This window comes from Triticum aestivum, chromosome 5B, assembly GCF_018294505.1.
Source record: "Triticum aestivum cultivar Chinese Spring chromosome 5B, IWGSC CS RefSeq v2.1, whole genome shotgun sequence".
Classification (NCBI taxonomy): Eukaryota; Viridiplantae; Streptophyta; class Magnoliopsida; order Poales; family Poaceae; genus Triticum; species Triticum aestivum.
Genome location: NC_057807.1, coordinates 122,865,496 through 122,937,584, shown reverse-complemented (window position 1 = coordinate 122,937,584; position 72,089 = coordinate 122,865,496). Strand labels below are relative to the sequence as shown.

At 47.9% G+C, this 72,089-nt stretch overlaps 2 protein-coding genes across 2 annotated transcripts; one reads left to right on the top strand and one right to left on the bottom strand.

Moving 5' to 3' along the window:
* Window positions 1–35,903: 35,903 nt before the first annotated feature.
* On the top strand, window positions 35,904–39,280 carry LOC123110749 (uncharacterized). Its single transcript, XM_044531344.1, has 9 exons — window positions 35,904–36,845; window positions 36,936–37,035; window positions 37,317–37,444; window positions 37,540–37,679; window positions 37,769–37,837; window positions 37,931–38,069; window positions 38,257–38,319; window positions 38,446–38,489; window positions 38,947–39,280. The coding sequence occupies exons 1-9, from the start codon at window positions 36,746–36,748 to the stop codon at window positions 39,031–39,033; spliced, it is 870 nt and encodes a 289-aa protein (XP_044387279.1). The 5' UTR covers window positions 35,904–36,745; the 3' UTR covers window positions 39,034–39,280.
* A 21,038-nt stretch (window positions 39,281–60,318) lies between these two features.
* LOC123110748 (uncharacterized) lies at window positions 60,319–61,519 on the bottom strand. The gene has a single exon (XM_044531343.1). The coding sequence runs from the start codon at window positions 61,161–61,163 to the stop codon at window positions 60,519–60,521; it is 645 nt and encodes a 214-aa protein (XP_044387278.1). The 5' UTR covers window positions 61,164–61,519; the 3' UTR covers window positions 60,319–60,518.
* Between the last annotated feature and the right edge of the window lie 10,570 nt (window positions 61,520–72,089).

Here is a 72,089-nt window from a genome sequence, read left to right as displayed (position 1 = left end):
AGGAGGACCAGGCAGACTGGCATGGGTTGGCGGCAGCGATGGCAGCGGCCGCGAGATAGGGTTCTAGGGGGGAGGGGGCGGGTGGGGGGGTACTATGGTGGGGGGTTATGGTGTTTGAGGATACGCTGCGGCTAGTGAAATTTTTAGTAATCGTTGGCGGAGATGGTGGTGGACGAGGGAGGGCGACGGTTCAAATTCCTCGGCTACTGCAATTTTACTATAAGGTCAGTGCTGGAGGAGTGTGGGCGACGGTTGAAGTACGCCTGCTACTAAAATTTGGGTAAAGGAATTGATGCGGGGAGGGAGTGGCCAAGATCGCGCAGTCGTGGTGATTTCATAGCGCACTTGCATCGCGCATGGTTAAGACAGTACCTGCACCATTTTTCTCGCGCTTACACAGTCATGGTGATTTCACAGCGCACTTGCATCACACACAGTTAAACCAGTACCTCCACCATTTGCTCGCGCTTGTGCAGTCCTGGTGATTTCATAGCGCACTTGCATCGCGCACGGTTAAGCTAGTACCAGCACCATTTTTCTCGCGCTTGCGCAGTCGTGGTGATTTCACAGTGCACTTGCATCACACACGGTTAAGCCAGTACCTACACCATTTAGCTCACGCTGGTCACCCTATGGGACCTACTCCCTCCTATCACGCACATTTGATCTTTTAGAAACCGTGTGCGATGGCTAGTGTGTCGCCGCCTACCCTTCAATGAGCACTGACACTGGTAGAGGGAAACCAATGGGAGAAGAGGCGGGAAACTGATGAGAGGAGTGGCGGGAAACGGTAGCCTATTTAGAAAACGTACAAGAGAAGGAAGTGTGAGCTAGATGAAGCATGCGCACAGTGCTTACCCATGTACTGCATGTGCTGTCGAAAGGGCTGAGGGTTGTCGTTTGATCTAGGAGCATCCAACGGTGCAGACGTACGATTCATGGGGTTTTGGTTCTGGCCAGTCAGAACGCACGACTCAGATCGCGAGCGACATCGGTCACGGTTTGGTAGGCACACGGCTTTCGTTTGGCCTTTTTATACACTAATTGAGTTTCCTAGGCATTTAATGTTCATAAATCAAATCTGAACTTCAAATACATGCTCCAGTTCACCAAAATGGTTAGAAAAATTATACATGAAAGTTGGCATGGTGTCACGTCATGAAAGTTGGCATGGTGTCACGTCATGGCACATATATGTCATGGTAAAAACATTGTCCAATTTGGGCCAAGCTTTATTACAAACCTCAACTGAAATCTGAAAAGGTTGAAAGTTGGCATGGTATCATCATTTCACCCACATAGCATGTTCTAAAAAGTTGAGAGGGTTACCGCAAAAACTGGATGCACTTCATGTGCAGAATGGACAACCTCTTTTGAAGTATCAGGGTTTCGAACGAAAGCTCATCTGTTACAAAGGGATTTCACTTTTTTGAACTTATTTGAACTCCAGACTTTTTGTGTGTTCAAAATGCACCATTTAAAGCCACATCATCAATTTTCAACCCTTCCTGACTTCATTTGGTATTTTTCATGCAATTACTGATTTTTTGAGCTAAATGACCCTGAAATTGAAAAGCACTTCAAATGAAGTCTCAAATGGTTGAAAGTTGGCATGCTATATATCATCATTTCACCCGCATTACGAACCTCTTACAAATTAGAGTTTCTCTCAACAAGAAGCCTTGTCGTTCCAATAGGGAAACCGTACCGGTGTCCTGGCTCGTCCTCAAACATTTGGAATCTCGGGTTTTAAATCCCCATAAAATCCAAAACTCACCAGAAAGTCATCAAAGGTGGCATGGTGTCACGTCATGGCACATATATGTCGTGGTAAAAACATTGCCAATTTGGGCCAAGCTTTATTACAAACCTCCTACAAATTGGAGCTTTCTCTCAACAAGAAGTGTTGTGGTTCCGATAGGGAAACATGTTCCCCTTGTTGTCGAAACGTAATCACGGCCTCTTTTCGCCTTGTATTTTCTTCTACGGGCAACATGGAACTACATGATATCCATGCTGAAATTTAAACTTATTCAAGGTTCGCTTGGCCTTTTTATATATACACTAATTGAGTTTCCTAGGCATTTAATGTCCATAATTCAAATCTGAACTACAAATACATGCTCAAGTTCACCAAAATGGCTAGAAAAATTGTACATGCAGGTGTCCTTGGGTGCATGTTTAGGTCCCATGCAAGGAATGGGAACGAATTACAACCTGACCGACGTCTTGGCTCGTCCTCAAACATTTGGAATCTCGATTTTAAATCCCCATAAATCCAAAACTCACCAGAAAGTCATTAAAGTTGGCATGGTGTCACGTCATGGGACATATATGTCATGGTAAAAACATTGCCAATTTGGGCGAAGCTTTATTACAAACCTCTTACAAATCGGAGCCTGTCGCAAGAACCCTCGTGGTTTCGATAGGGAAATGTGTCCCCTTGTGGGCCAAACGATAATCGCTCCCTCTTCTAGCGTCATATTTTTTTCTACACGCAACACGTACGAAACAACGGGAGATTCGCGCTGAACTTTGAAATTATTCATGGTTCGCTAGACCCTTTTTATTCATTAATTGAGTTATCTAGGAATTTAATGTCCATAATTCAAATTCGAACACAAATACATGCTCCAGTGCAACAAAATGGCTAGAAAAAACGTACATGTGTCCTTGGGGTGTATGTTTAGGGTCCGTATGGCCATTGTATATATTACTAATTAAGTTTTCTACGCATTAAATGTAGTCCATAATTCAAATTTGAACTACAAGCACAAAATGGGTGGGAAATTGTACATGTGTTATTGGGTGCATCTTTAGGTCTCATTTAAGGAATGGGAATGAATTACAAACTTGTCGTCATCCTGAAACATTGAGAATCTCAGTTTTTAAATCCTAGTAAATCTAAAACTCACCCAAAAAACATGAAACTTGGCCTGGTTTCATGGCATGGCACATATATGTCGTGGTAAAAAAATCATCTAGTTTGAGAAGAGGCGCACACATTAGTAGCCAAAGAAGTCCTTTTTGAAACAATAAGCTGACACGGTAATCTCACAAACGGTTGTATCATATGAACCGTGTCAATATTTAACCATACTCAGTGGCGTGCGTGCAGATGTTTGATTAGACGGGACGAGCGCGAGAAGTCCAGTGTGCAGGCTCGATGGGACACGTGCGAGCAGTCCGTCGCACAGGCTCGACGGGACGCGTGCATCCTGTCCACCTCACAGGCACGATGTGACATGTGCGAGCAGCAAGGCCACCCATGCTCACCGAGAAGCGAGCTCTTTGACCTCCATGCACCACCGCAGCCCACCTCGCTCAAAACTTCGCCATTAATGGATTAATTAAAGCGCCTGGATGGAGGGTTTTTTTAGGGGTGGACGGAGGGTGTTTGGTTGTGATCTGATGGCAGCATTTGCTTTGTTCGTGTTTTCAACTTGTATTCCAACCTAATTTAAATTGCCACATAGGGCAACGGATAATAGGTTGACAAATAAAATGGCAACGGATAGTACGACGGCAAATTTATAATGGCGCAGATAATAATTGTCTTACATATTCCGTATAATTTTAAATGCCACATGCGGCAAAGTTCGGAAGACATGGGGGCAAGAGAAGAAGGAAATTGTAGCCAACGATCTACTCCCTCCGTTCTAATTTACTCGTCGTGGTTTGAGTTCAAAATTGAACTAAAACCACGACGAGTAAATCGGAACAGAGGGAGTAGATCGCTACCGTATCTACTATTTGATGGATCGCTGGGCGATGACATCCTCCAGCTCCATCCTCAATTCCTCACCGCTTTGCTTGAAAGCAGCGACAGATTCCTCCACCTCCTGCTCGTGCTCGATCCGAATCTTCCTCAAGTCACCCATTAGTTCCTCGACGACCGCTGTTAGCGTCATCCCTAAGGCACTGCTCTTCTCATGGAGCATCTTCCAGCCCGCCGCCTCTTCCTTCTCAGTGAGCACCTTGAGGAGCTTCGCATTGTCACCCATGAGTTGCTCGATGAGGCTGGTCGCCTTGTCAACTGAGGCATCGCTAATCTCGAGCAGCTTCATCAAACCGTCGACCAACTCCTTCTGCTTAATGAGGCCAGTGAGAATGTCGTCTTCGCCGGCCAAGGAATTCAGCAACGCCAACTTGTCGCGATCTCCGACGCGGCGAGTGCGCTTGTGAGAGCCCTCGTGTGCCCGTGAGAGCTCGTTCGAGGGCTCCATGGTGCGCAGGGACATCTCTACTGCGGCTGCGGCTGCCGCTTCGCTGCGGGACCTCTCTGCTGTGGCTGCCGCTCCGCGGTAGGACCTCTCTAGTGCTTCAGCGGCCTTGGTCTTTGCTGCCTGGTTATATGCCCACCCGAAACTCCTCCTACCGATCATGGCGGAACGACTTGACAGGAAAGACCAGTTTTGTAGGTGATGAGGAGAGGAAATGTGAAGTAATTTTCGAGTGGGTAGCTTTTATAGCCCGGTGCTAAGTGTGAACACATATAAGTTTGATCTATGTGAATAGATTTGCAATTACTTATTGCGTTGTAATCTACAACGTGAGGAGAAACAAAGTCAAAATTTATTGATGGTTCTCGGCCCACAAAGCCCCGTTTTTGTTGATCTGTCTCATCGCAAACAGTTCTTTTGGATCAACTGTATACCATGCATCGGAAGCCCGAAACGTGGGCCCTTGTTCTCGGATGTACGTGTACGTGTCTGCCCACTATCACACACGAACTTACTATAGTAACCATCTGTGTTATAATTTCTCATCCCAAATAGTTCATCCGAGTGGGTTGTTTGTTGTGTATCACACACATCTGGTTTACACGAATCGTTTGTGTTCTTTGGGCTGATCGCAAATGTCGCATATCACACACATCTTGTTAAGATGAACCGTTTCCATTCTCTTGCCTAATCAAAAATAGTTGGTCCGAGTGAACCATATGCCATATATCACACACACCTTGATCTGGCTGACCGTTTTTGTTGCATTCCCTAATAACACACAGTTCATCGGAGGGAACTGTATGCCGTATATGGCACACACATTGATATGGTTGCCTCTTTCTGGTGTTCTTCCTCATCACAAACAGTTCGGCTGAATCAACCATATGCCCTGCATCGCACACGCAACTAACATCTGAACCGTGTTTGATGCATCGGTCATCGCAAACGCTTTGGACATTTTTTACGGTTCTCTGACACCACCGTTTGCGATTATTGCATTGCACACAGTTTCTCGAAGGGTCTCTGATCGTAGTGTCGTGTTAGCAGCATCCTGCCATAGTGAATCTTCAGGGTCATCATAACTCTCTTTTAGCTGATCTTGAGAAGCTTTCTTATGGATTTCTTCAGAGAAAGCAAGATCTTGAGAAGTTAAAAGTGAGTTATGAAGATTTTTAGAAGGAAAATGATTCATTGCTTGTTCAACAGATTAGTTCCGCTCAGGAAGAATTTATTCCACCATGTTTGAAATGCATTGAGCATGAATATGCTAATTCTTCACCTGAATGTTCAAATGCTTCTATTGCTACAAATTCTTCAACTGTCTCTTTGGTCACAAATTCCTCATCTGAGGATACCACAAGTATCACTAACGATAATGCAGCGTTGAAGGAATTGTATGTGACAGGCATATACAAAAGCCTCAAAGGGCGTCAGATTCTTTGTGATGTGCTCAAAAAGCAGATCTTGAACAGGAACCCTAGGAAGGAGGAAACTCAATGCCGATGGGACCTGCTGGAAACCTGAGCAGTATCCCAAAACTTCATGGGTTGCTGCAAAAGTACCTCCCGTAGATCCATGCACATTATCTGGCTTTACTTGTGAATCTTCATATTCCTCTGATGAGTCATTTGACTCCAACTATAAATTATTCAAAAATCAGAATGGTGAAGTATTTACTCGATATGTTGGAACTAACTGCAGGAACGGTCTCCCTATGAAGAAAATCTGGGTTCCCAAAAGGTGCCTTGAAAGTCTTCAGGTGAATGTCATCATGACACCACCTATGAAGAATAGGAACCCCAGATCAAATTCTTCATATGGATCAAAATCTTCATATGGATCCAAGTCCTCATATGGACCAAATTCTTCATCTGGATCAAATTCCTCACATGGGTCCAAATCCTCATATGGACATCATTGTGCTAACACTTCTGTTTCACAGGGAAATCTAAAGGCTATGAATGTGTGCATTATTCTTCAAACCATTATGTTCATAAGTCCTCAAAGAATTTCTCTACTTATTCATATGCTTACCTAACCCCTCTTCTGTGAAACAAAGTGCACTGGCTTCAATGCCATCTTTATGTTATGGAGCTCGCAGAATGATGAACTCTTTGCCACCCCTCCAGATGTGGGTGGTGAAGAAAAAGAACTAATCTCTTATACAGGGTCAGGTCTCCAGATAAACTTAATCGTCTGAAGAATTTGCTGGAGACCTAAATATGCTTTAATGGATGCAAGCTAATCATGAAGAAATGATTTATTCATTTCTCACGTCCTCATATTTCTATATCTGTTATACTGTTGATGAAATTAAATATGATGAAATTTATATCATATTCTTCACTGATGAAGTATATGGGTTCGTAAGTTGCACTAATTCATCTGCAGGATGAACAACCCAAAGCTACTGAGTGGGTCCTCGACGGTGGATGTCCAAATCACATGACCGATGACAGGAACTTATTGATGGACACTGCTTTATCTCCATCTCATCTGAAGCATATCACCTACGCTGACAAAGGCAAAAGCAAGGTATTTGGTCTAGGTAGGGTTGCAATCTCAAAGGATAGACACATGGACAAAGTCATTCTTGTCGAGTCCTTAGGATTCAACCTCATGTCTGTCTCAATGTTCTGTGATCTTCATATGGTTGTCGTCTTTGGCAAATATCGCTGCATTGTGCGAATGGAATCTGACAATTCCAAAGTCTTCGAAGGCTTTAGGAGAGGAGACTTGTATATTGTTGATTTCTCTGCAGGACCACAACCTGCCACATGTCTACTTGCAAAAGCTTCAGAAGGCTAGTTATGGCATCGATGACTTGGTCGTGCTGGGATGAGGAACTTGCATACACTCGTGAAGAAGAAGCATGTCATTGGCATTGAGGGTGTCAAATTCCTCAAAGATCATCTTTGTGGGGCTTGTGAGGCTGGAAAGATCACCAGAGCCAAGAATCCCTCAAAGACTATCATGACCACTTCTCGTACTTTTGAATTACTTCACATGGATCTCTTTGGCCCTACTCATTATGCCACATTCACTAATTCTGCATCATTATATGGCTTTGTCATTGTTGATGATTATTATCATTACACATGGGTGCATATCATCACTTACAAAAATGGAGTGCAAGAACTCTTCAAACGATTTTCCTCAAGAGCATCTACGAACTTCGGTGTGAAGATCAAGCATATTAGGAGTGATAATGGGACCGAGTTCAAGAATACTGGTCTTGATGACTATCTTGATGAACTTGGTATTACTCACGAGTTATCTGCTCCTTATACTCCTCAGCAGAATGGCATCATGGAGTGCAAGAACAGGACTCTTGTTGATATGGCTGGCACTATGCTTGATGAATACAAGACTCCACCTCGTTTCTGTCCTGATGCTATTGATACTGCATGCCACATCATCAACAGGGTATATCTTCACAAATTCTTCAAAAAGACCTCATATGAACTTCTCACTGACAAGAAACCCAATGTAAGTTATTTCAAAGTCTTCGGTGCTGAATGCTGGATTAGGGATCCTCATCACAATTCTAAATTTGCACCAAAAGCACATGAGGGTTTTATGCTTCGTTACGGAAAGGACTCGCACACCTACAAAGTCTTCAACACCTATCATCACAAGGTTGTTGAAACTATAGATTTACGGTTCGATGAAACTAATGCCTCGCAAAGAGAGCACCTACCTCCTGTGCTAGTTGAAATGTCACCTGAGGAATCCATCAAGTTCAAAGCTACTGAGGATGTCATCCCTACCGAAGAATCTACTGAAGAAGTCATTCCATAACATGAAGAAAATCATGTTGGTGCTACTGATGGCCCTGAAGAAAATGTTGTGCCAAAACAAAATCATCAACCTACTCATCCTCGCATTGCAAATGAAGTGCAGATTGAGAGAATCATCGACGACAACAACGCACCAGGTCCTCTCATGTGCTCAAAAGCTTCACATTTGTCTAACCTTTGTGGAAATTTTGCGATTGTCTCTATCACAGAGCCCACCAAAGTTGATGCAGCATTCATGGACCCTGAGTGGATTCAAGCTATGCAAGATGAATTGCATCAATTCGAGCTCAATAATGTGTGGGAGCTTGTCAAGCGACCAGACCCATGCAAGCACAATATCATTGGCACGAAATGGATCTACCGCAACAATCAAGATGAAAATGGCCTTGTGGTAAGGAATAAGGCTTGACTTGTAGCTCAAGGCTACACACATGTTGAAGGAATTGATTTCGATGAAACTTCTTCACCTGTTGCTAGACTTGAGGCTATTCGCATATTGCTTGCTTATGCTAACCATCATAATATCATCTTACATCAAATGGATGTGAAAAGTGCATTCCTCAATGGTAAGCTTGAGGAAGAAGTATATGTTGCTCAACCACCAGGTTTTGAGGATCCAAAACTTCTAGACCACGTCTACAGACTCAACAAGGCCCTATATGGCCTCAAGAAAGCTCCTTGGGCGTGGTATGATACATTGAAGGAATTACTCATAAAGAAAGGCTTCAAACCTGGTTCACTTGACCCAACTCTTTTCACCAAAGCATATGATGATGAATTATTCGTGTGCCAAATATATGTTGATGATATTATCTTTGGCTATACTAACCAACGTTACAGTGACGCATTTGCCTATATGATGAGTGAGGAATATCAAATGTTTATGATGGGAGAGCTGAAATTCTTCTTAGGTCTTCAAATTCGTCAACAACACACTGGCATATTCATATCCTAGGAGAAATACCTCAAGGATGTGATGAGGAAATTCGGCATGCAAGATTGCAAAGGCGTCAAAATCCCTATGCCCATAAATGGCCATCTATGCACCGATGAAAATGGTAAAGACTTCGATCAAAGGTATACCCCTCCATGATTGGCTCTTTATTGTATCTATGTGCATCTAGGCCGGATATTATGCTTAGTGTTTGCATGTGTGGCCGATTTAAAGTTACACTGAAGGAATCACACCATAAGGTTGTGAAGCATATTCTTCGATATCTAGCTCACACTCCAACACTTGGATTATGGTATCCCAAGGGCTCGGCTTTTGATCTCATTGGATATTCTGACTCTGACTATGCTGGTGATCGGGTGGATCACAAGTCAACATCAGGCACAGGTCATTTCCTCGGACAATCCTTGGTATGTTGGTCCTCGAAGAAGCAGAACTACGTATCACTCTCCACCGCTGAAGCTGAGTACATTGTTGTGGGATCTTGCTGTGCTCAATTGCTATGGATGAAGCAAACCCTCAAGGACTATGGCATCAATGTGAAGAATGTGCCACTCTACTGCGACAACGAGAGTGCTATCAAGATTGCTCACAACCCAGTTCAGCACTCGAAGACAAAGCACATCCAGATTCGTCATCATTTTCTTCGTGACCATGTGTTGAAGGGTGACATCTCTATCGACCATGTGAATATTGAAGATCAGCTGGCAGATATCTTTACAAATCCCTTGGATGAGAAGAGATTTAGAAAGTTGCGGTGTGAGCTAAGTATCTTAGAATCTTCGAATGTTCTTTGAAAAGGACACACATCCTAACACTTATGCAAAATTGATGACTTAGATGTGCAACACACGAAGTAACGTTTTTATCCAATCAATGAAGACTAACCCTCTAAGTGTGAAGAAATTAACAAAGAATTTGATTCTCAGAACCCTACAAAATAATTGTACGCAGTGTCTGAAATCATCATTCTTATACGGTGAGTTACGTCACCAACAAAAGTTGAAAATCTTCAATTTGAGTTTTTGCAATTTCTTAAATTTTCAAATTCTTCAACTTTGAAATTTCCTCAGTCTTTTTGACTATGTTCTTCATTGCTTCATATATATATATATGTGAGTTTTTCATGTCCTCTACATCATTCACTTATAGCTATTTCTTCAAGTTGCTCTTTCATCTAAGTGAATGTGATCGGACCCTTTCCCCCTCTATGCTAAACTCAACCAGTCTGTTCACAAATTCTTCATGTGCGTTCTATTTGAAACCCGTTCAAAATCTTCATTGTGTCCTTGACAGCTGAAGAATTTGCGAACGAAACATTAAAATTTCCAATTCTATTTTTTCGGCTATTGCCGCTCAAATCCTTCCACATCCCATGACAGGATTTATCTATTCACCCACGATCTCACACGATCTCCACCTCTCAGTACGTGGGTGACACATGTCGCTAGGATAGCAAGGGTTAGGGGCACGTTCATCCAATTTCCTCGGACGAGCGGTTTTTCACTTCGGCTATAAATACCCCTCCCCTTTCCCTAAGCTCATTTACTCCGCTTGATCTCTCTCCCTCGCTCGAGCTCTCTGACCTAGCGCCGCCGCTACATCCTATCATCGCCGGTGAGGAAGAGCTTCACTGCCTCGACCTCGTCGTCATCATACTCGTGTCGGCCATGGAAATCTTCACCTCCGCCGCCGCCGTAGCTGTCTTCCTCCATCGAGTTAGGGCGTGGAAGATCTGAACAGACGAACTTCCACTGTTCACCTCTCAGTTTGTCGTGTTCCTCATCAAGGGTAAATAAAATTCACTTTTACTGCCCTTGTTGATTCTGATGATTTCCACAAAATCTTCAAAAGGTGTTTATTCTTCAACTTTCATATCCATAAACACCAAATGTTGCTTCTATTCTTGAGTTGTTGCCCTAAGATGTGTTTTTCTTCAAGATTCCTCAATTGCGTGGATTTCCAATCTATACAACTCTGGAACCTAAGATAAGAACTCTTAGTGAAATTCTTCAAGACTCCACTGGTCAAATTCCTCAACTTGATTCCTTATAAAAACAAAAGTCTTAGAATGCATATGACCTCTCCCAATTCTTCGCACCTATACTTTGTTCACAGGTACACATGTCTGCTGCTGAATCACTAGGTTCTCATCAACTTAACTCATTCGCAGCCTTCCTCGAAGAAAAACTGCATACCTCTTCAGAGACATCTATTGTTCAGAATCCTCAGGTGAAGAATATGGCTGACAGAAAGCGTCCTCAGAAGGGAGGAAAAAGGCCTAAAACTAACACTGCCTTCGAAATTCCTGAAGAAATTTATGAAGAATAATGTACTCCTGATGAGGCCACACATAGCAAGGAGAACAAAAATCAGCGCAAGGTGCGCATTCAGAGGATCGAACGCAGGTGGGCAAGAGAATGGAGAGAATATCGCTATGTTACTCCAAAATACATGAAGAAATTTGTTGTCAATCCTCCATGCCCAAGACCTCCATTGGCTCTAGGCCAAGAAGCTGATCCCACAAGCATCAGAAGAGGTGAGGAATTTCCCAAGGAATGGGCCAAGTGCCAAAGAAAATTGGCCAAGGTAGCAAAGGAAGCAGTGAAGAAATTCAATGAATATTCTGCTGCTGCTGCTGAAGCCTCTGCTAGCATGCCCAAGAAGGCTATGCAAAGGAAGTCTGCTGTGAAGCCACCTTCTTCTGCGATGCCCTCATGACCTAGCTCATCAAAGCCCTCATGGCCTACTGCTCAAGCAACACCATCAAGTGCAGCACCTGCTCCGGCAAAATCCTCAGCTGCACCTGCAAAGTCCTCAGCACATGTGCATCTTGCCACGTGCCAAAGGACGACTGGCTTCTCAATTGCTTCAGGAGCCTCTACTAGCTCCTCAGCTCAGCCACAATCCTCAACAGCTCCAATTTTGCTGAAGAAAAAGGCTGCTGCTGGACACGGTATGAGGCCAAGTCCTCACAAGAAGCAGGTTGCTTTTGAAATTCCATCAACTGACGATGAAGCTGATGATGATGAACTTGCTGAAATCATCAGACACCGCCAACACTGGGCCGCTAGTGACAAAGGCAGTGTTGTGCCACTTCTGTTGGATCCGAAGAAGATCCTGGATTTCATAGATCTATGGCACAAAGATCCAAACACTCCTCTGTCTGATCTGAATCTCTCACCTGGAGAAAGTCACATGCTGACTGTCTTTATCGCTGAAGAAAAATGGAAATTTGATAAGGCCAGGTCGGTGAAGAAAGCTTAGTACAAGAAGGAGCGATTTCTAAAGAAGAATGTTGTCAACATGTCTCCTGAAGAACTTGTGACTCTTCAGACTGAGATCAAAGCTCTCAATGATGAACTTGACTCATACCGTGCTGATTGGCTAGGCGCCAAAGTCAGATTCGTCAGACTGGCAAAAGACTTCAAGGCCAATGTTGCTGCTGAAGCACAACAAGAAATTCCTCAGGGTGAAGCATCTGCTCAGCCCACTGAAGATCATGCGAGCACAGCTGATGAAAATCAGCATGTTGATGATACTAAGAGTGCTAGGGCTGATGATGAAATTCCAGCTCCTGATGAAATTGCCAGGGCAACCATCAATGTTGCGCCTGAAGATCAACCCAGGCCAGCTGAAGAATCTGCTGCTGAGCCTGAAGAAACTGAACTTGCTAGGGTTGCATTAGTTGTGCCTGAAGAAACTGTGCCTCTTTCATCTGCTCCTCCTGCAAAGTCATCACAGATGAAAAGCATCAACCTTCCTTATGCATCAGAAGTGAAGAAGACAATGGCTGTAGAAAGGACAGCTGTGAAGAAAAGGAAAGCATCTGGTACCTCAGAGTCTTCAACTCAGAAGAAAGTGAAGACTTTGACAATCTCATTCGAAAATCTGATTGATGTTGTTCCTCTGTCAAGCATGCCATTAAAGGAGATTGTTCCCTTTGGTGAAGAATATGTCATCCAAGATGATATTGATGAAGAGAATCCCTCTGCTGCTACGTCAAAGCAGCTGGAGAAGAAATTGAAGTGGATGCAATCCCTTCTCCACTACAGGTATCATCGCCCGTGCCTTAGTTCACTGCTGAATAGGCAGGCATTGAAGAAATTGATGCTGAAGATGAGGATGTGGACATCGGGTCTACGACTCCTGTGTTGAACGATGTTTATTGGGAAAGTCATCATCCCAACTCTCCTCTGACCACTCCTCTGCAGCAAATTCCTCAGTCCCTGTGCAAACTGAAGAAATTCATACGAGTTCTGATGATCGCCAAGCTTCACTTCTCTCTATTCCAGAAGAAGTACCAGCCACTAGCGCTAAAGAAATGGAGGCCAAGGCTGCTGATAAAACTGCTACTAAAATTCCTCAGCCTGTGGCTCTAGAGGTTGTGCATCAAGAGGTTGTGAAGACTTCCACTGCAAATCTTCAGCCCAAGCCACAGAATCCTCTCACCAAGAAGCAGAAGTTCAAGGCTGATGACTTCTTTGCTGAGCATCATTTCTTCTCTGACTACAATCCCTATGACTCTGCTCGACTTCGTCACAAGCGTTTTTGGACTGCCACTCACATGAATTTCTATTCCTCATTGTTGTTTGATAAGGACAAAGTGTTTGACCATAAGCAACTTCCTCATGTGGATATGGAGTCCCTTCCATGTTTCACCCAAGTTCTCTGTATTCTTCATGATGTTGGGCTGCTCAACTTCTGCACTAACATCTGTGATTGGAATGAAGAACTCATTCTTCAGTTCTATGATACTTTGCACCTCACAGGCAATGTTGATGATGTGAATTCATGGGTGTTGGACTGGATGACTGAAAACACTCACTACAAGCTCCGGCCTCTCAATTGCTTCATGTTGTCCCAGTCAGTCCTCCCACTGAAGGTGCTCTAAAGCTTTATGAGGAATCTGAATTGTCAAATCATCTGATGCAAGTACTGATGAAGCCTTTGAAGGCTGGCCAAGCTCCAAGGACCACTTTCCTTGTCAAGGATCTGCTTTTCAATATCATGCATGGTATTCCCATCAACTACCACGATTTCTTCATGAGGACTTTGGCAAATGCTGCTCTGTCACCTTTTGAGTTGAAGCCTTACGCTCCCTGGATCATGAAATTTATCAGATCAAGGTCTTCAATTAATTATAAGGCTAATTTTTAGAATAATCTCAGCTTTTTGCCAGCAATTGAAGTCCTCAAACGGACTATTTCCTCAGCTGATGAGAAGGGCAAGGTTGCAGTCATTGACGAAGGCACTCGTCCTCTGGATGGACAATTTCGCAAGGCTGCATCCTACTCAACCAATGATGACTGTGCCACACATGACACTGCTGCAAATGCTTCGAACCAAAATCGTCAAGCCACTTCTCCGCGTGTGATGACTGATTGTGAGCTGCACCACCTCCTTGCGAAAAATCTGCACACCGCGGTCACCGATGGTACATTGCAGCACCATGCCGCCAAGTTGTAAGTGCATCTAGTGCCCCTTAGTGATTTGGTGTATTGAAGACTTATAAGTTAAGGGACTAATATGTTTGTGAGTGTACACAGGCTCTATAAGTCGATGAGGAGTTTGATATTTATGATGAAAGTCGACCCCTAAAAATTTATGTCTTCAGATGAAGACTTTGGTTCTCCTGAAGATTTTGAAAGTGAAGAAATTGGTGTGACCTTGAAGACTTGGATATTCATGCGAGGATTATGAAGTGTGAAGACTTTTTTCGTAGTTTCATTTTCTCTTTCTTGAGTAATAGGAAACACCGTACTGTTAAAGGGGGTAGAGGTAATACTAAGGAAACTGATCTCCAAGTGATGCTCATCTCAAAATCCTACACCTACCCAATCCTTTCGAGTGAAGCCATTGGAAATCTTATATCAGTTCAGTCAATTTCTTCGATGACAGAGACGAAGATCTTCTGGTCTCTGAGGAATTTGTTCTGACTTAGGAGTTAGGAATTCGCCAGTGCGAATTGCCTACATAGTGAGGAACATGATAGCCCCGAGGACTTTAAACCTCAAATATCCGACCGTTCTTGTGCTATGCGCCAGATGTCCCAAAATATCTATCCACCTAACGGTCATACCATTGAAGGGTATTTATGTCTTATCATGTCGGGCTGCTCCCTAGGCTATAAATAGCCGCCCCTATAACCACTAGCTGGTAAGCTGCTACGAGAGAAACTGACACTTGTCATTGAGAGAATCCCATCCTCCGATGACTTTGAGCGAAAATCATCAAGTGAGGAAGAACCCAAAACCCAAATACCTACAACTCAAAGTGATTGAGCATCACTGAAGAGATTGTTCCTGTGTGGAACCGACGCTTGTTACCTTTGAGGATTGCGTATCCTCCAGATGGTTAGACGTCATGGTCTGACCATCTAAGAGGAATTGTGGATTGTCGAGTGACCAAGTCTGTGAAGGTTTGTAAGTCACCTGAAGACTTACCATGAGTGATTGGGCGAGGTCTGTGTGATTTCAGCTCAAGGAGAATACGGTGAGGACTATGTGTTCGAGACTGTGTGTCCTCGGGTTTAAATACCCAGTCGCTCCAACTAGATATACAACTGTCACAACAATTGGAACTGGTCTACCAAATCATTTTCTTCACCAAGCCAACTGATTCTATTTCCTCAACCCTTTCATTTCATCATTCATGTGTTGATGAACCTGATCATTACTATTTGAAGACTTTGACTGAATACTTTCTCTATTTCCTCAATCCTAATTCTTCAGTCACATAGTCTTCAGCCTGCTTGCCCTGTTTCACGCTTTCTGTACTCTGTGCTTGTTTTCATTTCATCATGATGATTACACTTTTGCTCTGTTATGCTTATACCTGAGTACTTATTCCGCTGCTAGTGTGTCGTTGCTTAGGAATTTCTTCACCTAGAAATTCCTCAGTGATGAATTTATAAAAATCGCCTATTCACCCCCTGAGGGAGTTCTGGATTAGGGGGTCCTCGGACAGCTGGACTATATACTTTAGCCGGACTGTTGGACTATGAAGATACAAGATTGAAGACTGATACGTCTCCAACGTATCTATAATTTTTTATTGTTCCATGCTATTATATTACCCGTTTTGGATGTTTATGGGCTTTACTTTACACTTTTATATCATTTTTGGGACTAACGTACTAACCGGAGGCCCAGCTCGTATTGCTGTTTATTGCCTACTTCAGTGTTTCGAAGAAAAGGAATATCAAACGGAGTCCAAACGGAATGAAACCTTCGGGGGCGATCTTTCTGGAACAAACGTGATCCAGAGGACTTGGAGTGCAAGTCAAGAAGCAATCGAGGAGGCCACGAGGGTGGAGGCCCCCCCCCCTACTGGGCGCGCCCCCCTATCTTGTGGGCCCCTCGGGCGTCCACCGACCTACTTCTTCCTCCTATATATACCCACGTACCCCGAGAACATCAGAGGAGACAACGAAAAACTATTTCCACCACTGTAACCTTTTGTATCCGCGAGATCCCATCTTGGAGCCTTCGCCGGCACTTCGCCAGATGGGGAATCGATCATGGAGGGCCTCTACATCATCTCCAAGGCCTCTCCGATGGGTTGTGAGTAGTTTACCACAGACCTTCGGGTCCATAGTTATTAGCTAGATGGCTTCTTATCTCTCTTTGGATCTCAATACCATGTTCTCCTCGATCTTCTTGGAGATCTATTCGATGTAACTCTTTTTGCAGTGTGTTTGTCGAGATCCAATGAATTGTGGGTTTATGATCAATTTTATCTATGAGAAATATTTGAATCTCCTCTGAATTCTTTTATGTGTGATTAAGTTATCTTTGCAAGTCTCTTCGAATTATCAGTTTGGTTTGGCCTACTAGATTGATCTTTCTTGCAATGGGAGAAGTGCTTAGCTTTGGGTTCAATCTTGCGGTGTCCTTTCCCAGTGACAGCAGGGGCAGCAAGGCACGTATTGTATTGTTTCCATCAAGGATAAAAAGATGGGGTTTATATCATATTGCATGAGTTTATCCCTCTACATCATGTCATCTTTCTTAATGCGTTACTCTGTTCTTTATGAACTTAATACTCTAGATGCATGCTGGATAGCGGTCGATGTGTGGAGTAATAGTAGTAGATGCAGGCAGGAGTCGGTCTACTTGTCCATATATATGATCATGCCTAGATAATCTCATAATTATTCACTTTTCTATCAATTGCTCGACAGTAATTTGTTCACCCACTGTAATACTTATGCTATCTTGAGAGAAGCCACTAGTGAAACCTATGGCCCCCGGGTCTATCTTTTATCATATAAGCTTTCAATCTACTTTTATTTGCATCTTTACTTTTCCAATCTATATCATAAAAATACCAAAAATACTTATCTTATCATATTATCTCTATCAGATCTCACTTTCGCAAGTTGCCGTGAAGGGATTGACAACCCTTTATTGTGTTGGTTGCGAGTTCTTGTTTGTTTGTGTAGGTGCGTGGGACTTTTGAGGAGCCTCCTACTGGATTGATACCTTGGTTCTCAAAAACTGAGGGAAATACTTATGCTACTATTGCTGCATCACGTTTCCTCTTCAAGGAAAACCAATGCAAGCTCAAGACGTAGCAAGAAGGATTTCTGGCGCCGTTGCCCGGGAGGTCTTCGCTCAAGTCAAGACATACCAAGTACCCATCACAAACTCATCTCCCATGCATTTACATTATTTGCCATTTGCCTCTCGTTTTCCTCTCCCCACTTCACCCTTGCCGTTTTATTTGCCCTCTTTTTCCCAATCTCCTCTCTCTTTCGCTTGCCTTTTGTTTGCTCGTTGCTATGGCTAGCTCGGTCTTTATCCCTTCATCTCCCGACTTTGAAGTTCTTCACTTCAAGCAAAGACAAGGAGAAAATTTAAAATATGCTTGGTTTAGGATGTTATAATCTTATCGTAGTTGCACTATAGAAGGAGATTTCAAGATTTTAATTCGCAACTTTTATATTGGGTTAACCTTACCCCATAGGCAACTCCTTGATTTTGCCGCAAAAGGGGGTTTTATTGAAGTTGATCCTAGTTCCACTTATGAAATTATAGAGGCGATAGTAGTAGTACTTCCCCCTACAAAAAGGATTACCCTTCTCTCATGAAGGAGCCCAAATTCTAGAGAAATTATGTGAATTGCAAAAATTTGTTGAACCACTTAAGAATATTGGTGGGAATATCAACCGCATGAATAATTTGATTACACTTTGCAATAAGCGGTTGGATGCCTTAGATCAAAAGATCTCCGAGCATGAAGAGAAACGCAAGGAACCTCCCGGACCTGAGCATAACTCCATTAAAAAGATAAGTGCAAAAGAAGGAACTACTTAGATCTATCCTCGCTTTTTTGCCTAGCTAGGGGCGTTAAACGATAGCGCTAGTTGGGAGGCAACCAAATTTTATTTGTGTTTTTTGTTTTGTTTCTGTTTAGTAATGAGTTTTGCATCTACCTTATGTTTAGATGTGTTTTTATGTTTTAATTAGTGTTTGTGCCAAGTAGAACCTATAGGATAACCTATGGTGTTAAATAATTTGATTCTGCTGAAAAACAGAAACTTTGCACGCACAAAAATAATTTTAGTAATTCACAGAAACGTGCTTTTGCGTTGATTCTTTTTGCTGTAGATCAATAGACAAATTTCCCAGGACTTACAATTTTGGTAGGATTTTTAGAGTTCCATAAGTATTCGAGAGTTACAGATTGCTACAGACTATTCTGTTTTTGACAGATTCTGCCTTTCGTGTGTTGATTGCTTATTTTGATGCATCTATGGCTAGTATTAAGTGGTATGAACCATAGAGAACTTGAAATACAGTAGGTTTAACACCAAAATAAATAAATAATGAGTTCATGACAGTACCTTATGTGGTGGTTTTTCTTTCTTTCACTAACGGAGCTTATGAGATTTCCTGTTGAGTTTTGTGTTGTGAAGTTTTCAAGTTTTGGGTAAAGATTTGATGGACTATGGAATAAGGAGTGGCAAGAGCCTAAGCTTGGGGATGCCCATGGCACCCCAAGATATTCAAGAATAGCCAAAAGCCTAAGCTTGGGGATGCCCCCGGAAGGCATCCCCTCTTTCGTCTTCGTTTATGGTAACTTTACTTGGAGCTATATTTTTATTCGCCACATGATATGTGTTTTGCTTGGAGCGTCTTGTATGATATTAGTATTTTCTTTTTAGTTTTCCACAATCATCCTTGATGTACACACATTTTGGGAGAATCCCACTTGATTAGAATTTATTAGAATACTCTATGAGCTTCACCTATACCTTTTGAGCTAGATAGTATTTGCTCTAGTACTTCACCTATATGTTTTAGAGCACGGCGGTGGCTTAATTTTGAAGAAATTGTTGATCTCTCATGCTTCACTTATATTATTTTGAGAGTCTTTTAGAACAGAATGGTATTTGCTATGATTATAAATTTGGTCCTAGAATGATGAGCATCCAAGTTGGGTATAATAAAAACTATCATAGAAAGTGCATTAAACACTAGGATCAATTTGATGCTTGATAATCGTTTTGAGATATAAAGGTGGTAATATTAGAGTTATGCTAGTGGGTAATTATGAAATTGAGAAATACTTGTGTTGAAGTTGGCAAGTCCCGTACCATGCACGTATGATAAAAGTTGTGTGACAAATTTGTTGCATGAGGTGCTCTTTTAATTGTCTTCCTTATGAGTGGAGGTCGGGATCGCGCGACGGTTAACTCCTACCAACCCTTCCCCTAGGAGCATGCGTAGTAGTACTTTGCTTCGAGGGCAAGTAGACTTTTGCAATAAGTATATGAGTTCTTTATGACTAATGTGAGTCCATGGATATACGCACACTCACCCTTCCACTTTGCTAGCCTCTATTGTGCCGCGCAACTTTCGCTGGTATTATGCACCCATTATTTACCTTCCTCAAAACAGCCACCATACCTACCTATTATGGCATTTCCATAGCCATTCCGAGATATATTGCCATGCAACTTTCCACCTTTCCGTTATTATGACACGCTCCATCATTGTCATATTGCTTTTTGCATGATCATGTAGTTGACATTGTATTTGTGGCAAGGCCACCCTCATAATTTTCATACATGTCACTCTTGATCCATTGCATATCCCGGTACACCACCTGAGGCATTCATATAGAGTCATATTTTGTTCTAAGTATTGAGTTGTAATTCTCGAGTTGCAAATTAATAAAAGTGTGATGATCTTCATTATTAGAGCATTGTCCCAAGTGAGGAAAGGATGATGAAGACTATGATTCCCCCATAAGTCAGGATGAGACTTTGGACTTTAAAAAAAGGAAAAAGAAAGAGGCCAAAGATCCCACCAAAAAAATAAAGGCCAAATAAAAAATAAAATAAATAAAAAATAAATAAATGAGAGAAAAAGAGAGAAGGGACAATGTTACTATCTCTTTTCCACGCTTGTGCTTTAAAGTAGCACTGTGATCTTCATTATAGAGAGTCTCTTGTGTTGTCACTTTCATATACTAGTGGGAATTTTTCATTATAGAACTTGGCTTGTATATTCCAATGATGGGCTTCCTAAAAATGCCCTAGGTCTTCGTGAGCAAGCAAGTTGGATGCACACCCACTTAGTTTCTTTTGTTGAGCTTTCATACATTTATAGCTCTAGTGCATCCGTTGCATGGCAATCCCTACTCACTCACATTGATATCTATTGATGGGCATCTCCATAGCCCGTTGATACGCCTAGTTGATGTGAGACTATCTTCTCCCTTTCTGTCCTCACAACCACCACCATATACCACCATAGTGCTATGTCCATGGCTTGCGCTCATGTATTGCGTAAGAGTTGAAAAAGCTGAAGCACGTTAAAAAATATGAACCAATTGCTTGGCTGAAACTGGGGTTGTGCATGATGGGAGTATTTTGTGTAATGAAAATGAGGCATGGCCTAACTATATGATTTTGTAGGGATAAGCTTTCTTTAGCTATGCTATTTTGATAAGACATGATTATTTGTTAGTATGCTTCGAGTATTATTATTTTGAATCATTTGGATCAGAACAATCATGCAACAATAAAGAAAATTACTTTGAGAATTATGCTAGGTAGCATTCCACATCAAAAATTCTATTTTTATCATTTACCTACTCGAGGACGAGCAGGAATTAAGCTTGGGGATGCTTGATACGTCTCCAACGTATCTATAATTTTTTATTGTTCCATGCTATTATATTACCCATTTTGGATGTTTATGGGCTTTACTTTACAATTTTATATCATTTTTGGGACTAACCTACTAACCGGAGGCCCAGCCCGTATTGCTGTTTTTTTGCCTATTTCAGTGTTTCGAAAAAAAGGAATATCAAATGGAGTCCAAATGGAATGAAACCTTTGGGGGCAATCTTTTTGGAACAAACGTGATCCAGGGGACTTGGAGTGCAAGTCAAGAAGCAATCGAGGAGGCCACGAGGGTGGAGGGCGCCCCCCCCCCCTACTGGGCGCGCCCCCCTATCTCACGGGCCCCTCGGGCATCCAACGACCTACTTCTTCCTCCTATATATACCCACGTACCCCGAGAACATCATAGGCGACCATGAAAAACTATTTCCACCACCGTAACCTTCTGTACCGTGAGATCCCATCTTGGAGCCTTCGTTGGCTCATCGCCGGAGGGGGAATCGATCACGGAGGGCCTCTACATCATCTCCCAGGCCTCTCCGATGAGTTGTGAGTAGTTTACCACAGACCTTCGGGTCCATAGTTATTAGCTAGATGGCTTCTTCTCTCTCTTTGGATCTCAATACCATGTTCTCCTCGATCTTCTTGGAGATCTATTCGATGTAACTATTTTTGCGGTGTCTTTGTCGAGATCCGATGAATTGTGGGTTTATGATCAAGTTTATCTATGAGAAATATTTGAATCCCCTCTGAATTCTTTTATGTGTGATTAAGTTATCTTTGCAAGTCTCTTCGAATTATCAGTTTGGTTTGGCCTACTAGATTGATCTTTCTTGCCATGGGAGAAGTGCTTAGCTTTGGGTTCAATCTTGCGGTGTCCTTTCCCAGTGACAGTAGGGGTAGCAAGGCACGTATTGTATTGTTGCCATCGAGGATAAAAAGATGGGGTTTATATCATATTGCATGAGTTTATTCTTCTACATCATGTCATCTTTCTTAATGCGTTACTCTGTTCTTTATGAACTTAATACTCTAGATGCATGCTGGATAGCGGTCGATGTGTGGAGTAATAGTAGTAGATGCAGGCAAGAGTCGGTCTACTTGTCATGGACGTGATGCCTATATACATGATCATGCCTAGATAATCTCATAATTATTCGCTTTTCTATCAATTGCTCGACAGTAATTTGTTCACCCACCGTAATACTTATGCTATCTTGAGAGAAGCCACTAGTGAAACCTATGGCTCCCGGGTCTATATTTTATCATATAAGCTTTAAATCTACTTTTATTTGCATCTTTACTTTTCCTATCTATATCAGAAAAATACCAAATATTTATCTTATCATATTATCTCTATCAAATCTCACTTTCGCAAGTGGCCATGAAGGGATTGACAACCCCTTTATTGCGTTGGCTGCGAGTTCTTGTTTGTTTGTGTAGGTGCGTGGGACTTTTGAGGAGCCTCCTACTGGATTGATACCTTGGTTCTCAAAAACCGAGGGAAATACTTACGCTACTAATGTTGCATCACCCTTTCCTCTTCAAGGAAAACCAACGCAAGCTCAAGACATAGCAAAGACTTCGTCCCGTGTCCGGGTGGGACTCTCCTTTGCGTGGAAGGCAAGCTTGGAAATCCGAATATATAGATCTCCTCCTCTATAACCGGCTCTGTGTAACCCTAGCCCCTCCGGTGTCTATATAAACCAGAGGGTTTAGTCCATAGGACCAACAACAATCATAATCATAGGCTAGCTTCTAGGGTTTAGCCTCTACGGTCTCGTGGTAGATCAACTCTTGTAATACTCATATCATCAAGATCAATCAAGCACAAAGTAGGGTATTACCTCCATCGAGAGGGCCCGAACCTGGGTAAACATTGTGTCCCCCGCCTCCTGTTACCATTAGCCTTAGACGCACAGTTCGGGACCCCCTACCCGAGATCCGCCAGTTTTGACACCGACATTGGTGCTTCCATTGAGAGTTCCACTGTGCCGTCATGATAAGGCTTGATGCTCCTTCAATCATCTGCAACGATGCGATCCAGGGTGAGGTTTTCCTCCCTGGACAGATCTTCGTATTCGGCGGCTTTGTATTGCAGGCCAACTCGCTTGGCCATCTGGAGCAGATCGACAGCTACGCCCCTGGCCATCAGGTCAGGTTTGGAAACTTGAACTACACTGCTGACATCCGCGGGGACTTGATCTTCGACGGATTCAAGCCCATGTCAGGTGCGCCGAACCGTCACAACGAGCATGACTTAGATCTGCCATCGGACGGTGTTCGGGAGATCACATCTGCGGCTGCCCCGGCCCTTAATCCAGAGCAGATCGTGCCATCCGAGGACGGGTGGATGGACCCCGCCATGGAGTCCGCACACTCATCGGCGATAGAGCCGAACACGGACTTCGCCTCCGATGAGGCCTGTGTCATCAGACCCTCGAACTCGTCTCTGGCCATAGGCTCCGAATCACATGCATCTGTGCCTATCGAATCTGATTGGGCGCCGATCATGGAGTTTACCTCCACTGATATCTTTCAGCACTCGCCCTTGGGCGACGTGCTAAATTCATTGAAGTCTCTCTCCCTATCAGGAGACTCTTGGCCGAACTATGTCCAGCTTGAGTGGGAAGCGGACGAGAAGAAATTCGTTCCCCACCCACCACCCAATTAAAAGCCACTGTCGACGACTTAACCGACATGCTTGATTTCGACTCCGTAGACATCGACGATATGGACGACGATGCAGGAGAAGAACAGGAACCACCGCCCACAGGGCGCTGGACACCCACCTCATCATATGATATATATATATATATATATGGTGGACACGCCCAAGGAAAGCAATGGCGATGAGGCAACAGAGGATAATCCCCTCGAGAAGCAATCTAAGCGCCGACGGTGCCGCTCTAAGCCCCGCCACAGCAAAAATGGCGAAACCGGCACATGAGACAATAGCACTCCGGATGGTGCCGAAGACAAAAACAATCCCGCCCAGCCAAGCTTCAAGCAAGCCGGACAGGATGATGGGCAAGCTAGCCTCGATAAATAGGCAATAGATGGAAATTCGGAGGACGACAATTACATGCCTCTCTCCGAAGACGAGGTAAGCCTCGACGACGAAGAATTCATCGTGCCTGAGGACCCCGTAAAGCAAGAGCGCTTCAAGCGCCGACTTATAGCCACTGCAAAAAGCCTGAAGAAAAAGCAGCAACAACTTCAAGCTAATCAAGATCTGCTAACTGATAGATGGACTGAGGTCCTGGCAGCCGAGGAATACGGACTCGAGCGCCCAACCAAAAGTTACCCAAAGCGCAGGTTGCTACCTCAACTCGAGGAGGAGGCATTAAAGCCTACACTACCAACACAGGATGCGGCTGACCGGCCACCTCGTGGCCAAGACAAAGCGGTGTATCAGCCCGAAGTCCAACCCGCACCCCGTCGCCAAAAAAGCAAAAACACGAAGGCCCGGGGCTACATGCAAGACCTGCGAGACAAATTGGAAAACAAAGCAGGACAGTCAACATCGATCTACGGATCACGGGGGCGTGCCCCAACACGTGACGATGACTGTCACGCCGGATATACTAAAAACAAATCCGGCCAGGCCGAATACAACATACCAGACTCATTTGAACTGCGTCGTGATGTAGCCCGGCATAGAGGCGCCGCACACCCCTTATGCTTCACGGACGAAGTAATGGATCATGAATTCTCAGAAGGGTTTAAGCCCATAAATATTGAGCCTTACGACGGGACTACAGACCTCGCGGTATGGATAGAAGATTTCTTTCTCCACATTCACATGGCCTGCGGGGATGATCTACACGCCATCAAGTACCTCCCACTAAAACTTAAGGGACTGGCTCGACATTGGCTGAATAGCTTGCCGACAAACTCCATTGGAAGTTGGGAGAACTTGGCAGACACATTCTTGGATAACTTCCAGGGACGTATGTGCGACCACCGGATGCTGACGATTTAAGTCACATAACCCAACAGCCCGGAGAGTCAGCCAGGAAATTCTAGACTCGGTTCCTAACTAAAAAGAACCAAATTGTCGAATGTCCGGATGCCGAAGCCCTAGCGGCCTTTAAGCATAATATTCGTGATGAATGGCTTGCCCGACATCTCGGCCAAGAAAAACCGAAGTCCATGGCAGCCCTCACGACACTCATGACCCACTTTTGTGCGGGCGAGGATAGCTGGTTGGCTCGTAGCAACAACACAGCAAGCAATCCTGGCACATCAGAGGCCAGAGATAGCAACGGCAAGCCCCGACGGAACAAACACAAGCGTCGCAAAAATGGTGATAATGCCGAAGACACGACAGTCAATGCCGGATTCAGCGGCTCTAAGTCCGGTCAGCGGAAAAAACCATTCCAAAAGAACAATTCGGGCTCGTCTAGTCTGGACCGCATACTCGATCGTCCATGCCAAATTCATGGCATCCCAGGAACACCAGCCAATCATACCAATAGAGAATGCTGGGCTTCAAACAAGCTGGCAGGTCAGGTGCCGAAAACAAGGAGAAAGGGTCTCAAAGCGATGATGATGACGAGGAGCCCCGATCACCAAACAAAGGAGGGAAAAAGAAATTTCCCCCACAAATCAAAACGGTGAATATGATAAACGCCATCCACATTCCCAAACTGGAACGGACGTGCACACTTAAGGACGCCGACCTAACAGAGCCAGTCGCCCCACAATATAAACTATGGCCGATCACTTTTGATCGTACGGATCATCCGACCAATGCCAATCAGGGCAATTCAGCCGCACTCGTCCTTGACCCAATAATTGACGGATTCCACCTCACACGAGTCCTCAGTCTAAACCTGTTGTATCAGGACATAGTGCGCAAGATGGGTATCGATCATTCGATGATCAAGCCCACTAAAACCACCTTTAAAGGTGTTATACCAGGTCTGGAGGCCCGTTGCACAGGTTCCATCACTCTGGAGGTAGTCTTCGGATCACTGAACAATTACCGTACCGAAGAGTTAGTCTTCGACATCGTCCCTTTCCGCAATAATTATCATGCAGTGCTTGTACGAACCATGTTTGCTTGATTCAACGTGGTGCCACACTATGCCTACCGTAAGCTCAAGATGACCGGTCCGCGTGGCGTCATAACGGTTAATGGCAAGGCCGAACTCCACCTCTACGCCGAAGAGTGTACAGCAGCCCTGACAGTAGAAGCAACGAAAGGCATCTTTCAATCAAACCTCGAGTCGACGACCAAGCTCCCGAACATCGTCAAGGGAGTCCAAACTACTCTACGGTAGGATAGCCCGGCTCGTCCGGAGCTCAATTAAAACACTCCAGCAGTAAACGGAGGCACAGCTAGGACAGGCCACACAATGTGGCTTAACCGCTCTGTGGCACATAAATATCTTTTTGCACTGTCTTTGCAGGTCCACTTTTGCATAGGCCAGGACTGGCGGCATGGAAACAGCTCGAATGTGTAAAGGAATCCTTAGAGATGCCCCTTGATGACCATCCGGTTACACTCCGGACTCGCACACAGCCTCCTCCCGCTTGATCTCAGCAGGTTCCGAAGTCGTATTTCTTTTTCTACCACATTATTTGTATTCGTACGCATTGGCATGTTATTCAAGTACAACATGTGGCTTTATATTACGCATATATGCTGTTGTTTCTTACAGACACTTTTTGTCAAAATGGCATCCATACATCGTGATATGCCTTAATATGCCAGGGGCTTCATTGTACCTATGATAACAGCAATAAAGTACGAACACCTTCGCGGACGTTCGGCACCCCGAACTTATAGCATTATATGCATCAGCTCCGAATCATGTCTTGGGTCAATAGTTGGGTTTGCCCGGCTCCCATGTTTTGCTGCCTTACGTTCCGCTATATCGGCTAAGGCGGCACAGGGAGAACTACTACGATTGTGTCCCGGTTCTTTCGGACGAGCGCCTCAGTAGAGAAAGCCGAAAACTGACTGTCATGATACGGCGAGAGTTGGTCAGCTGTTCGAGAGGTTATAAAATCTTTAAGGATTTCTTCCGCATAATGCCATAACTAATGCAGCATGCGAGGGATCGGCTTTTCTTCCGATTAGGTGCTTATAGAGCCCCTTGTGCGGTCTTCCGAACACCAGGGGCTGCGCCTACCTTCCTTTTGTCAAACTCCTATGACTAAGTGAGAGTGATAAAGCCCTATAGTCCGATTGCCTGGTTCGTTGTGCTGAACACCTCCTTCAAGGACCCAAAACTGGGATAAAGAGTGCTCAGGTTTATCCCGAACACCCCCGTACTTCCTACGTGGGGGCAGAAGCCGACGACTGGCCAACTCTCAGGATTAATATATAAAACGGCCGCGCAGGAGGAAAAACTTTCAAATAATAGGCAATAAATAATAAAAATGACCTTGTTCAACATTACAAAGGACAACATGACTGTATTCATGGAAATATAATGTCCTTGGTGCATTGCTCCGCCGCAAGGCGAGATCCTTTTAGGACACTATCATAATATAATTCGGGCTTGCGGTGCTCCTTCCCCTCCGGCGGTCCCTCGGTCATCAGCTTTTCAGCATCCATCTTCCCCCAATGCACCTTTGCGCGGGCGAAGGCCATTCGCGCACCCTTAATACAGACCGACCGCTTGATGACATCAAGTCGAGGGCAGGCACTCACAAGCCGCTTCACGAGCCCAAAGTAGCTGCTTGGAATCGGCTCGGCGGGCCATAGCCGGATAATCAAATCCTTCATGGCTAGTTCGGCTGCCTTATGCAGTTCGATCAACTGCTTTAGCTGATCGGCAAATGGCACCGGATACACCGGCGCCAGATACTTTGACCAGAAGAGCTTCTCCGCAGTGCTCCTTTCTTCAGCTCGATAGAATTGTGCGGCATCAGATATGTTGTGTGGCAGCTCCGCAAATACCCCTGGAGAAATCAGAATTCAAATTATCAACTTGATTTTCTCCTTCCAAATACCCGCTTTGTATAGAAAAGGCCTTACCAGTCGCAATCTTCCTCGCCTCCTGGATTTCCTTTAGGGCACCTTGGGCTTCCCCTCGGGCATCACTTGCGGCTTGGCGAGCTTGGGAGAGTTCGGATTCTTTCCCTGATAAACTCTGCTCCAAGGTCTCGCATTTCTTCATGGCCTCTTGAAGCTCTCGCTCAGCCTCAATAACCCTGGCCTCATGCTTTTTGCGAAGAGCCTGCTCTACGGCTGCCTTCTTCTCGGCTTCGGCCATAGCCTTCTTAAGAGCCTCAATTTCAGTCGTCGCCCCTAGAGCACATCATAAAAATAGTTTCATCATAGTAACTTATTAATTTGTGCTGAATGCGAACAAGGTTTCTACATACCTTGGTTATCCTCCAACTGCTTCTTCACTCGGCCAAGTTCTCCTTCAGCCCGCTCCAGACTTTGCCTCAGTCTGGAGACTTCCGCAGTTTGAGAGGCGGCAGTCACTACAGACACCTGCTTTTGAACCAAAGAAAGATGCCATAAAGTGAGTCTCCTGCGAACATATATTTGATCCTCTGTTCGGCTCTTTCTTTCACCGAATAGTGTATCAGGAGCTACTATCTATACCATGTCACTCTTAAAAACCCCACAAAACATACCTCAAAGCCCGTTATAAGGCCGATGCAGGCTTCATTCAATCCACTCTCAGCAGACTGAACCTTCTCAATCACCGCACCCATAAGCGCACGGCGACGATGGAGGCGCTTTTCAGCACCGTCGATAAAATATCCGGCACCTCTGGTTGGACAAAGGTTGCCGGTGGAACAGGCACACCCCCTCCAGCCGAGGGAGGCCGCCTGCCCGATTCTGGAGCCGTATTGGTCTTTGGAATTGCGTCCAGCTGGGGGCCGAATTTAAGATAGCCCCCGCCGTCGACATCCATGGGAGCCTTCTCTCCCATATGTCCGGCCCCTGAAGTTTGACCTCCTGGCGCCGCCTTTATGATCTCCCCCCCTCCTTTGCCTGGGTCCTTCTGGGACGAAACCTCGGTGTCATTCACATGTTTGGGGGAAGGAGCCTTCGAGGGTGTCCTGCTCTCCATAGCATCCGAGCCCAGTAAATCCTCCGACGAGGATTGTTCGGTGCGGGACCTCGCCGGACTGCAAGCAAGTATGGCTCAGATTAAGATATTATGCCATGATGAGTCTGGACGCATAAGCGTGTTCGGATTTTATATACTCACGAGTTCACCAGGGGCTGGGCCCTGGGATCCCACTCCGGGCTGCTGTCGGCGGCAGCGGCGGACTCCTCCGGAAGAGGAGTTTTTCCCCTCTTAGGTGACTCGGCCTCCAAGGATGTGGAGGCCGTCCTTTTCTTTCTTCCCCCCGCTGGGGATTCGTCTTCCTCCTCCTCCTCCTCCTCGTCCTCTTCAGAGGAAGAACGGGCATTAGAGTCTTCGGATATTGTGTCCGAGGCGCCACGGCGACGGAGGCCACCCCTGGTCTTTTTGGCCTCCTTCTCGGCCTTCTTCTTCGGCACCTTGTAAGGCGCCGGGACAAGCATCTTCGTCAAAATTGGACCGGCCGGTTCTTATGGCAGTGGGGCCGGACAGTAGATTCGCCCCGCCTTCTTCGTCCAGCCCTAGGAGAGTTGTGGAAAACACATTAAGCATTTTCCTCAGGATATGTGAATAAAACATATGAATTGCCAACATACAGTGACTTACCAAACTTGCAGGGCGGGACAGTTGGTACCCGCGGTCCTCGGCGGAGTCCGGCCACGATTTGCCGGACTTAAAAAGCACCTTCCAGATGTCCTTGTGCGAGGATCCAGAAAGCTCCAGTTGGTCTGGTGCTTGGCCGGATCGAATTCCCATAAATTGCAAGCCCTGTGTTGACAAGGAAGAATCCGTCGAACTAACATCACCTGGACTACATTGACGAGTTTGATATTTTTGTCTTCCATATCCTTGACGTGCGTCTGAAGCACCGACGGTTCGTCGGACGAAGACCAGTTCATGCCCTTCTTGGGCCAGGACGTAAGCCGCAGGGGGGCTCCGGATCGAAATTCGGGAGCAGCGGTCCATCCCGTGCCGCGCGGCTCAGTGATGTAAAACCACTGCTGCTGCCACTCCTTGACGGAATCATTGAAAGTACCTGTTGGCCATGTGATGTCGGGCATCTTCCTCACCATGGCGCCTCCGCACTCGGCGTGCTCGCCGCTCACTACCTTGGGCTACACATTAAAGATCTTCAGCCATAAGCCGAAGTGTGGCGAGATGCGGAGAAAGGTCTCGCACACGACGATGAATGTCGAGATGTTGAGGAAGGAATTGGGGGATAGATCATGAAAATCAATCCCGTAATAATACATGATGCCGCGAACGAATGGGTGAAGGGGAAACCCTAGCCCGCGCACAAAATGAAGGAGGAATACAACCCTCTCGTGGGGTTCCGGAGTAGGGACGATCTGTCCCGCCGTCGGAAGACGGTGCCTGATTTTCTTGGCCAGATACCCGACCTCCCGAAGCTTTTTGATATCCTTCTCCCGGATGGTAGAGGCCATCCACTTGCCTCCTGCTCCGGATCCGGACATTTTCGGAAGACCTTTTTGGGCGGAGAAGACGAACGCTTGGGCGCTAGAGCTCAAGCGAGGGGGAATGGATGAGCATAGGAAGAAGAAGGCGTGGGTGAAAAGGGAGTCCTTATCCCCTTATAAAGGCAGCAGGGATCCTGCGTCTCCCCACTTGTCCGGTAAACTCGCTTATTCCCCAAGCGCCGCATTGATGGCGCGGTTGGGTTACTCACACCCATATTGATGAGAATCCCGTGATAAGGGGACACGATCTCTGCTTCGACAAGACGTGCCAATAAAACCGCCTTGCGATATGTGCAGTGGAAGGTTGAGAAAAATGGTTCGCATAATGACCGGGCCGCGGCGTGATGTCACGCTATGAAAAGTTGTCAGCAGATTAGATTTGTGGAATATTGTACTCTCTATGGTGGTATGTGGAATTTATTTTGCAGAGCCGGACACAATCCTTGTGTTCAAAATCTTCTATGGGGTATTGTGACGCCCCCGATTCAATCGTACACTAATCATGCACGCAAACGTGTACGATCAAGATCAGGGACTCACGGGAAGATATCACAACACAACTCTAAAACATAAATAAGTCATACAAGCATCATAATACAAGCCAGGGGCCACGAGGGCTCGAATACAAGTGCTCGATCATAGACAAGTCAGCGGAAGCAACAATATCTGAGAACAGACATAAGTTAAACAAGTTGCCATAAGATGGCTAGCACAAACTGGGCTACAGATCGAAAGAGGCGCAGGCCTCCTGCCTGGGATCCTCCTAACTACTCCTGGACGTCGCCAGCGGGCAGCATGTAGTAGCAGGCACCTCCGGTGTAGTATGGGTCATCGTCGACGGTGGCGTCTGGCTCCAGGGCTCCAGCATCTGGTTGCGACAACCAGGTAGAAGGGAAAGGGGAAAAGGGGGAGAAAAGCAACCGTGAGTACTCATCCAAAGTACTCGCAAGCAAGGAGCTACACTACATATGCATGGGTATATGTGTAAGGAGTCCATATCAGTGGACTGAACTGCAGAATGCCAGAATAAGAGGGGGATAACTAATCCTGTCGAAGACTACGCTTCTCGTAGCCACCGTCTTGCATCAAGTAGAAGAGAGTCGATTGAAGTCCTCCAAGTAGCATCTCCAAGTAGCATCTCCAAATAGCATCTCCAAATAGCATAATCCTACCCGGCGATCCCCTCCTCATATCCCTGAGGTAGAGCGACCACCGGTTGTATCTGGCACTTGGAAGGGTGTGTTTTATTAAGTATCCGGTTCTAGTTGTCATAAGGTCAAGGTACAACTCCAAGTCGTCCTGTTACCGAAGATCACGGCTATTCGAATAGATTAACTTCCCTGCAGGGGTGCACCACATAGCCCAACACGCTCGATCCCATTTGGCCAGACACACTTTCCTGGGTCATGCCCGGCCGCGGAAGATCAACACGTCGCAGCCCCACCTAGGCTCAACGGAGAGGCCAGCACGCCGGTCTAAACCTAAGCGCGCAGGGGTCTGGGCCCATCGCCCTGAGCACACCTGCACGTTGCGTACGCGGCCGGTGAGCAGACCTAGCAACCTCCATTACAAAGGAAGTTGCGTTAACGCAGTCCAACCCGGCGCGCGCCGCTCAGTCGCTGACGTCACGAAGTGCTTCGGCTGATACCACGACGTCGGGATACCCATAACTACTCCCACGTAGATGGTTAGTGCGTATAGGCTAGTAGCCAGACTCAGATCAAATACCAAGATCTCGTTAAGCGTGTTAAGTATCTGCGAACGCCGAACAGGACCAGGCCCACCTGTCTCCTAGGTGGTCTCAACCTGCCCTGTCGCTCCGCCACAAAGTAACAGTCGGGGGCCGTCGGGAACCCAGGCCCACCTCTACCGGGATGGAGCCACCTGCCCCTTCAGCCCCCAACTCCGAACAGTATCACAGATAATGTAACTGTGTAAAGTATATCATATATGCCCGTGATCACCTCCCGAAGTGATCACAGCCCAGTAGTATAGCATGGCAGACGGACAAGAGTGTAGGGCCACTGATGGAACACTAGCATCCTATACTAAGCATTTAGGATTGCGGGTAAGGTATCAATGACTGTAGCAACAATGACAGGCTATGCATCAGAATAGGATGAACGGAAAGCAGTAACATGCTACACTACTCTAATGCAAGCAGTATAGAGAAGAGTAGGCGATATCTGGTGATCAAAGGGGGGGCTTGCCTGGTTGCTCTGGCAAGAGAGAGGGGTCGTCAACTCCGTAGTCGAACTGGGCAGCAGCAGCGTCGGTCTCGTAGTCTACCGGAGATAAGAGGGGGAAGAAACAATGAATACAATGCAAACATAAACACGACGATGCATGACGCGACAATGAGCGGTGCTAGGTGTGCCCCTAACGTGGTATGAGGTGGTACCGGTTAAGGGGGGAAACATCCGGGAAAGTATTCCCCGTGTTTCGCGTTTTCGGGCACAGGAGCCGGAGGGGGAAAGTTGCGGGTTCGATAGGTTAGGGGTGTGTGGCGGACGAACGGACTGCGCATCCGGATTCGTCTTGTCGTTCTGAGCAACTTTCATGTTGAAAATATTTTAATCCGAGTTACGGATTAAAAGATATGATTTTCTAAAGATTTTATTAATTTCTGGAATTTAACTAATTAATTAATTAATTCAAAAAAATGGATTTATGACGTCAGCATGATGTCATGCTGACGTCAACAGTCATCAGGGTTGACTTGGTCAACCTGACATGTGGGTCCCGTTCGTCATACTCTGTTAGTTAATTAACAGTAGTTAATTAGGTTAATTAGCCATTAGGTTAATTAATCAGGATTAATTAAATTAATTATTTACTTAATTAATTAATTAATATTTTAATTAATATTTATTAATTTTTTTTAACGTTTTGGGGTGGGACCCTGTGGTCAGTGGCACTGAGTGCCCAGTCAGCATTGTTGACCACGGTCAACGTGGTCAACCGAGTCCAGGGGGGCCACGGGCAGCGACCCAGAGGCGGGCCACGTCGGTGCCAGGTCAGCGCCGGTGCCGGAGCAACGCCAGCGAGGCCATCCGCGGCGGCCGAACGCCGGAGATGGCCGGAATCGCGCTATGGCGCGCCATTCGAGCCCTGTTCGGGCGCGTTCGAAGGGTGGGGCTGGGCCGCATCCAACCGTGATGGTGGCGCGGGCCGTAATGGCCGGAATCTTCGCCGGCGGCGAGTGGAGGCGGTGGTGGCGTTCGGGAGGTTGCGGGAACGGGGCTACGGGGCGCAGGGGGCGTGGCCAGGGACGGGGCGAGAGGGAGGCGCGGGGTGCGGCATTGCGCAACCCGGCGTGGCGGCGACGGCGGCCCTCGGGCGCGGGCGTGCTCGACGGGGTCGTGGCTCGGTGGTGGCGATAAGGGGCGCGGCCGGCACGGGGCTACCCGAGCGGTGCCGAGGCGAGGAGGAGCTCCGTGTGGGAGGTCTGGCGAGGGAGGGGAGGCCGAAGCACGGGGCGAGGGAGAGAGAGGAGGGGCGCAGAGGCCGTGGCCTCACCGGAGTCGTAGGGTCTGGGCAGCGGTGGTCGAGGGGGGTGACGGGGACGGCGCGACGCAGGTGGACGACGGTGTGACGGTCTGGCGAGGAGGCGTGGTCGAGGCGGTGAGGCGACGTCGGGCGGTGGCATCGTCGGGGCGCCGCGGCGAGGCGCCCAGATCGAGGGGGGGAGGAGGCGAGGAGGACGGCGATGGGGCGTCGCCGGGATGGGCGCCGGCGGCGGGGCGTGAGGCGGCGCGGTCGCCGGTGTTAGCTGCCCCCGACCTGGATCGGGGGGGAGGGGGAGGGAGCGAGACGTGGGGGATCGAGGGGAGTGGGGGGTAGCGGTTAGGGTTTCTGTCGGGTGGGGGGATAAGGTGGGAGCGGGGTGCGTCGGCCGGCTGGGCCAGTCGGCTGGGCCTTTGCCCAGTTGGGCTGGCCAGCTGGGCCACAGATGGCCCAGTGGGGGGTGCCTCTTTTTTTATTTTTAGTTAGATTTGTCTTTTCCTTTTATTTATTTCATTTTTCTATTTTATTTCATTTTAATATATTTAGACATTTTCAAAAAGGGTGTTTGTTGCACTATAATCACCTAGGCATTTAACTGCACACTCCGAACATTTTAGTTTAATATTTTGAAAACTTTGTCGCTTGACATTAATTTGAATTTGAATTTGAAAAGGTTTCGAATCATTGCGAGGTTGGCAACAATAAGAGTGGTGATGTGGCATCATTAACGTGGAATTACTGTAGCCTAAATATCCGGGCGTCACAGGTATTCGGAGAAGGAACCCGCCTTGCAATATCGAAGACAATCTGCGCGCCGGACTCATCGTCATTGAAGCCTGGTTCAGGGGCTACTGAGGGAGTCCTGGATTAGGGGGTCATCGGACAGCTGGACTATATACTTTAACCGGACTGTTGGACTATGAAGATACAAGATTGAAGACTTCGTTCGTGTCCGGGTGGGACTCTCCTTTGCATGGAAGGCAAACTTCGCAATCCAGATATATAGATCTCCTTCTTTGTAACCGACTCTGTGTAACCCTAACCCCTCCGGTGTCTATATAAACCGGAGGGTTTAGTCTGTAGGACCAACAACAATCATAATCATAGGCTAGCTTCTAGGGTTTAGCCTCTACGATCTCGTGGTAGATCAACTCTTATAATACTCATATCATCAAGATTAATCAAGCAGGAAGTAGGGTATTACCTCCATCGAGAGGGCCCGAACCTGGGTAAACATTGTGCCCCCCGCCTCCTGTTACCATTAGCCTTAGACGCACAGTTCGGGACCCCCTACCCGAGATCCGCCGGTTTTGACACCGACACCCCCCTCTAGTCGATATAACGCACTTTCACAAGTACCACTAGCCGATACAACTTGAAGTCTCTGGAATACCTGTCGTGCGTAGCACCTGCGAACAGGCATGACACAGCGTAGCACCTGTCGGCCAGGCATGACTTGACATCTCCATCGAAGCTCCGTACAAGACGAAGCTGCTTCACTTCTTGTCTCTGTCTTCCAGTGCTGCTCTACAAACAATGCTCCCAAGAGAGAAACGACACCGCAATGTCGTCATCATCCAGTCTGGAAGACTAGATCCTAGGGCTTCCCTCGAAGCAGTACAATTGGGTCAATAGTAGTTACATGGCGATGCAGTAACAATGCGGAACGCTGGCATCGCCCGCCGTCAGCTCGGTTTTCGCCGGCAACTATGTCTCCCTGACTCGTAGTCAGGACTACATGATGGATCTCAAAATCCGACCACCCAGCTTCAGGACGACCACCCCCGACGGATGAGAACCATCACTGCCAAGCCCAGGGCCGCCGTCTCGGGGCGCCCGCATGATGCAGATCAAGACCAGGAGCGCCACCACGATCCAAAGCCGAATTAGAGGTTAAGCAGCTGCAACATGGCCGCCGCCACGCCGCTGCGGCTACAGACCCGCCGCCACACTCCAGCCGTCGTTGTCCGCCATCACCACCGAGGAGATCAAGATCAGAACCGCTGCAGTGATCTTGAGCAGCTGGCGCGCGAGAAGAAGGCCGTCGCCGGCGGCGGCGGAGAGGAGAGTGGTGACGGGGGACCGAAAGAGGGAGGCGGGGAAGCCCCGGTGCGGCGCGGCGGCGCTGCACGGGAGCGGGGGTAGGGTCGGGTGAGATGGCGACTGAGGAAGGATCCGGCGGCGGCGCTAGATCGAGTCACGAGTCCTCCTGGTGACTGGTTGCTAGTCCTCCCGATCCGTGTTTTATGCCGCTTTCATCGTGTAGGGCATTCAAAGTCTGGAAAGAAAGTCAAGGTTCTCAGGTTTCTTTAGTTTGTAAGGTTCAGAACTTGGGTTCTGATTTTTTGATGATGATTGGTATGTTTAGAGCCATACGCTAGCCAGCAATTTTACTGGCCACAAGAAATATCAGAAACTAAAGAGGCAGAATGGAAAAGGACAGTGCCATACGCTCCAACCACCAACTTCTGGTGAGGCGCCCTTGCTTGCAGATACCATACCACAGCTCCACCCCAGAATCCATAAAGCCTCCGCAGCAACAATGGGAGCTAAGCTTCCGAGCTCAGCAATTTCAGGATGCTGATGCCGTTTCTAGCTCAGGCCTCTCAAACTACACTCCCTGTTGCGAGTTGTTCTGGGCTGCATCGCCGCCACCCGGCGCGGAATTTCGGCCGATGTCAGATCTTGATCTAGCTCTTGCTTAATCTTTATGCGTTTTCCAAGAATATGCATATACCCAACTTTGAACTGAATCTTCCTGGCGCAGATTGTAGATGGTGGGGGGCAAGAAGCAAGGCAATTCATTCCCCTCGCAGCGTATTTGGACCCACTAATGGCGCTCCATCTAGTGATATTGTGAAGAAAAGGTGCGGAACTCTTGTTCGAGCTAATAATTCACTTTGAGACCACAAAATTGAATGTTAATCCTCAGATTTACATGGCGTTATATTTCCCTTGAAACTTCAGAATTCTGAATACCAATTTTTTTGTTTCCATGGATATAATACATTCTGATATTGCCTATAGATTCTTTAGAGTATAATTGTATACTCCCTCCGTCCGGAATTACTTGTCGCGGAATCCATTTCCGCGACAAGTAATTCCGGACGGAGGGAGTAGCACACACCTGACTTGGTAGCGTTGGCAGAAAGATAGTGGAGCACATTATTCTGCTCAGAGCCAAGCCAAACATCTCAGATGCTGAAGAAAAGGACATGCTTGATTACTTATATACATCTCAGTATCAGATGAGAGGGATACTCACTGTGTCATTAGGTCAGGGACTTGTATCTATCTTTTGACGGAAAATTCATTCGAGTTCTGAACTGTACTTTGAATTATTTTTGCAAACATATGTCTCTTGGATGCAGGCCGCATAGAAGGCCCTAACAGCGAGAGCTTCACGCATGCTGTCTTCATGCGTTTCCAACAGAAAGAAGACATTGCAAAGTTCCAGAGTAGCTCCTACTATTCCAAAGTTCTCGACGAGCACGTCAAACCCGTTTCCTATGTACGCCTCACCACGTAATCCTCCTTTCCAGTTCTTCAACCGTACTGATCTCATTGCGTTGTGAGAGTCACTGCTTGGATAACTTACAGGGCTTGGTTTCTGTAGATTTTGAATCTGAGGTGGAAGATGACATTATCCCTCTCTTTCGGAGGGGCGAGGTAACGTAATTGATGTTGTGCTGGCACGGACCGTTATCTCCCTCTTTTGCTTACTAGCATTGCATCTGAACATAATTTTGCTTTGCCCAACAGGATTTCAACTACGGTGTCGAGTTTATGTTGTTGATATCTTTCTTGGAGACTGCATCCAGAGAGTCTGTGGAGGATGCATTAGCCCATCTTCAAAAGCTGATCATCCACTACAGTTCTTTCATTGTTCAGGCAACGTCAGGTATGACAGAAAAGGGTTCCTTTTTCTTGTGCCGTCAGATTTCCAATATGACAATGAATTTGCAGTGCACTTGGCTGCACCTTCTATCTTGATCTGCTTGAAAAATTCTAATTTGCACAAACTTTCCCCTGCGTAATTTTTCCTTGATCTGAAAGAGCCAATCCTGATATTATATTTCAAAAAGCAGGTTGCTGTCTGGATCATATGGATGGTCTGTACAGTCACGCTGCAGTTATCCGTTTTCCATCAAGTAAGTTCTCCCTACATTTTGTTTTTGTTCCCTGTCAGAGTCCCTGAATTACATAGATGTATAACAAAGCTAGATGACGGGGATCGTCGCCGGGGCTGATTACTACAATTTTCTTGTTTCCTGCAGTCGACGACTTCAAATTATTCAAGGAGAGCACGGAATACAAGGATGTAAGACTTCTGCATTTTCACCGATAGGAATTTGAGAGTCGGTAAATTCTGTTATTAATGGGTTTGGAAGATGAAACAACAATAAGAGATTAACATAATTAAATAAGTGCTCTGAAAACTTGTTTCGCTTTTGTGTAACTTCAGCTCAACAACTTAGAACATTCAGAACCTAGAACCTTTTGGGGACCTAAAAAAGAAGAACTAAGTAACTGTTGCAGTCTAAAAAATGATCGGAAAATATCATTTGGTGCATTGCCAAACTAGAAGCTCAAGCTAGGCTCACAGAATGATGATATTAGTTGCCTAAAATCAGGAGACACAGAGTTCAACAACTCTGAAAGTCCCTACCCATGACAGCAAGAATAATGCAGAGCAAGCACCATGCTCGATTTTGTCACAAATGCCTGATGAAGTTCCATTTTTAATAGTTTCTTTGTGCCTGTCTTGTGAGATGCAGATGTGGACATCCAAATTTCATCCGGTTACCGAGAGATGTCTCGAGCTGCATTTTGTCGTCGACCCAGTCGGCAACCAGCTGATGTAGATTCTGAGCCCTTGTGCTCTGAAACTGAACCTGAAATGGAACCTTGTCACATCCGAAAGAGAGTTCTTGTGTTAGTGTGCTGTGTATATCATTTCATTTTTCTTCGGCTTGGGTGATCTTCTGCCCATGTCCAGATTGGGCTCCACGAGGCAGTGACTGACGAGCGATGTTGTAAGGTCTATCTTCTTGTTCAGCACGGATGAATGAGTACAATGTTATAAGAAAAATGGATGTGTATAGTCGGATATCCAGTTGGGCTCTAGGGAGCATTGGCTCCTGCACGCCAAAAAACATTTTTGCAAATGCCAAAAAATACTAAAATAAAATAAAAATGTACTATATTTACACGTCCAAATGTTATCTGCAAATGTTTAGGTGTAATGCCTAAGCATTTTTATCTGTGCAGAAAAAAAGTAAGTTGAACGTCAATTTTTTGGCATTTCTTGACCACGTAACTTTGTTTTTAATATTGACGAAACACTATTGTTCTGGTTCGCATCAAAATTGTGAGTTGTCACACAAAAACATTCAATTTGTTTTTAAAAAATTGCTACTCCCTCCAATACATATTAGTTGAGCGACAATTAATAAGGATTGTCGCTGATTTTTTTATAAAATTATAGTACTAAATCAACAACAATTTATAAGGATCGTATGGAGTATTATGTTTTACTCCCTCCGTTCCTTTATATAAGGTGTATTTGTATTTTCAAAAGTCAAACGAGTGCATGTTTGACCAAATTTTTAGAAAAATATATCAATATCCACAATATGAAATTTATATCATTCGATTGATCATGAAAGGTAGTTTCATATTTTATCTATTAGGTATTTTAGCTGTTTGTATTTTGTTATATAATCTTGGTCAAACTTTCAAATGGTTGATTTACACAGAAACCAATACACCTTATATTCTAGAACGGAGGGAGTAACTTACTATTCATCGTAGGAGCACATGCTCCCTGGAACCCAAAGGCCATGCCAGTGTATAGTGGAATGTGAAATTATCAATGAAATCATGCTGTTAGTACTACTAATTAGGTTGAGATTATTAAGTTTGTACAAGTCAAAATTATTAATTTCTGCAAAACTATAATGATTTTTGGGAAGAAATATCATTTAATCGCAGTATTGTTTTCTAAAAATATTGCTCCAAATACTAAGTAGTGGCATAAAATTGTTTCTTAATTTTATACCTCGTAACTATTCCTCGTACATAGGGTTATGTGTTAGGATAATCCGAGACACATAATCGATCATCCGAAGAACGAACAATCACACGAGATAGGAACCGAGATTTGTTAGCGAGGTTCACCGAATATCAATTACATCCTTGGGGCATGACTACGGATGCTCCTCTTCGTGACACCGTCACAATACCCTACACCGGCCACCGGCCCACGTCGTCAACTTCTCACCCCGGGTCTATTCTTTATCATATTTGCCTTCGAGATCTATTTTTATTTGCTTTTATTTTCAGATCTATTATTCCAAAAACCCAAAAATACCTTGTTGCACTTTTTCGTTATTTATTTTATTTTGTTTTATCGAGAGATCTATTTATCCAATCTACTACAAATTTATCTATCTTTTTACCCGGGAAGGATTGACAACCCCTCTTACGCGTCGGGTTGCAAGTATTTGTTCTTTGTGTGCAGGTATTGTTTACATAGTGTTGCTTGGTTCTCCTACTGGTTCGATAACCTTGGTTTCATCACTGAGGAAAATACCTATTGTAGTTGTGCTGCATCATCCCTTCCTCTTTGGGGAAATACCGACGTAGTTCAAGCGACATCACACGCGACGGGATCCAGTCCCTTGCCGCACCGCAACCACCGTACCAGAGCCACATGAAGTGGCCATCCCCGCCTTCTCCGCCTTGGCCATGGAGTCCCACACCATCGCCGCGCACTCGGGTGGAGGAGAGGAGCGGAGGAGTCGGAGTGGGCGAAAAGGGGATCTGAGGGCCAGACCGCTACCCCCAAACCTTTTATATCTCCAGACAAAATCCTCAGCCAAATCTCCCACCTCGAATCCCCGGATCGGCAACCCATGTGGCAGGGCTTTGCGCAGGATAGGCGCAACACGTGGCGGGGATCGTGCGCACAAATCGAGGAGCCAAGCCCCCACTTTCCACTAACACACAACATTATCGCTTCAGCGCGCGAACGTGCAAATTCAAATCCCGAGATTTCCGGGACAAATCAATCTGATTGATTACCAGGGATTCCTTCCCTAAGGGACGCATGTCAGTCAGAATGACCACCCTCCACGGGGACCCATGCACTCGGCCACGTTAAGCACCCGACTGAAGTCTTCTTCAGGATCGTTATGTGACGAGCTTGACGCCCCTCTGCGGGTTCACTTGGCCCTCTTGGTAGGCTCCAAGGCGCATGACTCATAAACCTGGACTCGTAAGAGGCCTGCTCTAGCGTTCCCCTGGGATAAGGAGTGGTGTCTCTCCGGAGAGTCAGACCACGCATCGGCATCGCCACTCTAGTTGTAATGGCATGCTCTCACTCGGGCCCCTAGTCTATCTCCTCCGAGAGACAAAATGAATGCCGCCGTGTTTTTCTCGATGATCAACAACACCCGGTCACCTAGGTAAACCTAGAGTCCAGAATCCATTGTGTTTTTGTCCAAGGAACAAGAAATCACGGTTTGGAAACATATTCTGAGTGCCCCCAGCACTCGGACTCAACTGAAGGGTCGGTTGGTTTGTCCTATGAAATCCCGGGGGCTAATGATGTGGTCACCTATTACATGTAGGGTCAAGGACCCATCATTTGGGACCCACATGGGGCCCATCACCATCATAGGTAGGTCCCTGGACCGTACCAACATTCGGATGCATACATCAGGAGGTTCACTCGGACAGCTCTGCGGCACTCGGATGATCACGCGTCCTTCGGCGACGGACCACCACTCGGACATAGAGGACAAGAGGACGTCGTGGGAGGTGCAACGGTCGAGGAATCCTAAGTCATCCACTAAATAGAATTATAGCTATTGTTACATGTAACTGATATAGTAGAGGCTCATTACACTAGTAACTAACTCATTCAATGACATTTATTGCCTTGACGGCGTGGAAGACATGGGGCTGTAGCACACTCTATATAAGCCGCACCCCACTCCGTAGCTAGGCAGACGTTCAGTCTCTGTAACTAACAAGCCTCAGGGCACGAGACGTAGGGCTTTTACCTCCACCGAGAGGGGCCTAAACTCGTTTAACACTGAGTGTTACAACTATGCCATAGCTAGTCTCTACCCCTTATTCGTATCCATAGTACTCATTGTCAGGATCGTAACCCTGACAGGTGGCGCTGGCGTTCTTCAGGCCGAATGACATGGTGATGTAGCAGTACGCCCCAAAGAGCGTGATGAAGGACGTATTCAGGGCGTCGATCGGGTCCAACTTGATCTGGTGGTAGCCGGAGTAAGTGTCCAGGAAGGACAGGAGCTCGTAGCCAGCCGTAGACTCGATCACTTGATCTATCCGCGGCAGGGCAAAAGGATCCTTGGGGCATGCCTTGTTGAGGCTGGCGTAGTTGATGCACATGGGTCAAGTGTCGTTCTTCTTCAGGAAGAGGACTGGATTGGCCAGCCACTCGGGGTGGAACACTTCCATGATGAAGCCGGCTGCGAGCAGCCGGGCGATCTCTTCATTGATGGTTCTTCACTTCTCCACGAAAAAGTGGCATATCGGTTGGCGGCAGGCTTGGCGTCCTTGCGGACGTGTAATTTGTGCTCGGCGTACTCCCTCGGAACACCTGGTATGTCTTTTGGGGACCATGCAAAGATATCCTGATTCTCACGGAGGAAGACGACGAGCTCACCTTCCTATTTGCTGCTGAGGCGGGTTCCCACAACAACGTACTTGTTGCAGCTAGGGTCAGCCGGGTTGAGCGGGATCTTCTTGGTATCCTTGGAAGATTGGAATGAGGCCTTGCCAGCCGACTCCTTGGCTGGAGCCGGCACGGCTGACTGCTCGCCCGCCAACGCCACGATCTGGTCGAGCTGGCGCCTCTCCTCGACGATGATCAGTGACTCGGACAATTTAGAGCCAGCTCAGGCGCACTCCAGGGATTTCCTATAGTCACTAACGACGGTTATGAGTCCCTTGGGATCCAGCATCTTCATCTTTAGGTAGGCGTAATGGGGAACCGCCAGGAACTTTGCCAGCGCAGGCCGGCCAAGGAGCGCGTGGTAGGGGCTGGAAAGGTCCATGAGGGAGTCCTGGACTAAGGGGTGTCTGGATAGCCGAACTATCATCATCGGCCGGACTCCAAGACTATGAAGATACAAGATTGAAGACTTCGTCCCGTGTCCGGATGGGACTTTCCTTGGCGTGGAAGGCAAGCTTGGTGATACGGATATGTAGATCTCCTACCATTGTAACCGACTTTGTGTAACCCTAGCCCTCTCCGCTGTCTATATAAACCGGATGGCTTTAGTCCGTAGGACGAACAACAATCATACCATAGGCTAGCTTCTAGGGTTTAGCCTCCTTGATCTCGTGGTAGATCCACTCTTGTAACACACATCGTCAATATTAATCAAGAAGGACGTAGGGTTTTACCTGCGTCAAGAGGGCCCGAACCTGGGTAAAACATCGTGTCCCTTGTCTCCTATTACCATCCGCCTAGACGCACCGTTCGGGACCCCCTACCCGAGATCCGCCGGTTTTGACACCGACATTGGTGCTTTCATTGAGAGTTCCTCTGTGTCGTCACCGATAGGCTCGATGGCTTCTTCGATCATCAACAACGACGCAGTCCAGGGCGAGACCTTCCTCCCCGGACAGATCTTCGTATTCGGCGGCTTCGCACTGTGGGCCAATTCGCTTGGCCATCTGGAGCAGATCGAAAGCTACGCCCCTGGCTGTCAGGTCAGATTTGGAAGTTTGAACTTCACGGCTGACATCCGCGGGGACTTGATCCTCGATGGATTCAAGCCACAGCCGAGCATGCCGCACTGTCACGATGGGCATGATTTAGCTCTGCAGCCGGACAGTATCCTGGAGGCCGCATTCGAGTCCACTCCGATCTTCAATTCGGAGCCGGCTGCGCAGATCAAGGACGGATGGCTAGACACCGCCTCGGGGGCTGCAACCTCTACGACGATAGAGCCGAACACTGATCTTGTCCCTCATGAAGCCCGTGACTCCGAGGTGCCGGACTCCTCGCCGGAATCCGAGCCTCCCGCGCCCCCTCCAATCGAATCCGGTTGGGCGCCGATCATGGAGTTCACTGCCGCGGACATCTTTCAACACTCACCTTTCAGCGACATCTTGAGTTAGCTAAAGTATCTCTCGTTATCAGGAGAGCCCTGGCCGGATTGCGGTCAGGACGGTCGGGATGCGGACGACGAAGGAATTCAATGCCCACCCACCACCCACTTAGTAGCCACTGTCGACAATCTAACCGACATGCTAGACTTCGACTCTGAAGACATCGACGGTATGGACGACGATGCCGGAGACGACCAAGAACCAGCGCCTATCAGGCACTGGAAAGCCACCCCAACTCACGACGTATGTATGGTGGATACACCAAAAAAAGCGATAATGAAGAGCAACGGGACGTGGCGAAGTACAACTCCCCCAATAAACAACCAAAACGGCGATGCAAGCGCCGCCCGAAGTCCCGCCTTGATAAAAACGGCACCCATACGGACCCGGCCCTAGAGCAGGGCGAAGCAGTGGACGATGAACATGCCACCGAGCAACCATCCAAACAGGATGAACTGGACAAGCAACCCATCCCCGGCGAAAACAAGAGCATAGACGACCTCACGCCGAACACATCGCCAGAGCATAAGAACCTTCACAAAAGGCTCGTCGCCACTGCAAGAAGTTTGAAGAAGCAAAAGCGGAAGCTCAAAACAGCAGAGGACGCACTCCGAATGAGATGGAGCAAAGTACTCAATACCGTAGATAAATATGACGCTAGTCGCCAGGCAAAGAGCTACCCGAAGCGCAAGCTGTTGCCCAAATTCGACGAGGAGGCCTTAGAGCCCCCGCAGTCAAAAAAGAAAGAGGCTGCCTAGCCGGATAGACGACCAGACGACAGGCTAAGAGCAGCAAGGGGCTCCGCACACAAGCCGGCACACGATCAGCATAAAGATCCCCGGAAAAAGGATGACCCGGTCAGGTCTATCTATGGGCCAAAAAAGAAGACTCCAGGAAGCAACACAACCCGCCAAGCGTTTGAAGACAACGGCACACCCAAATACAGGGGCGCCGCACACCCACTATGTTTCACCGACGAGGTACTGGATCATGAATTTCCAGCGGGATTCAAACCCGTAAACATAGAGGCATATGACGGAACAACAGACCCCGGAGTCTGGATTGAGGATTATATCCTACACATACATATGGCCAGAGGAGACGATCTCCACGCCATAAAAAACCTACCCCTCAAGCTCAAAGGGCCAGCTCGGCATTGGCTCAAAAGCCTCCCAGAAAATACCATTGGAAGTTGGGAAGAGCTCGAGGATGCGTTTCGAGCAAATTTTCAAGGGACTTATGTCCGCCCTCCGGATGCAGACAATTTAAGTCACATAACTCAACAGCCCGGAGAGTCAGCACGCAAATTCTGGAACAGGTTCCTCACCAAAAAGAACCAAATAGTCGACTGTCCGGATGTCAAAGCCTTAGCAGCTTTTAAGCACAACGTCCGAGACGAATGGCTCGCCAAACACCTCGGCCAGGAAAAACCAAGAACAATGGCCACACTAACAAGCCTCATGACCCGCTTTTGCGCAGGGGAGGACAGCTGGCTGGCTAGATGCAGCACCAGCGACCCGAGTACATCCGAAGTCAGGGATGGAAATGGAAAATCACGACGCAGAAAAGACCAGTGCCGGAATAAGGAAAATGGCCCAAATAGCACGGCGGTCAACGCCGGATTCAAAAGCTCTCGGCCAAATAACAAAACACTGCCCCTCAAGGACAACAGTGACGAGCTATCCAACCTAAACAAAATTCTGGATAGGCTATGTCAAATACATAGTACCCCCGGGAAGCCTGCAAACCATACCCACAGAGATTGTTGGGTCTTCAAGCAGTCCGGCCGACTTAACACCGAACGCAAGGGGCTCGACACACCAAGCGAAGACGACGAACCCCACAAGCAGCACGCCGGAAAACAGAAGACTTTCCCATTAGAAGTCAAAACAGTGAACTCACTTCATGTGATAACACGAAAACACAGTGCGGCACCTGCCATACCAGGACACCGTCCGCAGAATGGGGATAGACCCTACCACAATTCGCCGTAGCAGCACTTCCTTCAAAGGAGTGACGCCAGGCCTTTAAGCCAATTGTACAGGCTCTGTACCACTAGAGGTTGTGTTCGGTTCATCCGACAACCTCCGTCGCGAAAAGCTCACTCTCCATGTCGCCCCATTTCACAGTGGCCCTCAAGCACTACTGGGATGCGAAGCTTTCGCCCGCTTTAACGCAATACCACATTACGCGTCTCTTACGCTTAAAATGCCCGGTCCACGCGGCATAATCTCATTAAAGAGTAACTCCGAGTGTTCCTTGACCACGGAGAATGTGAGGCCGCCTTGACAGCCACACACTAATCCGACCTTGCAGGTCAAAGCCCCTAAAAACAGGTCATTCAGACCTCGGACACGGTTAGGCGAGTCCGGCGTAAATAAACAAGGGGCTTCCCAGCCGCATACTCCTTTACAAGGGGCCGCGCGTATAAACGATGAGAGCCAATAAAGCTCAACTTTATTCATCTTCCTAATTATACTTTATTTTCAATACATCCTTTGCACGATATTTCTTCCAAACTAAGTCATTCTCTTTTACAGATGAAGCACGTGCTACACCCGTCCAGGATACAGCACAACGGAGACACAGGCGCAGACGTGCAGCAGGGACCCGTTGCAAGGATTGTTTTCAGATTAAGACCCTGCGTAAACCTTTCTTACTGTCTCTTGTTGATACACATCCCCCGGTTTTTTACCATAACCGAGGAGGAAGCTGGCGTTTTGGCATCGGCCGCGTCAGAAGTTCCCGCCTGTACCTGGACACTAGGGGCTTAGGGCATTGTTCTGCCCGGTATCATAAAGACCGAACACCTTAGGGAGTGTTCGGCGTCTCGAGTTAGGCCTTATATGCATCAGCTCCGAATCATGTCTTTGGTCAAACGTTGGGTTTGCCCGGCTCCTGTGTTTTGCTGCCTTACGTTCCGCTCCATCGGCTAATGCGGCACCAGGAGAACTACTGCGATTGTGCCCCGATTCGGCCGGGCGAGCACCTCAGTAGAGAAAGCCGAAAACTGACTGTCATGATATAGCGAGAGACTGGTCAACCACTCAATCGACTATTGGAATGTTTAGAATTCCTCCGCTTTGACGAAGGACCGCTTCCCGGTCAGGCACATACGCGCCCCGAGTTCGGAGAGCGCGGTGCCTCTAGGGGCTATATAGTAGCCCCACCATCGAGCTCCTATGGCTAAGTGAAAGTGATAAAGCATTATAGTCCGGTTTCCTAGTTTGCTATGCTATCACCTCCTTCAAAGGACCAAGACGTTGGATTAAGTGTGAAAAAGCGCTTTTCTTTTTTGCAAACACCCCCGCACCATGTGCGTGGGGGCTGAAGCCAAAGACTGCAACTTTCAGGTTATTCATACATATACGGCCGCACAGGAGATAGTTCAATACTTGAACGCACAAGTATAAAAAGCTATTGCATTATAAACATGATCTCACAAATCATACACGTCATTTGAACATGACATCTTTCGAGCACTGCGACTCTATTAAACGAGCGCCCTGCAGGACTTCCTCAAAATAGTGCTCAGCGGGTAATCGGCTCTTGTCCGAACCCCGGGATGCAACAGCGGTGGCATCCATGTCCGCCCAGTATGTCTTCACACGGGCGAGAGCCATCCGTGCACCTTCTATGCATACCGACCGCTTCATCGCCTTGATATGCGGCACCGCCCCAAGGAATTGATGCAACAAGCCAAAATAACTCTTCGGCTTGGGCCTTTCCGGCCACAGATGAGCGACCACATCCGTCATGGCAAGTCCGGACAATCTATTCAGCTCAGCCCACTCCGCCAGCCGATCAGCCAACAGGAGTGGACGCTCCGGACTATGGAATTGAGACCAGTAAAGCTCTTCCATTTCGTGATCCTTCTGGCTCCGGAAGTGCACGACTGCGTCCGCCGCACTCGCCGCCAAATCCAGATAAGGATCCTCCGCACCACACAATTGGCCCAACTAAGCATACTTCGGATCCATAAACTTCCTACGCAGTATGAAGGGCTTTCCAGCCGCAATGTCTCCGGCCTGACGCAGTTCCTCCTTCATAGCCCGCATCGCACCACGGGCATCCTTGGCCTCGGCGACGGCTTTCTTCAGGTCCTCTTGCTCCACTTGGCGTTCTCCTTCAAGAACTTCATAGCGATCGGTAGCATCTTTTAATTTCAAGGCCATTCCGGCCAACTCTTCCCTACTTCGGTAGTGAGCAGCCTTTTCGGCTTTTAGCTCTTCTGCTGCCTTCGAGGCAGCCGCATCACTTATCCTGGCTTGCTCCTTGGCTCGAGCAAGCTCTGCTCGAAGGTCTTCCACAGCAGCGGTGCCATATGCATCAAGCATACAAATTGTAAGGAACGGGCATCAGCTCCCTTACTAGGCGACCGCGGAGCAACCACCTACCTAGTGACTCATCAAGTCGTTTATTGACCAGCGCGATGTCCGCATCCGCAACATCGAGTTGCCTCTTCAGCTCGGCAACTCCATCAGTCCGGCTGGCCACCGCACATTTCGCCACCTGCATAGGAAAGGCGACATTCTATAACTAAGATTATGATCCTTGGCACGCTGTCACTTTCGATAGCATACCAAGTCTCAGGGGCTACTATCTATACAGGGCGCACTTCATGTGCAAAACTGTCAAAAGGTATGTCATTTTTTGCGTACCTCAAATCCCGTCAGCAAGCTTCCGACGGCCTCATACAACCCGCTCTCGGCGGATGAGATCGTTTCAATCACCGTACTCATTAATGTGCGGTGATCTTCCGAGATAGACGCCCTCTCGAGCAAATCTTGCAGCTCCACCGGCCATACTCCAATGGGTGCCAGACTCTCCGGCCTCGCCGGACTCGGAGAGACCCTCCGTGACGACACCTCAGGGTCATCCGCCGTGCCCGACGGGGCGGCAGATGGAGGCGTCTCGCTCTCCATCATCTCCGGACGAAGGTCTCCCGAAGATGAGCTCTGCTGAGATGGGCTGAGATCCGAACTACAAGGTGAAAACTTCAGTTACCTTTGGAAATAATATAGGGGTGTTCCCTATTACAAAATTCCCCCTTTTTACTTACGGCTCGCTGGAGGGCTGATTCCCATGGGGAGACTGTGCGGCCGGGGCTTTTCCCGGCGCAGGACCTTCCGGCGCAGATTTCCTTCCCCGCTTTGAGGCCTTGGCCTCCGGGTCTTCGGAAGCGGTCCTCTTCTCCCCTTGGAAGGAGGGATTCTCGATCCCCCCCTCATTGAAAGCCTCCTTGGCGGAGGTGGTAGTTTTCCTGTTCCCCCCTTCGCTCTCCTCTGAAGGCGCAACCTCCAACATTTTGACTAACACGGGATCCGGCATGGTCTCAGGGAGGGGGGGCGGACACCGTATTAGTTTTGCTTGCGCTATCCACTCCTGTCCAAGGGATAGCTGGTTAAAAGGCAAACCGATGATAAGTAAATAGACAATATGTCCGAACACAGGGCTACTTACTTGAGTATCCGGGCGATTGCAGCTTAGGCCAGCGTCCTCGGTCAAGTCCGGACGCATCTCTTGCGATCCGAAGAACAGTTTGTACATCTCCACGGGTGTCAAGCCCATGAAGTGTTGGAGAGCTCGTGGCCCTCCGGATTAAATTCCCACAGACGAAGGGGGCGACGTTTGCAGGGCAGAAGGCGCCAAATCAGCATAACCTGTGCCACTACGACCAGATTAATCTCCCTTTCTTGGAGGCCTCGAATCTGATCCTGCCACAGGGGTACGTCTTTGGACGGCCCCCAGTTAAGCCCCTTGTTGACCCATGACGTCAGCCGTTATGGAGGGCCCGAGCGGAAGACGGGCAGCGGCCTCTGCCTGCTGCCCCTGGGAGCGGAGATATAGAGCCACTCTTGTTGCCACAAGCCGAGCTCCTCATGAAAAGAGCCCTCGGGCCATGGAGCATCGGCCCTCTTGCTTATAACCGCCCCGCCGCACTCTGCCTGACGCCCTTCTATCATCTTCGGCTCCACGTTGAAGGTTTTGAGCCACAAGCCGAAGTGAGGGGTAGTGCGTAGGAAGGCTTCGAAGATGACAATAAATGATGAGATGTGGAGGATGGACTCCGGAGCCAAGTCATGGAATTCCAGCCCGTAGTAAAACATGAGCCCCCTCACAAAGGGATCCATCGGGAAGCCTAAACCCCGACGGAGGTGAGACACGAACACGACGCTCTCGCCGGGCTCGGGAGTAGGAATAACTTTCCCTCGGGCAGGCAACCTATGCGAAATCTCGTAGGTCAAGTACCGGGCTTCTCTCAGCTTTAGCATGTCTTCTTCCGTGACGGAAGAGGGCATCCACCGGCCTCGTAGGTCGGAGCCGAACATTGTCGAAGGTCGAAAGTACCTGAATCTGGAGCCCTGGGTGTTGGAACTTGGGGCGAGAGGCGGATTCAATTGAGGATTGAATAAAAAGAACGGGCCTTGGTCTCATTATAAAGAGGAAGAATACCAAGAGCCGTCCCCGTGACCGTTTGGAACCCGCCTTCGATGGAGGGGGCGTGGCAACGGGCGCGGTTGGGTTACCCAGGTCCGTATTTATGGGAATCTCGGAATAAGGGGAACACGATCTCTGCTTCGACAAGACGTGCCAAGGAAACCTCTTCGCTAAACGCGCTGAGGTGGTACAATAAAAACAATTCTAGTAAAGGCTTGGTAGTGGTGTGATGTCACGCCACCAAGTACGTCAGCAGATTGAACTTGTGTAAATATTATTCTCTCTACAAGTGGCACGTGGAATTTATTTTGCAGAGCCGGACACTATCCTGGTGTTCACAATGTTCCATAAATTATTCGGAGGAGGAACCTGCCTTGCAATGCCGAAGACAATATGCGCGCCGGACTCGTCGTCATTGAAGCCTGGTTCGGGGGCTACTGAGGGAGTCCTGGACTAAGGGGTGTCCGGATAGCCGAACTATCATCATCGGCCGGACTCCAAGACTATGAAGATACAAGATTGAAGACTTCGTCCCGTGTCCGGATGGGACTTTCCTTGGCATGGAAGGCAAGCTTGGCGATACGGATATGTAGATCTCCTACCATTGTAACCGACTCTGTGTAACCCTATCCCTCTCCGGTGTCTATATAAACCGGATGGCTTTAGTCCGTAGGACGAACAACAATCATACCATAGGCTAGCTTCTAGGGTTTAGCCTCCTTGATCTCGTGGTAGATCCACTCTTGTAACACACATCATCAATATTAATCAAGCAGGACGTAGGGTTTTACCTCCATCAAGAGGGCCCGAACCTGGGTAAAACATTGTGTCCCTTGTCTCTTGTTACCATCCGCCTAGACGCACAGTTCGGGACCCCCTACCCAAGATCCGCCGGTTTTGACACCGACAGTCCACTACCTCGAACCAGATGGGCTCGCGCTGGAAGTGATCGCCGGAGCCGAACATGATGTCAAGACGGATCCGGCCGATCAGGGAGCAGGAGAGACCTGACATGATGTCGTAGAACACCATCTGAGTCGGCTCCAACTATCTTGCCTTGATGCCGAGCTTGGTCATGGTGTCGCGGTAGAGGATGTTGATGTTGCTGCTGCCATCGATGAAGACTTGTGAGAACTTGCACGTGCGCTTCTCAGCGACTATGGTGGGGTCGAGGACGAGGGCGTAGCCACCCAGCGAGGCATGACGGCCGGGTGGTCCTCCCAGGTCCAGTTGACCGGGCGATCCGACTAGTGCATGTATTCAGGCACAACCGGGATGACGGTGTTAACCTCCTGCCGGAGCCGGCGCTCGTTGTGTTTGTCGCTGGCCTCGCTGGTGAAGGTGATGTTGCAAGCGTTTGGGTCGAGGAAGGCGTCATCTCACATGGCGCCGGCTGCCGGGGGCGGGGCGGCGGCGGAGGAGGATGCTCTGCACCCGGCGCCTGAGCAGGGGGTGGAGGGATATCGCCCCTCATGATGCATCGGGTGATGGCGCACTGCTGGAGCGTGTGCATGGAGGGCCTCGCGCCGTTGTGGTGCTTGCAGGGAGCGTTGAGCATCTCCTCGAAGCTCATGGTGGGTTGCTAGGCGGTCTTGCTGATTCGCTGACGCCGGCCGCCGCCCTGCTTGCCAAGGGGCGCTTGCTCGGCCGTAGTGACGAGACGGTTGTCATAGCAGGGAGCTGGCTGTTTGCCCTTACGCTTGTTGTTCTGTTGATTGTTCTGCTGACGACTGCTCTTGCTAGCCGGCTTGGAGGCCGCGCTGGCCACCACAACTTGGACCCTCATGGCGGAGTCAGCCATGGCGTACTTATCCGTCGTGTCCATGAGCGTGGCCATCGTGGTCGGCTCGAAGCGCAGAAGCTTGTGCTTGAGCAGGGTCCCGTCTCGGCACCCGTCCATGACATACTGGATGGCCTGGACCTCGTGGACCCCCTCGCAGCTATTCTGGAGCTCAGTCTAGCGCATGAAATACTGGCAGCCGGTCTCCACCGGTCCCTGAATGCACATGGCGAGCTGGCGGGGCCGGCCGAGCCGCTTGTAGGTGCCGGTGAAGTTGCACACGAACGTGTGCTCAAAGTTGAGCCAAGAGTTGATGCTGCCAGCCGGCAGGCTATTAAGCCACGTCCGGGCCGAGCCTTGCAGCATGAGCGGGGCATAGTGCACGGCCAGATGTCGGTTGCCGCCCGTGATGCCGATGGCGGTGGTGTAGTCAGTGAGCTAGTCCTCCGGCTTGGCGGTCCCATTGTACTTGGGGGTGTCGCGGGGAAGAGTGAACCCCTTGGTTAAGGGCTCATCACGGATGCGCGGGACGAAGCAGCTTTGGTCGACCGCGTCGTCCTCCTCTAGCTAGAGGGAGAGAGCCAGCTACTCGATGCGACACCGAGCATCGTCGTTGTTGATGTCATGCGGGCCCAGCTGGTTGGCGACTGGGCCACGGGGAGCCGGCCCAGCGGATGCCGGACGAGTGGCGGGGAAGCCTCCTGCCGGCGTCGGGTGTCTTCAGCCGGCCCGCCGTCTTGGCTGTCGGCGGCGGTAAGGGCGTGGTTGTATCGGGTTCGGGCACTACGGGTTCTCCTGGATTGGCCCTCGCTGGGATGCGGGGAAGACGCCTACTAGGTATCCCGGGGCTTGAGGTTTTCGGAGCGGTGCGAGACAGATGCCGCAGGGATGTTGAGGCGCTTTTGCTGTCTGTTCGCAACACGGAGAAGCTCGCGCATGCGCTGCAACCACTGCTGCAGCTCCACGCCCTCGACGGTTGCCTCGACGATGCGCATGTTCTTGACAGGGGTGTTGTAGACGGGCGGGACCACGCCCAGCGTGCCCAACCAAGGGCACCGCCCCATGCGCGCACCTCGGCGACCTGGCTAGGCTCAGCCGCAGCCGGCATGAAGCCGTACCCGGCATCGCGCTCCCACTGAGCGGACTCCAGCCGGCGCTGCATAGCGCAAGTGCCGTGGCCTCGTCCAGCAGGTGCACGCGCTTGTTGTCGAGTCGGGCCCTAGCCTAGGTGGCGTCGACGTCGGTGGTGATGGGGACACTGAGGTTCTGTAGCATAGAGCGCAGCGGGTCGGCCCGCTCGGTGCGAGTAACTGCAGCCTTGGCCACGACAACCTTAGCCACGACGCTAGGCGAAGAGGAGGTAGAGCCGGTGGTGAGCACCTCCACGCGGGTGCAAAGATCTGCCATGTCGCTAGAGATGGCGCCGTCAACGGGGACAGGGGAGTCGGAGATGTCGTGCACCCCGCTGGGGTAATCGTCGGGGACGAGCGCAATGGAGACGCGGAACATGCCGAAACGGACAAGAGAGCCAGTGGCGAAGCCGGCAGCGTCTGCGCCGGATGCGGGAACCACGCCATGCATGATGCGCTCGCCAGAGGAGGTGAAGGGCCTCGTCTTGAACTTGACTCCGGTCGGCACCGCGAGCTGCCCCACGGAGGGTGCCAACTGTCATGGTGATCTCACGGCAGATGCCATAGGATGGCTAAAGGTGGGGACAGACACAAGAGCACCGGTGGGTTCAAGAGGCGAGGTTGGCACGCGCAAATGGGAGACACGAGACGTACCCAGGTTCAGGGTCTCCGGAGAGATAACACCCCTTCTCCTGCCAAATATGGTCGATATGAAGTGGTTACAGGTTTGCTCCTGGAGCTGTTCGTGGGGGGAGGGGAGGAAGACAGGCCAGTGCATGCTCTGCCTCTCCAACGTGGGTGTGTGTGTTCTAGAGTTTGCCCCCCTTCACGAAGGGGCACCGGGGGGTCTTATAGGCTGCCCCCCGGGGTTACAATGGTAATATTACATGGGTGCAGGGCCCTGGTGTCAGCGTCTGGGAACTGGCATTGGGGGCCGCCGAGAACACGGGGTCCGCCGGGTAAGGGTCTCGCCGGGTCCGCCAGGTGCGGGGCGTACCGGGGCCACCGGACGCAGGTACGGCCGGCTGCTGGATACTCGGGCACGTCACACCAGGTGTCACGGGACGGCGGCGCCGCCTTGCTACAGGGTCGCGCCTCTAGGACATCGCCCGCACCGGGCGGGGGCGTGGGGAGCACCGCCGCCGCACCCACCGGGGCCGGCATAAAGTGGGGCATATTGTAGCCACGTCTGCCTGCCGCTGGGGGTTGACTTCTCGTGGACGGCCAACATGCCCCAGCTGGCCGGCCGGGTCGCGACACCCAGCCGGCTCGCACTGGGGAGCCTGCCGGGGGCGAGCCGGATTGAGGGGCTTTGGCTAGCCCGGATGTTTTTGAAAGGGATCCAGCTTCCGTTGCCTGCCGGGGGCCACCCCCCCAACACTTTCACTGGATTTTCTGGGTTTTCTGTGTTCCTGTTTTTCTTTTTTCTTTTGTGTTTCCCCGTTTTTCTCTAATTGAATTGAATTGGGTTTTCTTTTCTTTTTCTGTTGTCTTTCTTCGGTTTTCTTCATATCTTTCTCGCTTTTTCACTTTGTTTTTTCTTTTCTTTATTTTCTCTTTGCTTTTATTTGGTTTTGTTTCTTTCTTTCTTGTTTTTTATCGAGTTTCTTCAAATACCAGATTAACATATTTAAATACATGGTCCACATTTTTCTATACACATTCAACTTTTATTTTGAAATTCTTGATTAACATTTTTCAAGTACAATTTTAACATTTTTAATACATGGTCACATTTTCCGTACACATTAAACATTTTTGGAATGCTTGATTAACATTTTTTGAATACTTGTTCGACATTTTTCTCAAATGCTTTATCATTATTTTTATATACATGATCAAATAAATTTACCATTTTTAGTAGATGGTCAGCATTTTTTATACACATTTAACATTTTTCAAGTGCTTGATTAACATTTTTTATATACTTGTTCGACATTTTTCCAAATGCTTGATAAAGATTTTTATATACATGATAAAAACATTCATAATTTTTTAATACATGGTCAACATTTTTTCTATACACACTTTTAACCATTTCCAAATGCTTGATTAACAATTTTTAAATACTAGTTCAACATTCTTTTCAAATGCTTGCCTAATTTTTTTATATACATGGTAAATCAATTCAATCATTTTTAATACATGGTCAACATTTTTACTAGACATTTAACATTTCCAAATGCTTGATTAATATTTTGAAAAACTTGTTCAACATTTTCTTTAAATGCTTGATTAATATTTTTTCTATACATGATCAAAAAATTCATCATTTTTAATACATGGTCAACATTTTTACTATACACATTTAACATTTTCCAAATGTTTGATTGATATTTTTCAAATACTTGTTCAATTTTTTTTCAAGTTCTTGATTAACATTTTTATTGAGTACATGATCAATTTTTTAATACATTGTTCGTGTACGTGATAAACATTTTCTCTATACACACTACACTTTTTAAAATGCTTGGTCAACACTTTTGAAATGTTGTTTATAGATTTTTTAAATATATATTTATAATATATTAAAGGATAAATAAAAGTAAAACATTAAAAACGAAAATGTCAAAAAAACAGTAAAGGAGGTTGTAGCCTCCTGTGGCTGGGCTGGCCCACCCGACACGAGATTTGCCTCTATCTCGCGTAAACCTGGGCATGGGTGGCGATAGGCCTGTCCCGAAGCCCGACGCCCAGGCCGGGCTTGGGACTCACTTTCCAGCCTGCAGACCGGCCCAAAGCCCGGGAAAACATGATTTTCAAGTTCTTTTTAATATAAATATAGGCATGGCATTATAGTATTAATCCCCAAAAATAGTTATTCTATTATTTAAATACGAAAAGCAGGGATTTTGCAGAGCTATGGGTCGGGCTTGTGCTTGGGATTTGGGGGTCGGGCTTTGTGGAATCTGGCCCGGCCCGGAGCATGCCCAGGTTCGCGTACAATAAGACATAGGGGCACCCGTCTAGCCAAGGGTGGCATGGGGCGATCTTGTGGTTCCATCTGTTGGCATCAAGCTTGTGGAAGATGAGAAAATGTAGAAGGGAGGATTGGCTGTTGGAGAGGCCGGGATCCTCAAACACTGGTGAGAAAATGAGGCAATGGTCGAGCTTGTGGAAGATGAAGATTTCGGGAAAGCTAAAAAAAATTGCTTGGCGCCTCGCTAGGAACTCGATTCCTACTGAATCGGTTCGCAGCCATAGGAAGATGACGGAATCTGATCTATGCCCTGTTTGCAGCTCTGCTCCGGACACTTGGAGACATGCACTTATTAACTGTACAATGGCAAAGTGTGTATGGTCCCTTGTGGATGACGAGTTGATCGACCACCTGATTGCTTGCACTCATGATGATGCAAGGCTTTGGCTGACGGAAATGCAGGATTCGCTAAGTGGTCAGGATTTTGTGAAGTTACTTGTTACCCTCTGGTCGATATGGTGGGCAAGGAGGAAAGTCATTCATGAGGAGCAGTTTCAGTCACCTCTAACTATTTTTTCTTTCATAAAAGGGTATCTACAGGACATACATGAGGCCGAGCTAGTCCATCTCCGGCCTGCAGTCCAACATCCGAGAATGCATGTACGTCATCGGGCCACATGGAGACCACCTGCAGCGGGTTCAGTTAAAATTCATGTTGACGCTGCGGTCGGGAGGCACGGTGATAGGGGGGCTTTTGCTGCTATTTGCCGAGATGATTCAGATAACTTTCTGGGTGCGTCGGCGGTTTCTGTTGCTGAACTCATTTTACCGGAGGTTCTGGAGGCCATGGCAGCAAATGAGGCTCTTTCTCTAGCAAAGGATCTTGCCTGCACTCGGATTGTGGTGGCTACTGATTGTCTGAATACAGTGATCCACCTCAAGTCTGATTATTTGGGAGCTTCTAAAGCAATCATCTTTGAGCTGAGGAGGAGTTTGAAGGATTTTGCTTCGGCCGATGTTTTGCACGAGAAGAGAGACTCAAATTTAGAAGCACATTCCTTAGCTAAAGCCGCTCTTTCTTTACCTTCTGGTAGACATGTTTGGCTGGCTGTGAAGCCAAACTTAATCTGTATCCCTGACAATATTCTGAGTTAACCCACTGGGTACGGATTCTCAAAAAAAAAAGGATCTGTTGGCATCAAGCGTCATGTTTGGCTGGCGGCATGGTCGTTGGACTCGCGTAAGCTGCGGCCAGGGCACGCGGGCATTGCGGTTGCCCTCCTTCCCCCCACGGGCCGACTCCAATAATAGCACTGGTGAGGCTTCATGACGATGTTGGAGGGGTGGTGCTGACGTCCATTTGGGCTCCCATTTGTGGAGTTTGTGTTGGCCAGAAGCGCCTCTACCCCGTTTGGCATGGCTCACCATTGATGAATACAAATGGAGTCATGGCTCCATCTCACAGGTTGGCAACGGTTCGGCCTCTCCCTGAGATCTGTCAAGGTAGTGAGGCATCAGGCTATGGACGAGAGCTTTGGATTCCACGGGGATCGATGTTGGTGATGAGGACTCGTCTCGTCATCATTTAGGCCAATTTCACCGCGCGACCCTATCCTGTCCGCCCCCGTTCGTTTGGGGTAAAAAAGACAAAAGAGACGGCCCAGCGCGCGGGCGCAAACGGACTTTGTGTCCGCTTTGTGTCCGCTTTTGACCCATCCCGGCCCAAACTTGCGCTGGTTTTGGGGTGAAACGGACAGCCCGCAGACGGGCGGGACGCACGCGCTTGTCCTCCCCTGGCCCGCCTGTCGGTGGGAGAAACCAAAACCCCCCCACGCCCATTTGGCGTCATTTGCCCCAAACCCTCCCGCCTCCCTCCCGCCGCCTCCTCTCTCCTCCGTCCATGGTCGACGCCCCACCGAGTCCCGGCGGCCTGGCCGTCGACCTGCCCGCAAAGGTGAAGAAGAAGGCGCCAAGGAAACCGCGGTCGGAGTGCACGCCGGAGGAGATCGCCAAGTTGGACGCGGATCGGCGAAGAGAAGGAAACGGAGAGCGGTCGTCAAGCTCAATGCCGCCGCGGCCAAGAGAGCCGCCATGCGCGAGGAGCTGGAGGCCGCGCGGCGCAAGGCCGCTCCCGACGAGAAGGAGGACCTCGTCAACAAAGCTCACGCCATCCTCATGCTTGGCATGGGCCGTCCTGCCGGGTCCCCTGCAGCGGCCGTCGCCCCGGCGAGCACCAGCTCGTCGGTTGCGCGGCCTACGCACTGCCAGTCGCCGACGTCGCGCACCACACCCATGTCGCCCGGCTTCCCTCCGCCAAGGCACGACAGACATACCCGTTTCTCGGGGTCGCCGGAGGTGGGCTTGTTCGCGCCGTCCACACCGCGCCCCGCGGCCGTCATCGACCTCAACGTCATGTCCGGGTCCAACAGCGGCGGGCGGCCGTCCGTCGAGATGCTAAGAAAGCAGGCACGGGCACCGTTCACGGGCACCATGTCGGCCCCCCGTGTCTTGTTTGACGGAATGCCAACCCCAACGCCAGCGGTTCGAGGCCAGGCAGAGGCAGCTCGACATCGAGGCCACCAATGCCACTACCAAAGCGAAGGAGGTGGCCCTTGCGATCATGAGCGTGGACTTGTCGAAGATGAGCGACAAGACGAGGGCCTGGTTCGAGGTCAGGCAGAAGGAGATGCTCGACGCCGAAGGCCTTAACTAGGTCATCTGATCGGCGTGGCCGTTCTTTTTGAGGCTGGCATGGGTGCCGCCCGCCTGTCGGGGCCGCTGGCAGTGTGCCGGCGAGAAAACATTCATTTTGGAGGTTGGCTGTGTTGCCGGCCGCTGGCTGTGTTGCCGGCGAGGAGAACTATTCATTTTGGAGGCTGGCTGTGTTGCCGGCCGCTGGCTGATGCCGGCGATGGACGTGTAGGCCGGCGTGATGAACCGGGACGATGGCTGAATTAGTATTTTTAGTGGACGCGGACAGGATGGGGCAAATGGATGCGGCCGCGCGCTGCGCGCACGACCACCGCATCCCAGAACACGCCCGGACACGGCCCCAAACCCCTACCCAAACGGACAAAATCCAAACAAAACGGACGTCTGTTTGGGGTCGCGCGGTGGAGTTGGCCTTACCTCCTTGGAGGCATTGCCGAAGAGTACTTTCCTCAACACTGGCCCTGTTCAATCGGTTTGAGAGCGGTGGTGACGGCTTGTTGGTTGGGCCAGACTTGTTACCCAAGGTTCGGTGGATAGTCATGTGCAGATCAGGATGAAATGTTTTGGGGTCAACAGGGGATCGATGTCGGGATGATGGCGTTCCTTGGGTGTTGTTTCCTTGTTAAAGTCGTTGTCGAAGTTCTTGTTCAAGGTCATCCTGGATGGAGATCATATGACAGGTGTTGATGGTTTGTTTAGATTATCGTCGGATAGTGTGAGAGTTGTTCAGTTTTTGGTCTGGTTTCCCTCCATTCCAAAATATAGTGCGCCCGCACTTCCCGAGGTTCAATTTTGACCGTAAATTGAAGAGGAACACATGGGATTCAATGCTCACCCAGAAGAAGAGAAACAGAGGTGAGGTGACCACTGCTGCTCCCCCAATTTACTCACGCATTTGCCTGCTTCCTGCCACCTCAGATAAAGTACGAGTACCTAAATTAACGAAGGCAGTGCGTAGCAGTAGTAGTACCATCGATTGATCGGGTAGCGCCAGCTCATGGCAATGACATCCATTAAATTTCATCACATTAAAACCAGAAAAAAGGCAGGAGGAAATTACATCGTTGTCGAACTGAACTCTCATCGATGGATCAGGTGATACATATGTGTGGGTGGTTGATGACATGCTAATGCAATGCGTTATTCTGAAACAAATTTATGACTAGGTAACCGATCATGACGTGCCGCCGTCGCCATCGCCGCCACCGATCAGTTCTTGGCTGCCACCGCTTCCGTGTTCATCTCCTTCATTTTCTGACCGATCTCGTCGACGGCGGCGGGGGCGGGGGCGACGGAGGCCCCCTTGGGCTTCTCTGCTGCCTCCTCCTTCGGCTTCTCTGCTGCCTCCTCCTTCTTCTCGTCTTTCTTGTCGGTGCTCTCTTTCTCTGTCTTCTTCTTGAGACGTCCGGTGACGGGCACGGGCAGGTCGTCGGTGGCCTCGAATGCCTCCACGGGGAAGCTGCGGGAGAGGCCGCCGATGGCCTTGCAGTGGAGCTTGCCGGTGGGCGGGTCGTCGACGCAGATCTCGTGGAGGTTGACCCAGATGAGCATCTCCTTGGCCTTGACGCCGGAGATCTTCTTCAGGCGGCCCTTCTCGGCGATGGCGGAGACCTCGGTGGCGTAGGAGACATGGCGGCCGGCCTTGACGAAGTAGTGGTCCACCCGCTTCTTCTGCTTGAGCCACACGAAGCCGGTCTCCTCCACGTACCCGCACTCGATGATGTCCTTGAGCGGCAGGAGACCGCTGGGAAGCTCCGTCTCAGCCAGCATCAGCCGCGTCTTCTCCTGCCCCGCTGCGTCGCCGGTGTAGATCTCCGCCTTGGCGCGCACGTCGTCGGGGATGAGCATCGGCATCGTCGCCGGCCGGTTGGGTGGCTCAGCCGGAGCTTTGTAGGGTGGTTTCCCTGAGCTCTCGCTCACTCACTCACACGCACAAGTTTGGCTTGCTTGCTGCAGCTGGGAGCTAGTGGGTGTGGTTTCGGATGGGTGGAGAAGAAGCGTGTGAGGTGCGTGCTTATATAGGAAATGGAAAGGAGAACAATGATAGTGTATGACTGATTTGATATGAAATGGCAATGTAGTTGGGAGTTGTCTATTTACTCTTTTATCTATTCCAAATATATTTCTTCATGCATGGAGGAAGTGTAAATGCTACTCAGCTAGAGCACTAGCTGGAGTGGCCATGCCATGCCCCATCCTTTTGCATCTGGATCCATTGATGCATTCAAGAGGGCAGGCATTCTTCACTTAATGGAGAAGCAAGTAGAGCATGAATAGTTAGTTCCTCATTTGTTTGATGTTCCCTGTTTTTAGGAAATATATGTTCTTGTTGGTTAGCTTGTTGCCGGCTTTGCCGTGTACGCGTCAAACTCTTCTCTATCTTTTTTTTAATCTATTTTTTAGGGGGGGAAACTCTTCTCTTTCTGTAGCTTATAGAATGCAGGTTGTCTAAGAATGGTTGTTTTGCTTAAGGGGTCTATTGGGTTCCGCTATTAAAAAAACATATTTCGAAGTTCTATTTTTTTTAAAGATTCTACACGTACATATAAGTGAGATCTAAATATCTGTTAGTTTTTATCGGAAATGCCTTCCGGATCCCGAGCTCCACCGAGCATAGATTTTTGAAAAAAAAAGAACAGAAATCATATTTCGAAGTTTCAATAAAAAAAATCTGAGAACAAATATACCTAGGTATGTGTACTATGTTCCTGCAAATTCTTCGATGTGATAAATTTTGGTGTGAACTACAAAAAATTATGTGTTATTCATTATAAAAGTCAGTGATTTTTTTTTGTGTGTATCACACACCGAAGTATTTCATCATGAAAATTTACAGGAATGTAGTATAGACATCCTATGTTTTTGAATTTTACTTGTGTGTAGTTCATTAGGTATGTGTGTATGTTTTTACAGAATTTTTTTAACCATAAAAACATTATTTTTGAATTTTGCAAAACCAAGGGCAAGAAATCCACACTTAAGTCTTAGTTGCTAGATATTTTCATTTGTGGGCTTCACACTCACAAAAAAATTGTTGATCCATAATAGTGAAAAATACATCTGTTATATATGCATGTATTTATCTTTTGAAATAGCACTAAAATAGACAAAATACTTCATGAAAACACACACCAAACAGTCAAGAGTGTATACATACTGGTGTAAAAAATATATTTTGAAACTATAAGATGCGCTTCTATATTATTTGTTTTCCTAAAGGGGCCCAATAGAATTGAGCTCATTTTGCAATATTCCATTTGTCTATCGCTAAGTTATATGAAACTTCTGTATACCTAAGTTAGCTTTTTACCTGGCCTTACATTTGCATCTGATCTATTTTTTGGTTTTATTTCCCTTCACATGAGCAATTATTGGTTGATATCTTGCATACAATTATTTCCTAAATTGATCCTAGTTATCCATGCTTAGGGCTTGTTTGGGACTGATCTACTCCACCAAAATCAGTTTCACTCAGCCAAATCTACTTTAGAGCAGTTCCATGCAAGAGTTGCAGCTCCACCAAAGAGAAGTTTACCGTGTTTGGCTTCCAGCTAGCTCCATCTTTAATAATGAGAAATTTGATGGAAAGAATATATTTGATTGGATGACATAGGAAGAAAGAAAGGGGTATCCACTTACTGGTGGCAGTGATGGTAATTCCCTCCCAACTTTAGATTCTATAGTTTTTGGAGCACCCTAAAAGAGCTTCACAAAAAATAGAGAGTTGTATCAGAGATTCTAGTTTTTGCGGAGTGGCATATCGTCGACCTACGCCGTTTGATTTGCAATTTTCTAAATCATAGCTGAATTTTAGAGAGCAGAGCAGTCCCAAACAGACCCTTAGTGCTCCTTCAGCCTATTAAGTGGACAGAAAAAACAAGAAAATAAGAAGCAACCATTTAAGTATAAAGATATGAAACTTTAAATATGTTTGAAAGAACATAAGAGATATTGAGTCTCTTTAACAAAACATTCTAAAACTTAGGTAATTTATATTCATTAGGATTGAGTATCGAGGATATATTTCAAGATAAAAATACAATTTTAAAATAAAAGGACACAATTTACCACAAACTTGAATAAAATTGTGACGACAATGCAAAATTTGCATAGGCATAACACTAAACTTGCACTTTGTCGATACATGCAAACAACAACAACTCAGAGATTCGACTCTGGATTGAAAAACTAATAGGCGTTGCAAAAAAATGATTTCCTTTGGAGTAGAGCGGCTACACCTTGAAATTTTCTCTTAAGATCTTTTTCCAATGTTAATTGGTTATTTGTGTTTTATTTCAAAATCATCTTCAAACTACTTTTCGTTGTTAGATGCGGCTAGACAACACAAATAATCTTGCAAGCTAACACATCTACCAACAATATGGTATACATCAAAGCAGCATTACTACGCTCATAAAATAAACCATACATCGCATCAACAGATTAAAGCAAAGTATTTACCCTAGATATTTCATAAACTGTAAAGTGAGTCTAAATATTTTGAATTGCTCTGTGGAATAACCAACAAGCATTCTGGCGCAATATATCCCACACGGACACATGGACACATGCACATGCCTGCACAGTGGTGGAGCTAGCATAGAATGGGGCGGGGGGGGGGGGGGATGGCATCGTTTGGGGGGGGGGAGCAAATGACTGAAATCTTCTTAATTTAAAGCCTCTAATATTTTTTTTCACTAAATATGCTAGGGCTGGGGGCAATGGCCCCCTCAGCAATGCATGTGGCTCCACCATTGCCAGCATATATGCCTTGGAAGAATATCAGGTGATATCATTACTCAAGTGCTTCCATGATACCGGTTTAAAATTTTCAATTTTAAATGTGTCAAAAAATTGCGAAATTTTGTATGAATGTTCATCACATATGTCTAACCCCCTAGAAATATTCAGATCAAAACCTGAAACACATAAAGAGAAACAAAAAAGAGAAATCCAACATGAATAGTGTCAATAAAGACAAAATTATGAATACTGTCAAAACGATAGTATTCACATCTGGGATTTCTTTTTTCTTTTCTCTTAGTGTGTTTAGGATTTTGATTTGAATTTTGTAGGGAGTGCAGATACATTACACATCTGATTAACATTCATAATTTCTTTTTAATTTTTTGACACATCTAATATTTAATTTTTTAAACTGGTATCATGAGAGCACTTGAGTGATTGTATCTTCTGATATTTTCCCTACATACCTTCTCACAAAGTCTCTAATAAAGACTAAATCACTAATTGAGTTCAAGTAGAGATATAACGAGGTCACTATCAATGTGTATGTCACCTACCGCCTTGATAATAATATTTATTATATTTTAAGTTACCGGTACAAATGCAGACGGTCACACACATGTACATACACTCACAAATAATCGATTGTAGGTGACACTAGAAAAATAATCTGCACGATGAAACACAAATGACATCAAATCACATGACGCAAGTTACAGCTTGCGTGGACCTAAAAAAAACAGCTTGTGTGTATTGAATATTATTCTGTTTTTCTTTTCTACGAGATTGCGCCGTACTCCAACGATCCAGCCTCTCTATTCCTTGTCGTGCATCTGGCCGTGCCATGGTTTTGCACGGAATTGAATTGATGTGAAGGATTAGTTGGTTGGGCAGCTGCTGCATCGTATTGTCCCATCCATCGCGCACACGACGTGTCGTGGTTTTTGTACTAGTAGGAGTACGATCTAGCATAAGAATCCACCGCACTGATTTGAGATCGCACGGTCCGGGACAGCGCCGGCCAGTGCTATGGCCCCCCACCCGTTGCGCCATAAATTGGTCGCCAGCTAAGAGCAACTCTAGCAGACCTCACATCTGCCCCGGCCCGCAAAATAACCGTCAAAATGCGGGTAGAGATGAAAAAACCTGCCCGATCAGACCCCGCATCCCGCCCCGGCCCGCAAAAAATTTTAAGGGGCGCGGTAAAATCTCGGCTCCAACCCGCGAATACGCGGGTTTCCCTCTCGCCGCTGCAGTGCCCACAGAGAAGCAGTTGGCGGGAGGGACATTTCAGCCCGCGCGTCTTTCCCCACCTCATTCCGCCGCCGACCGCCGCCGGCGATTCCGGCCAAATCTGCGGGCGGAATCACGTCGCGGGGCCGTCCCCCACCATCCCGCGCTGATACGCTGCACCAACCCCCCCTCCCCCCCATCCGGCGAGAAGATCCGCCCCTCGTCGCTGCCGCCTCCGGGGATCGACCACAGTCGAGCCCGCCCCCTCGTCGCCGCCCAGGATCACCCGCCGCATCCGCCGCCGGTTAGTGTTTGTTTTGTCATATTTGGAGCGGTATAGTTGATTGACGCGCCGGTATGCATGTAGATGGAATTGAGCCCGTGCGAGAAGTTCTTGCTCTCCGATTCGGACAACTCATATCTTGAGACCATGCTTGCGACCTTTCAATAGCAGACATTAGTGATGGCACTTGCCGTGAAGGAGCACGTAGACGAGAACCGGAAGAGGAGGCGAGGATCGACCGTCGGGCGTCTTTGCATTCCTTGGAATCGCCATCTTGGGAACGAGATGTTGATGCAAGACTACTTCGCGGAGAATCCTACATATCCACCGCACCTCTTCCGGAGAAGGTACCGAATGCGCCGATCCCTCTTTGTAAAAATTGTTCAAGCTTGCAAGGCAAATTGCCGATATTTTACTCAAAAAAGAAATGTTGCGGGCTTAAAGGGATTTAGTGCATATCAAAAAATCTCCGCAGCTATGTGGGTGATTGCATATTGTCGGCGTTCCGGGTGACTATGCCGATGAGTACCTTCGCATTGGTGAAGATACTACAATTGAGTCAGCGCGTAGGTTTGCAAAAGTGATCATCCGTGTCTTTGGTCCTGAGTATCTTCGGGCACCCAACAAGGATGACACAAAGAAATTGATGGCATCTAATGAGAGGAGGGGTTGGCCTGGCATGCTAGGTAGCGTTGATTGTATGCATTGGAATTAGAAAAATTGCCCGAAGGCATGGCAAGGAATGTATTGTGGCAAGTCTCGTGATGCAACAATTGTGCTAGAGGCCGTAGCATCCGAGAATTTATGGATTTGGCATTGCTTCTTTGGTATGTCGGGCACTCTCAATGATATCAATGTGTTGCAACGGTATTATTTGTTTTCTAGGCTTGCTAGTGGTGATGCTCCTACTTGCGACTACACTATCAATGAGCATGAATACACAAAAGGGTACTATCTTGCAGATGGTATATACCCTCCTTGGTGCACCTTTGTCAAGAGCATCAAAGATTCCAAAACTAGAAAACATTGTGAATTTGCAAGGGTGCAAGAGGCAGCCCGAAAAGACATTGAAAGAGCATTCGGTGTTTTGCAATCTAGGTTTGCCATTGTTCGTGGTCCTGCTTGTTTTTGGGAGAAGAGAACCTTGAAAAATATCATGACCTGCTATGTTATCCTTCACAATATGATTCTTGAAGATGAGAGAGGAATGAACTTGGAATTCTTCTACGACAATGTGGGTAGCCGTGTCAAACCAACTAGAGACCCTAACCACATTAGAGTTTTTCTTCAGACATACAATGAGATTGAAAATGCAACCACACACTTTCAACTTCAGGAGGATCTCACTGAGCACCATTTGCAAAGGGCTGGACAGTGACTCATTTTTGTATTCATTTGTATTTGAATTCATGACAAGTTTTGTATTGCATTATTTAAGTTTGCTTCGGTGATTTGAATAATTATTTGTAATGTGGATGATTATTGTATTATGTTTGATTTGAATAATTATTTAGTTTGCTTTCATTTGTTGTATTATGTTGGATTTGATATTTGCGGGCTGATGAGATGCTGGATGCAGCGGCGCAAAGAGCAGACCCCGCAAAGTCGACCCGTAAAAAAGCATATTCCGCGAATATACTTTTATACGGGTCCGTTTGGGGGGGTCTGCATCTGTTGCCATTCGCGCCGGCCCACAAAGGCCGTTTTCCAGGAACTGCAAATGCGTTTTGCAGGCCGGCGGGATGCGGGGTTTGCTAGAGTTGCTCTAAGGGCACGCAACAACCCGCAATAAACGCTAAATTTCGTGTTTTGACCATTTTCTGAAAGTTAGTCCAGTTCTGATCCTAGTTTACAAAAATTTTGAGATCTGGCCCTTTTCTTACCGCCAGAGTCTATGGCGATAGGGTATAACAGCCTACCGTCAAGGTCCCTGATGGTAGGGTTGCACGCCCTACCGTAAATTTTTCCTAAGTATGGAACACAATGTGTGCTCGTGCCTACCATCGGACACCTTGGCGGTTGGGTTATACAGGCTACCATCAGCCTGTTTGGCGGTAGAGTTGTTTCCTACCGCCAAGGTCCTTGGCAGTAGGCTGTTACACCCTACCACCATGAAGCCTGGTGGTAGCAAAAGGGTCAGATCCTGAAATTTTTACAAACTAGGGTCAAATCTGGGCTAACTTTCAGAAAAGGGCAAAAACACGAAATGTTTCCGCAAGAAACCTTTTGTATCCATCCGCGGATAGGGGGGATCAATCCGCACATATGGATGCGGGAGGCATCCATCCAAAGCTAGTCGCATACATTTTCACAACAACTTAAACTAATCGGATGAAATTCGTGCAAACACGACCGATTTCATGCAAACTCAATCGGATTTCATACAAACATGACGGATTTTATACAAACTGGACGCAAACGGTTACATTTTTGAAATATTTTAATTAAAATGTTAAAAATATGTGCACGTACGGTCGCGTGGAGCTCCACTCCCATGACACAGATGCAGTACACTAGTCTATAGCCGGTCGCGGCGGATCCCTTCATCACTGGACTGTCGGGAGTCCCAGAGGCATATACTTCCCCATAACTTTCCTATGTCTGGCTACGCCGCTCAGTGTGGCGAAGAGGTTGCTTCAGCCGGAGTGCAAGGGTGCTTTCATGGAAGCCCAGGCTAGGGGGTCTAAGATAAAGAAGAAACTGGGCACGTCACCGGTTGTACAAGTCGGCGACGCGCCGGTGGTGGCCTTCCTGGGATCCAAGTGGCGGCGGCCTCCCATGTTTTACTTTCCCTCAAAGTTGCCAGTGGATGCGATGGACGTCGACTCATCGATCTCCTCCGTGCACCCGCCTTCTTTCTCTGTCTGCATGGTGAGGCTATGCGCACGTCGACGGTAGATGGCGCGGTCATAGGCACTAGAGGGGCGGTACGACGCGGCTCGTCGATGCCTGTGCCGTCATGCTCCCCTCTGTGCCGGCCTGGAGCAACTCGCCACTCCTCCGCGAACTGGCTTGGAGCGACGAGTTGCTGAAACACGCGCCGTATTGGGTCGACAACTTGCTCCGTCGACCTAGGGAAGGGAGGTGGAGCAGCGAGCTGCCTCGCTCATGTCCACCGGGCTCGTCGGGCCACCATGCTGGCTTCTATGCCGGAGAACTGCTCTTCCCGCCCGTCAGATGCCATTGAAATGGTGGAGAAAATGGTGAGTGAGAAGATGGGGGAGCGGCGGAGGGGTGCGATTCTTGCTCGGCACTTGTCATCGTTTAAATAGAGAGCGGACGGGAGGAGCTCGTCCGGCGTTGCGTTTAATGTCGGCCCGCTTGAGGGAGTCTCGGATTAGGGGGTGTCCGGATAGCTGAACTATCACCTTTGACCGGACTCCTGGACTATGAAGATACAAGATTGAAGACTTCGTCCCGTGTCCGGATGGAACTTTCCTTGGCGTGGAAGGCAAGCTTGGCGATACAGATATGTAGACCTCCTACCATTGTAACCGACTCTGTGTAACCCTAACCCTCTTCGGTGCCTATATAAACCGGAGGGTTTTGGTCCGTAGGACGAACAACAATCATACCATAGGCTAGCTTCTAGGGTTTAGCCTCTCTGATCTCGCGGTAGATCTACTCTTGTACTACCCATACCATCAATATTAATCAAGCAGGAGTAGGGTTTTACCTCCATCGAGAGGGCCCGAACCTGGGTAAAAACATCGTGTCCCTTGTCACCCATTACCATCCGCCTAGACGCACAGTTCGGGACCCCCTACCCGAGATCCGCCGGTTTTGACACCGACGTTGGTGCTTTCATTGAGAGTTCCTCTGTGCCATCGCCATCAGGAAGGATGCCTCATCCCGTCTTTAAAGACGGCACTATTGCTAAAGGAGCTTTGGCTATCGGCCAAACTCTCCGGCTAGGCGATTTCCTTATGACCGCCTGTCCGGCCACCGCGCCCACGATGACTTTCAGGTCATCGAAAGCAATCTTCACGTTAGCTCGGAACTCGCCGAGCAGTTAGATCCGATGGAGCTCTCTTCCTTAAACAAGCTCTTGGATCACATCGCCGCCCTGAGAGTCGCTACAGACTACGATCAGATTGGGCCTAAACCCATCTGAGAGAGATCAACTCTCCCCAGGTTACCCACCATGTTGTCGTGGTTGAGGAGCAATACGGCGACCCTTCCTCTATTTTAAGGACTGGCTACGTCCGGATTCCCGATCCCTCCATGCCGGATTCCCGCGGAGGGGAGGATGTAACTCAAGCCCTGAACCTAAAGTCAGGCAGCGGGCTAGATGCATTGGACAACATCCAAGAACCCAAGCTTGTAAGTTCGAAAACTTCTTGGCCCCTGAGTCTTAGATTGGACGGGGTTCCGAATTTAATTCCACCCGCCCACCCAAGCATAAGCGATCTATCCCAAATCCGGCAAGAGCCTGCAGAAACAGTACACCATTACTGGGCCAGATTCCTCCTGGTTATGAACAGGATAAAGGACTGCCGTGAGGAGGACGCGATTTCATTCTTCCACAATAATTGCACGGACAAGGGAATCCTCAATGCCGTAAGCCGTCGTGAAATTACACGCTTCGCTGACTTGGCGTCCATAGTACGAAAGTACTGTGCGATGGAAAGCGCCTGGAAAACCGAAATCAAATTTTGGGACAATCCGGCCCTGAATACAACCCCAGTCCAAAATAAAAGGGTGCATTATCGCCAGGCACCCGGGTTAAACACCAAAAAGCAAAAACCCTCTATAGGGCATGGAACCGTACTGGAAGGATGGCTCAATGGACCCTGCAGAATTCATAGTACAGAGGGCGCCACTCCAACTCATAGCCTTAGAGCATGTTGGATACTACGGCAGGTGGCCAAAAGTGGCGAAGAGATTCTAACTCCAGAGCACCAGCCCAAGGATACCAATACGATATTAACAGTCTTCGAGACTTTCGCATCAAATAATATACGGAAACGAACACTCTGCAGCCTTGCCGAAGTCTACCAAGTAGCAAAAATAAACCCATGAGTGACACGGCTATTACCTTTAATGCCAGTGACGAACCTAAATTCCGAACAACCCGAGCATCAGCCGAATTGGTCCTCAGTCCAATAGTGGATGACTTTCGCCTCACCAAGGTACTCATGGACGGTGGCAGCGGATTGAACCTCATTTACAAGGAAACCCTCCGAAAAATGGAAATAGACAGGAGCCGCATTGAGCGAAGCAGCACAACCTTTAGAGGAATAATCCCCAGTCGGGAAGCAAGCTGTATAGGAAAAATCACACTGGATGTGGTATTCGGCACGCCGGATAATTACAGGTCCGAGGAGGTCACGTTTCAAGTGGCCCCGTTCAGCAGCGGATATCACGCTCTATTAGGGCGAGAGGCATTCAGAATTTTTCAAGCTATACCCCATTATGGGTACATGAAGCTCAAAATGCCCGGGCCCAACGGAATCATCACTCTTGCTAGTGACCCGGACATAGCACTCCACGCCAAAAATAAGACAGCCGCACTGGCCCTTAAGGCACTATCTGAAGCCCTAGCGGCCGAGGAACTCACTGCGCTGCGCTCCACGGTGAATAGGGACGATGTGATACTCGATAAGAGATCCAAGTCCACCTCCTTTAAACCAGCGGATGAAATAGTCAAATTCCAAGTCCATCCAACGGAACATAAAAAAAAGGCCTCCATCGGGGCACAATTAAACCCTCATGTAGACGCCGCACTACGAGAATTCCTACACGAAAATTGGGACATTTTTTCCTGGCACCCTTCAGACATGCCAGGAATCCCACGCCGGCTGGCCGAGCACAGCCTAAACATCCTAAAAGTATTCAAGCCAGTCAAACAGGCTCTTCGGCGTTTCTCCGAACCTAAGAGACAGGCCATGGGAGAGGAGCCAGCCAAATTATTGGAGGCCGGATTCATCAAAGATATAAAACATCCGGACTGGCTAGCAAACTTGGTGATGTACCAAAGAAGGACAAATCCTGGCGCCTATGCGTCGATTTTAAGGACCTCAACAAGGCTTGCCCAAAGGATCCCTTCCCACTCCCCCGCATCGATCAAATTATCAACACTACCGCAGGACACGATTCATTGTGTTTCCTCGACGCATACTCCGGCTACCACCAAATTAAGATGACAAAGCCCGACCAGGCCGCAACAGCATTCATCACCCCATACGGCCCATTCTGCTTCAACACAATTCCCTTTGGGCTCAAAAACGTCGGCGCAACATATCAGCGCATGATTCAGACATGTCTGGCAAACTAGATCGGCAAAACAGTGGAGGCATACGTAGATGATGTGGTCGTCAAAACCAAGCACGTCGAAACTCTAGTAGATGATTTGAGGCTCACGTTTGATAATCTCCGAACATACGACATTAAGCTTAACCCGGAAAAATGCGTTTTCGGCGTACCAGCCGGAAAGCTCTTGGGCTTCATTGTATCCGGTAGAGGAATTGAAGCAAACCCAACCAAGATCCGAGCCCTGTCACAATTGGATATCGAAA

Excerpts from the sequence above, each read along its gene's own strand:
- LOC123110749 (XM_044531344.1), top strand. The coding sequence starts at position 36,746 with ATGCTGATGCCGTTTCTAGCTCAGGCCTCTCAAACTACACTCCCTGTT. Across the intron at positions 37,036-37,316 it reads AGTGATATTGTGAAGAAAAG|AAAGATAGTGGAGCACATTA; the intron begins GTGCGGAACTCT and ends TAGCGTTGGCAG. Across the intron at positions 38,070-38,256 it reads CATTGTTCAGGCAACGTCAG|GTTGCTGTCTGGATCATATG; the intron begins GTATGACAGAAA and ends TTCAAAAAGCAG.
- LOC123110748 (XM_044531343.1), bottom strand. The coding sequence starts at position 61,163 with ATGCCGATGCTCATCCCCGACGACGTGCGCGCCAAGGCGGAGATCTAC.